Source organism: Thalia democratica, chromosome 3, assembly GCF_965202585.1.
Source record: "Thalia democratica chromosome 3, ktThaDemo2.hap1.1, whole genome shotgun sequence".
Lineage (NCBI taxonomy): Eukaryota > Metazoa > Chordata > Thaliacea > Salpida > Salpidae > Thalia > Thalia democratica.
In genome coordinates, this window is record NC_139167.1 from 52,461,601 (window position 1) to 52,515,479 (window position 53,879).

The window sequence follows — 53,879 nt, forward strand, 5'->3', positions numbered from 1 at the left end:
TAATGAAAGATGCATATTATATAAAGATAATTCTACATTCTTACTCAGGCTGATACTTCTAATCAAATGAGTACACGGTTAGTTAGTTATCTTGTTAACGATATATTATCAATTTAAAAAGTATATATGCATATTGATTATAATTTTAATTTTGAAGTATACAAACTAACGTTTTAAATATCTTTAGAAACCTAATTATCTCTAACTTATTTTTAATAAATTTAACAGAAGAAGAAAATACTTAAATAAATCAGTTATCAAAGTTTAATTTTACTTGAGTTGTTAGAAACAATTTGGTAAAAAAAACTTAATATAAATAATTAGTAAAAAAAATCGTTAAAAATAACATACTGACTATTTACGAAAAATAATAATATCAAATTAAAGAACAAAAGTATGTTATAAAAGTAATTTGAACAAAACTCTATAAAAAATACCAATTTTTAAAAACATAAAAATACCAGAATGTTTATAAGGTTAATCATATAAATTGTTTGGTCTAAAGTAAAATCTGGGAAAAAAGTAGTTTGAAAGTAAAAATAAAACATTAAATATATAAGATAAAAGTATTTATATCTTTCAGTATTAACTAATGTTTAATTAAATTATTTTTTTAAACTATTTTGTAGAAATAAAAAAAATATTTTAATTGTTGTTTTAATGTTTTATTATAATGTTATTATTATAAAAGAAAAACAAAAATTTTATTGTTTTTGAAAACTAGTTAAATTTTACAATGTTTATAGAAATTTACAACCGACAGGATTAGGTAAAGCTTGAAGGTAAATGGTCAACTAAATTCAAATGGTAGTAGGGGGGTGCAAAAAGAACTTCAACTAGTGAAAATGTATCGCTTAAAGTCAATCAATGCTCGCTTGAAAGAAGATAGAAAAGGTGCAGTTGAAGGTCCTAGTAATACTTCGTATGAATGCAAAACCTTTAGATTGCACGTTATCTTTCCTGCAGATTATCAACTCGAGCCACCAACAGTAACGTTCAAATTTAAGATTTACCATTGTAATATTAACTCTAAGAGTCATGTATATTCAAACATCCTCTCTAAAGATAGGTTTTCTTCTTGTACTGTGGACCTACTTTTCTAATCAATATAATTGTTTCTCACCGACCGCAACCCTAAAGGCTGTTTTGTTCCAGAAATATGACGTCAATTGCAAAATAATACGACAGAATTTGAAGACAATGAAAGAAGAACTATGCAACTGTATCAAACAAAAAAGAAGGTATCAAAGTTTTTAGTGACGACCTTGTGTCTCTTAGTTTTATATTTTTTGAGGTTTCACTTTCATTACGCTTTCATGTTGTGTTTTTGTCGTGTTTATGTTCAAAGCCTCGTTGATTTTTAACTTTTATTAAACTTACGATTTACGTTAACAGCAAAAGAATAAATACTTAGCTGGATTCATAGAAATAAAAGTTAAAAAAATTTAACGTTTTGGTTAATTTTGTTAGTTAATAAAATACCCAAAGTTTAAGTTAACGTTAGTTAAAGTTTACATACATTTTTATAAATCGTGAAACGTAAAAAGAATATTGTTTTTTAATTTACACTAAGGAAGTGCAACGTACGGCCCGCTAATGTTTACAAAGTGTACGTAGAAGTCAGTGAGGTTTTAAATCCGGCTCTTAAAGCCAAAATTAAAAACTTACACTATAAATTGTCGGCTTTAAATGAATAACAAAAAAAAGTCTTTGGAGAATTGAAACACAGTAAAATATTTTCACAAAGAATTAGTAAATCTTCAAAATGAATTAGACAATTGACTAATTTTCTTTAAATAAATGAGTTTAAAATGCTCCAGCCCACCAAGGCTAGATACTTACACGTATGGCCCGCCGGCCTAAAAACCTTATTTTAATATTTGTTGTTATATATTAACTATAAAAATAAGATACGTGCACTGTTAACGGTTAATGTTTATAGTAATTATGTTTGCTTTTAGTTAATGCTGAATTATAAATCACAAAACGATTTAAAACAGATTTTATTAAAATATATTTACTTCGGGTTTTATATGTATTAAATAAAATATCACAATAAATGTAGGTATAGTTATATATCGTTATAAACTTTTTATTTATACGGAAACAGAAAACATCTAATAAAATTACTTAAAACTTATAACAGTTTTATATGACTCTGCAAAATTTGATTTTTATGAAATAAAAAGGTTTATGCATATTTGTTTTTATCAAATTACTTTAAGTGTGTAAAACAAGGAATCAAAATAGTTTTTTTTTGTTTATGTGAACAAAGTTAGTAAAAAATATACAAAATAGCTTGTTTTAGGTTTTTTTTCGCTTTTGACTTGTTTCAGCGAAAATGGCTCATAACATCAAAACTGCTGGAGCAAGCAGCTTTTGAGATAAGATAGCTTCATTTTAGTGGTGAATTGCATACCACACCCCAAGTGTTGAAACAAGGCTGTTAACAACTTCTACAGATTTCCATGAATGGACCACTGCAAATATATACATTAGACAAGTAAATATTTTGAAGTAGTGATCGATTGTAACTAGCATGATGGACATGGAATTGGAGAACATTGTGGCCAACACTGTGTATCTGAAAGCCAGAGAAGGTATTGTTTTGAGTTATTGTGTTAAAACTAAACTTAACTTAAATATTTTTTTGGATATGGAAAAACTACACATATCTTTTTATGATACTGAATTTAAATAGTATACACTTTAAACACAATAAAGATTTAAGTTTTTCTTGTAAAAGAAACATGCTGTGATTAATTAAAAAGGTTGTCAAACATTCAGGCTATTCAGGAGGATAGCTTAGGCAATTTTGAAATGATTGAAAAAATTAGACTGTCTCAGGCTTGTTTAGATGTTTTTTTTTTAAATCTCAAACTATTTTTATGGAGTAAATTTTTTAAGTTATGTAATTATTAGTAATAAAGGGTTGTATTATTTTGAATTTTTTTCACTACATTTCTTGGTACCCCCTACACAGGTTCCTAGCAGTTTTTATAAATTGCTTTTTTTTACCTCTAAGCTTGCTCCCCAGACATTTTTAGAAAACAATCCCAATGTAAGCTGTATTGGAGCTAAAATTGCAACCTTTGAGTTTTTAGTTATTAATTGTTTTATATGTAGCAATTATAGTGTTGTTATATTTTTGTTTACTCTGTTAGTCAAATCAAACTGACTATAGACTGAACACCCAGAGACAATAAGCAAGACTGGGATTTGAACCCGTAACGTTTGGACTGCAATCTACTGTCGTGAACCACTGGACCAAACAGCCTTGCCGTTATTACAAAAACACCATGTGTAAAACTTATAGACAGTATGAAAAAAGATTTCAGAGACACTTTTTGATTCATAAAAAACAACACTGTATTTTACTAAAAATAACAAAACAATTCAGTAAATTAAAAAAGCCTCAATGGAACCTTTCTTCAAACTGTAACAAATTTTACATACATTGTTTTTGTGATAATTACCATGTGTAAAACATTTTATAGCTAAGAAGACTTTATTTTTTTGGAGCTTTCTTTTCAAAAAGGTCTGGGAAGCAAGCTTATAGGTAAACCAACCAAACCAAAGTCTTTTTGTGACCTTAAACAATTTGGAACCTTTTTAAAAGTTACCAAAAATATTTTTTTTTGCAAAACCCCTAATAATATGTATATTAAGGGCATAGGGGGGTCCACCTTGATTTTTAAAAGTTGATCTTATTTTATAGAGTTTTATGTGAGTTTCAGACATTTTTGACCGCTTGAAAAAATTCAAAGTGTTTTTTGAGATATAAGCGATCAAAGTTGGTGACCTCAATAGGTTCCTACGCAAGGCGCAAACTAAAAACTCGATAAAAGACCATTTCACTAAAAATCTATCTCCTCCTTTATTTTTTAAGCAATCTTCTTCAAATTTTCACAGAAAGTGTATTAAATTTTAAAAAGACGGATTGCAGGAATTTTTTAATTTACAAAAATTAAATTTATATAAAAAAAAACAAGTTTTTTTTTGTTTTTTTTATCTAAAATTTTAATATTTTTAAAATTTCAAAACTCAAAGTCTTTTAAACTATAACAGAAACGTTTCCTGAAAGTTTGAGGTATCTAGCTCAAAAAATAAAGGAATAGATAGATTTTAAGTGATTTTTTAATTTTCCAAGAAAATTAACCCCAAAAAATTTGCGGTCCATACGATTGTATAGGAAACTTTTTATAAAAATTAAAATATCTCAAAAGTTAAATAAAATTTTATAATTCCACAAAAACTGGCTTGTAGTCTGTACTTCAAGTTTTCTTATAAGGTCCAATGTTATTTTTAGTAAAGAAAATAGCGGAACCCCCCTATGCCCTTAATTCTATTGTTTTCATATCGTCTTAGAGTTGTTTTATTAGTTTCACTTTCTTTGTTTTTTGACACATCTAAAGCTCTTGAACTTTTATAAATTTAGATAGAGTTAATATGATAAAGAGTTTGTTTATTTTTAATTTTACTATTGTTTTTAGTTTTCAGTTAAGGGCATAAGAGTGGTAAAAGTAGAATGAATTTTGTAAACTAAATTTGAGATTGGCTCTTATATAAAAGAGTCAAGTAAAAACTATAAGTAAGTTTTTATAGAAATTCAGACTATTTTAGCCTTTAATATGTTATTACTTTTGTAAAAAGCTTTAAACAAAAATGATGAGTTAGATTTATAAAATTATAATTATTTAGTATAATTATGTATATAGTGTCTTCATTTATAATGGAACTGCCTTGAAAAAATCACTTTACCCCAATGTCATAATGACAACTGCCTTACAATAACATGTATAGTTGCTTACAAAATTTGAGTCTCAAAATAGAGACCAAAAATACACCTAATATTGTTTATGATTGTTTTCAAACAACTTTTCAACTGAACAAAAAATATAAAACTTTTAAAGGTTTATTAGTTTACCTACATATTTGCATGACATATTAAAACTTGTTAGTATCTGTAAAACAGAACAATGCTTATTTTGCATCTAACATTTTCATCTACCTCAAATTTTTTTTTGAGCAAGATAAGAAATATTTCATGCATCCACACTACTGTGCATTATACACCTCAGAGACGGGAAACTGGACATAATTTTTTTTCTAAAATTTTCATTCAGAAAGCCAAGTATCTAACCCATTTGGAACTTCAAACTAAATTTTAAAATCATGTTTACAACAGAAATTTCTGCCAGTTGGGTTTAAAGCTATTTGAAGGGTTTTTGCATAGATAAATTTTAGTAATCTTTCAAAATACAAAATTAACCATTAACAGGGTTGCCACTCGGTCAGGACAAGTCAGGAAATCAGGAAAAGTCAGGAAAAATTGAAAAAAATGACAAAAGTCAGGAAAAGTCAGGAAAAAATGGGGTTTTTGAAAAAAAGTCAGGAAAAGTCAGGAAATTTGGTAAAATTAAAAAAAAAAGTCAAATTTTGTCAGTTTAAATTAACAAAATTTTCCAAAGCCTTCAAATGGTAAAAATTAATTATAAGTCCTTAAAAGTCAGAAAAAAATTCCAAAATTTTCCTAGAAATTTACAAAAGTATTTAATTTTATTTCCAATTGTTGACCTGGTATAAATTAGTAAAATATCCTTTATAAAACTGCAAAAATTTTCTATTAACATATTGAACAATTACCTACTTGAACAAGCAGACTTTGTAAGCTTTTTAGTATTGATGATCTGTAGCAAGGACACTTCCATAGTGAAACTGATATATACACAAACGTTTATCTAGCATAATTTTAGAATCAAAGTGTTTTTTGTTTAAATAGTTGAGTTTTTTATAACAAAGCAGTTAGTTTAGTGTTTTTGAGATATTTTGCAAAGAAAAAAATGTTAAAAGAAAAGTATTTTTTTGTACTTTTTTGTTATTAACTTAGTAAACTTTAAAGATTAAGGTACTTTGCAAATAAGCACAGCATACATGTATATATATTTTTGGAAAACATAGATTTAGTAGATTTAAAAAAAGATATTAAACAACTTGATTGAAATCAACAAAGTGTATAAAAAAAAATTCAGACAGCTTTAGCCAACATATTCTTCAAAAATACCCAATACAACTTAAAAAAAATTAGATTAAGTCTTTTCAATAGAAAAAGTTTTTTTCATTATCCAAACTTTATACTTAACATTTACTAGCTGTTACAACATAATTTTTTTTAGTATGAAGTAATGAAGGAGGGATAAATTACTGTTTTAAAAAGTTAGTGTTAATTAAACATTAAAAACTAAGCTACCAGATGTCTTTTACAATTTTTTACAATCAAACTTGAATTTGATTAAAGATTTTTAGATTTAAGAGATCAAAATTAGATACTTCAATAGGTTTCTAATGGAAGGAACAAACTAAAACAACAAAAATTGAGTGTTTCACTAATAAAAATATATCTCCTACAGTTATTGAGCAATTGTTTATAAAGTTATCAACGTGATCTTTAATAAAATATAAACAATAGGGACATATTTTTGAATTAGTTGCTGAGTTTTGTTAGTTAATATTAAATAGAAAAATTGATTCAATTTAATATTGGTCATAATTTTAATTTTTTTCATAAAACTGGTTTTTACAACTTGTTTATAAAATTAACAAAAACATTTTCTTAAAATTTTAAGTAAATTGTTTTAAAAATGAATGACAACATTTTTAATGAATTCTAAAATTTAAAGAAAACCTGCTTCTAAATTTTCTTTTTTAATCTGTTTGTATTTGAAACTTTTTACAAAACTGGTTATACCTCAAAATTTAATAAAAACTGTTTTGTTGTATAAAAAACACTATATGGTATATACTTTAAGCCAGCTGTTTTTAACCCTTTTTGGAAAATTATTACCAATTTTACCCCCAATATACAAAATAGTGTGCAATTTTGGGGAAAAAACATTTTTTTTGAACTTTAAGCTTATTAATCGAAAAAAAAAATTAAAGAGGTTATTTAATTTACAAAATATTACAGTTAAATACTAACTTGTAAATTATAAATGCAATTAATAAACATTAATTTACAAAACTTGTAATAATGAAAATTTACCCCGTAAATGAGGATTTATTTATTCTAAAGGAAGTTTACCCCTATTTAATATACCTCAGGTTAAGAATTGCTGTGTTAAGCCATTTTTAATTTTCATATAAAAATGTTTGGCCTCTCTATGACCTTTGAGTTTATAGATACATAACATATATTGATAACTATAAATAGTTGGTTGAAAAGTAGAAAAAAAAACACTGATTATGCATTTATTTAAATAATTTTTTTGACAAAACTTTTCTTGTGCACACGAAGGTGCACAATGCACTGCACACTGTATTAAAAACAACTGCACCTAAAGTGCTAATACTTTTTTTACACTTTTTAATAGACTCAGGCTGACTGTAGTTAATTTATAGTGAATTTGGACTTTCACTCATGCTGGTTTTTTTCCCCTAAAGAGTGGTTATCCTGATATTAACAAACTAATGCTACGTTTTTAAATTAAAAAGACATAAAAATTACAATGTACAGAATTTTCACTTCACCAGTAAACAATGGAAAACTCAGTATCTAAATATACACATACTAAGTTTTTAATAAAAATTGGAAAAATTATGTAAAATTTAAAAAAAAGCTTTAGTAGTACAAAAGCTGACAATTCTTTAAAGAACCTTTTTATTGAGAAGTTATAAAACCCTTTTACTTAATACTTAACCCTAAAGGTAACAAAGAAGTTTTAGTTTCCATTACAAAATGAATTTTGTTTTGAAATATTTATGAAATCCCTGTATGTAATATTAATACTTATTTATAAATGACTTATAGATTTATTCAGTCACACAACTTAAAAAACAAAATCTAAACTAATTTACTTTTAAGTTTAAGTTAATTAGTATTTGGTTTGTATTTATATTAATGTGTTCGAAACAGTTCTTTTACCACATATACATTAAGTTTAATTTTAAAGCAGTTTTAGTATGTCAGAATTGAATTATTTTCTAATATTTAGGAAATTGTCTCATTACAGTTACCTTTTGCTTGTTTTAATTATGAATATGAGTTTGTATTTGAAACAAAATGAAAAATAGCTACATATTTAAAAAGTAAATATTAAAAAAGTATAAAATTTTTATATCTTAAATTACTTTGTTTTTCTCTCAGTTTAATAGAAAATGAAAATTTTATGGTTAAAAACTAACTAAGATTAAATAGAAAGAAAGAAGGTTTCAAAAATTAACATACAAATAGAAAAGTTTATTTTTAAATTTAAGGTGTATCTATTCTACTTTTAAATGTTTTATTTTAATAGTTATAGTAATGTAAATATAAAAATACTAAACAAGAATTATTTTTTTATAGGTGGTGGTGGGAAAAGAAAAGGTAAAAGTAAGAAATGGAAAGAAATGTTGCGATTCCCACACATTAGCCAAACAGACGAATTACGGAAAGTTATAAGTGTGTATAGTTTATAAAAGTACCTTTGCTAACAAACAACAAACTTTTATTGGCTTCTAAAGAATAATGGGTGCACTATTATTTAGTTAACACTATTATATAACCTTAGTAAAGCTATTTGAGAAAATATTTTCTCCTTAAAATATATATTTTTTTCAAAAACTGTAGCTTGCTGTTGAGGTCTTCGGTTGCTGATTGAAACAAAATTTGTATTTTGATTTCATAGTGTTTTTTATTTTAGAATTTATTAAAAACACTATTTTTATTGTTAAAGTAGACAACCTTATTTGTCTTATTATAAAAAGAAACCAATCTATAATACTAATTTGTTTAGTAACCTTTAGCGTTAAAAAATCTTATTTAAATCAGTTATCAAACCATAGAATATTATCGTATTAACTTTTAAAAATGTGTAATTTTTCTATGTTAACATAGAAATATAGTAAAAATAAATTTACTTTACAAAGTGAAACAAAAAATGTAATTCACTCTTTTAATGTATTTCTATGCAAAGAAAAATTTAAGCATTCTATATGTTTTTAATTTTTAGTTAAAATTCTGTTAAAAAGTGTATAATTTCTTAACATTTGAGATACAGTAGTTTATTACATTACTTTAATTATATTTTTATTAAACAGTTGTTTTGTTTAAGTTTTTATGACAAAAAAGTGATTTAAGTAGATCACTTTTTACAGGCTATTTTGTATACTTTGTAAAAAGGCTACAAAAGTTATAAGAATATTTAATAAAACGAAAAGGACAACACATAGTTTTAATTAAACCATTTTATTTTAATTTTATATAGTTTGTCAAATTATATAAATACCTTTTTATCGAGTCTTAGTTTGATCATAGTTTTGAAGCTCTTATTTTATCAATTCAATTTATTATTATGTTGTTAAAAGTATTTTAAAGCTAATTTAAATTTTAGTAAAGCATTATTGAAATATAAAATTGTTAAGTATATTTAGTTTACTGAAAGCTTGCGATTATTCTTTATAATTTAATTATTTATTTTGGTTTAGTTTTGTATATAATTATAATTTTTTAAAACAGAAAAAGATTACACATCCATCTGTGAAATTCAACCCATCGGATGCAGACTTTTTAAAGAATTTTGTTCTACAAAGCCTCACTACAAGACTTGTCATGAATGTCAAGAATGTATGGTTAGTTCACAACACTACTTATTTAATTTCAAATAAAATCATGCTTTCTTAATAAATGATTGTTTGTGCATCTAAATTGTTTCTCGTGCAGTTTTAAATAAAGCTTAGTACTACTTTAAACTAACTTTTATTAAATTTTGATATTGTTATGTTATTAAAAAAAAAATTAAAATTAATTTTGACATTGTATTGCAAAATCCTAACTAACTTCTGTAAAAAAGTTAAAAATGCTTGTAAAAAGGTAAATTTACAACAACATGAAATTTTGTTTTTATCATAAAAATAATTTAGTATAGATAAGCCATTCTTAACCTGGGGTGATGCTTAAACCCCTGGGGGTGAATTCCTTAATTTAGGGGTAAACTTTTTTGATTACAAGTTGTTAATTAATTTTTACTAATTGTATTTTTAATTTATAATTTAGTATAACTATATTTTTTTTAGTCAAATAAACTCTTTAATCTTTTTTATATTTTTGAAGCTCAAAATTCAAAAAAAAAATTTTCTTTCTCAAAACTACTAAAATTTAATTTTTTATTGGGGGTAAAATTGGTAACTACCTTTCTTAAAAGGCTAAAATAAGAAAAAAAGGTTAAGAACCGCTGGTATAGATAGAGTAAAAAATTGTCAGCTTAATCAATGAATTTATAAACTAGGTTATCTAATAATTTTCAATTCATTAAAAATTTAAAGTTTAACTTGTAATTTTATTCGGCTAGCAATTAATTACAAAAATTATTCAGTTTAGCAATAAAAATTTGTAGAGCAGTACTAACTTATCTTTCATTAAAAACAATTTAAAATTTTTGGTAGCTTTTTAAACTTATTTGTGAAACTTTATCCTTGATTAAAATATACAAACTTAATTTACAATAAGTCGAGTATATAAATTGTTATTTATTTAAGCATTTTTATCTTTAAATTGTTTATAACTTAGTTTCAGAAGTATTTTGAAATGATTAAAAAGATGCAAATTTAAACCTGACTAGATTTAGAACATTTATTTCGTTATGAAAAAATTGATTTTAGTATTAAAAGAACAATGTTAGCTTCACTTAAAAATGATAAAGAATGAGATTAACAAGTTAGATAGTTTTGCTTTCCATCACCTTTACTCTCAGAGTCTCACGTCTAATTTAAAGCCGGTAAAGAAACGAAGCGCGAGGTCAACTGCATACGAACGCAGCCTTTTTGTTGTTGTTGTGCGAACTGTAGTCATTTGTTTTATTTTTTGCAGAGAAACTGCGAAGACGCGCTGACGGAGGAGCGTCGACCTTTCGCCATGCAAGTATACAACAAGTTCCTCAAGGTTAGTTATTTGCTTTAGAATAAAAAGTAATAAACTAAAGAAAATTTTATTTATATTTTAAAATCAAACTAGGAACATGCTCTTATTTTGTTTTCATTATGAATAAATTTATGTTCGATTGTTTAATTTCGCGAAAACCTTTCTCATAAATTCTGATGCCAATAAACAATGGACGGTCTCTCACGTTTCTATAGTTAGCTAAGTATTTGCATCCTTACATTCTCATATTTTTATCTTGTGCACCAAACCTGCAGTTTACACTACATCGTTTTAATATTTTGTATATGTATTCTTATAAGTCGTCTCTAAAAATAGATTTAAAGTAAAAAAAAAAAATTGACGTCATAATCGACACCTGAAGACGAAACAACCGTATAAATCATATAGTTGCGTATAAACTAGTGCACCAAACCTTCAGTTTACGTTATACCGTTTTAACATTTTGTATATGTATTCTTATAAGTCAATAATGGTTTATTTTTTTATTTTAAATCTTATTTTAGAGATGACTTATAAGAATACATATACAAAATGTTAAAACGATATAACGTAAACTGCAGGTTTGGTGCACTAATATATACGCAACTATTTGATTTATACGGTTTTTTTCGTCTTCAGGTGTCGATTATGACGTCAATAATGTCAATAACTTATAAATATTTTTTATACGTGTTTGTTCCGTCCGTTGACATTTAGGTGTTATACTAGACAAAATTAGCTGTGTTATGTAAGAGGTTGTTGTAAAATAATGCTCTAAGGTTGGTTATGAGTTCCAGCTTGAATGGGAGTGTTATTTGAATAAAAACACTAGGAAGTGTTATTATTTGTTTGTAAACAATTATGCCGTGGAATTAAAACCAGCACCACACTCCTTTAATTGTTTTCAAAACTTTAAACGGCTGCGGTATAAAAGCAGTTTTGCCAAAAAAACAGATTTCAATAACTGTTTTCCAACAAAAAAAAAATTCATATTGAGTTATAATGACTTAGTTTTAGCATGAAATAAATTTTATACCTATCCTTTAGTTTACTTTTGATACATCACTCTTTAATATAACTATTTAATAGGCCCGATATCAGCTGAAATTGGCTGTACATTCAAAAACTAACGTATACAAAGTAGACAACACTAAAAGTAAAGAAAAACACATTTAAGCAAGAAAATAATAAACAAAATAAATACATGTTAATTTAACAATTAAAAGCAACCAATTCCCGCCTTACTTTTCAATGCAACTTGAATATTTAAAAGGACAAGTCGAATTTTCCGTGCGCCCTCACCGACGAAATGCACGTACGGATAAGGGACAGGTTGAAACCGGACGAGGTCGCCACGGAGCAACAGCAGGAGGTTTCTCCCGACCTTTTCACCGAGGCGCTCAAGTTTGTTAATGATTTGTATTGAATCTTTCTTCTACGGTTTTCGTGTCTTTCTTATTTAGTGTAGCTTAAAACTTTAATTTTTGTCGCTACAATTTACTATATTTTTTTGTGCTTTTAATGAATTTAAATTAGTTGTAAATTCACACTGTTAATCGTATCTTTTACTTAAAAGAATAAAAAGACATATTCTCAAAACGTTATTTAGCATTTTAATTCTGGTAGTTATGTAATAGTTGTCATCTATGTTTGCTCAATAATGTAAACACGCATATTTATCAGCGCTACGAGTTTTTACCTTTTAATACTGACGTCAAAACGAGATATGTTTAGAAATATGCAATTTACTTGCGTCAATTTACAAAGCAAAAATTGTGTAGTTAGTTGGTTTATATTTGGATCAAGTTGTATAACATACTTTCAAATTACATAATTTTCACCATACTTATTACTATTAAGTATAAATATATATTATCCTAGGGCTATCAAGTCATACTTGAGCGGAGATCCCTTTAATGAGTTCGTTGAAGGTATATATTTTTCAAGATATCTCCAATGGAAATGGCTTGAAAGGTAAGCTTTGAGAAGTGTTTCATAATATAAAAAGTTTAGAATAAATGTTTTCAGTTGTTAATAAAATAAATGTGCTTATAAGTTATTATTTATTTGCTAGATAATATTTTTATAACCGTGTTGCTTTACTATGACTTTAAACTTGTTTAAATTACTTTAAAAAGTAAAAAATTCAAAGCTTTATATTACTTACAAATCGGTATCTTTAACATTGGTAAATATCATCTAACTTCGAGACAGTTTAGATTTTGCTGTAAAGATTTATTTATGTTGTACAATTTCTGTAGATTTCATCATGTTTTATTATTTGCGTTGCCTATGCGTCAGCGCATCGATAAACCGAAAAGCCTGCGCGTAGTAAATCAAAACAAGCAAATACAAGCGCAGCGTAGTAAAAGTAAACGAAATTAGCCACCTCTTTTTGCTACACAAGTTGCGACGCTGCAATTAGCCGATGAAAACAAAAAGTCTCACATCTCGGCCGCCAGCATTGATCTTTGAATTTTCTTTTTGTTTATCGCTTCGTTGTCAGCGCGCTGCTTGCCGCCTTACAAACTGTCACACTGAAACCCTCGCTCCACTGCCGTATCGATTTTATACTGGCTGTTGTTGGCAGAATTGAAGTCAAAACAATTTTTTTTCACCTTCAATCAGCTTTGGTGTGCGAAACTTGTTTTCTTTTTAGTTTTAAAGCGAAATTCGTATCCTTTTTTGTGTCATTTTAATTTACCTGATTTTGTCACGCGCAATGAAAAGTGATGATAAATCCTTGTTGTTTGTGGTAGATTGTCGTTGTCAAAGTTTACTTGTATCTCACACTAGGTTTGGTATCATCTTACCTTTTTAAGTATTTTGATGGTAAGAAGGTTAAAGGTTTAATAGGTTTCTTGTAGAAGAAGCTGTTATAAAGTGCGAGTGGGTTTTAGCTCGTAAAGCCCCTATGTTTATTACACTTAGAATGTAAGTCTACATAACTTCATATACTTTATGAGAATTTTAAGAAATTAATTATAAAAAAGGTCTTTTACTTTAATCATTCCATGAATAACCTAAAGTTATACATCAGAAAGGTTTGAGACCATTTAAATATCAATCCCAGAGTATTTTTTAGCTTAAAAAACGTTCAACTAACATTGTTAGAAACTTTTTAAAACTATAAGAACATAAAGCTTGAAAAGTTTATTTTAAACTTGTACTGAAATGAATTACCTTATCTTAGTTTTCAGATATTGTGCAAATATTAAATGTCACTAGATTTATAGCATTTTTTACTTATAGGTTTTTTAAAGATCTAATGTTAATTTTGTAAAAAAATATATAATTTACAATCTTCACCTAAAAATTATTATTAGATTATTACTTAAATTATGTCGTCACTAGTCGTTGTAAAAAAATTTTAATCGTTTATACACTTCATGAATTTTTTTCAAGTTAATTTGTAAGAGTAATAATTTTCTAGTAGTTTGTTTGGTAATGAATATTTTGTATAATGTAAATAATTTAATTGAAAATTAACAAATAGTTGTGTTTATGCTAAGCAACTATTAGTTTAAAGATGAGTAATGTACTTAAGACGTTTTAGTTTGTAATTATGCATAGATGTCACATACAATTGTTTTAACTTGTATTTGCTATTTAATTCTACGAAGTTGTGTAACTATTGAACTAGTTTTAATGTTAATCATATTTTAGTATTGGTAAAACTTAATAAAATAGCTTTGTTGTTGTAATGTGTTGAAGTTTTATAAAACGTAATAACGATATTGATTTTTAATTTTTATGAATTAAAACTAAAGCCTGCTTAGAATTTATCAAATTGTTAAGTAAATTTCAAATTTTACAAATTCTTATGTAACTATGATCATTAATCAATTGTTTTGTTGTATGATTGACTTCCTTAAAAAATACTTGGGATTTTCTTCTTAAACAACTAGTTATAAGAATACATTATCATTTCCATTTATTCTCCTGTAGTTTACATTTTAGTCATATGTGCCTTAGTTATTGCAACACAGTTTGTTACATAACTTTAAAATAAACTCAATCATAAAATAGTTAGTTTTCTTGAAAAACTGACAAGCTAGCTACTTAAAATAAATATTTTATAAGTTTCTTGATTGTATAAATATCATGTTTTAGTTTTAGAATGCTTTACAAACCATTTTGATTTTTTTTAGTGTTTATGAGCTTTACAACAGTATTCGACCTATATACGCTTATATTTCTGATATTTATAAGAACTTTATTTTCGAATATTTATTTAAATCAGAGTTAGTATTTGAGCAAACAAATTTAAAGATAAATTTTAATAACTCATATATTATATGCAAACATTTTTTGTTCTATAATTTCTTCCGTTAAGGTAAAATATTTAATCTGTTCCGTATATAATTAGACTTTAATGTCTATCTGGCTTACAACTAGGTCAGTGGTCATCACGGTGTGCATAGTAGTGTGCTCAGAAATTAGTTTACTGTACCCAGAAAGCTGAGAAAAGTAAAAAAAAAGTTATAAATGACGTTTTTTTCGTGTTTTTCCATTAGAACAAAAAGCTAATAATAAAAATAATTACGAGCTACTAAAACGTTAGGCACTCAAAACATAGAAAGTCATATTTTTTAATAGTTTTTAATTTTTTGTAGTCTAGTGGACACAAACTTATTTTCCAATAATTTACTGTGTACAGCTTTTAAAAAGGCTAACTGATCTAGACATACTCATTTCTACTAGAATAGCAAAATTTATTCTTGTAAGTTAATTATTGACTGCCAATGTCATTAAAATTGTTTTTGTAAAAGGTCTTTAAATAAAAAAATGTTGTTATTGTGTTTAAAAACTAGTTTTATGATTTGTAATAAATATAACGCAATAAGATAATGTAATAAGTTAAAAATAGCAACAAACAATATTTTTCTACCTTAATAAAATGTAGATTTTTTGCTTATTACGTCTTTATCATAATATCAATTTAATTTAAGTAAAATATATTTTAAAGTTTTTTATCAAATGAAATTATTTTTCTATAAAACTTCTACCTTGTAACTTTTGTTGAAATATTGTTATGATTTTGTTTTATTTAATTAACTAAACATATGATTTACTTACGTTTAAAAAAAGTAATAATACTTGAAATATTAACAATTTTTCCTAGTTTTTCACAACACTTTTGAAAAAAAAAGTGTTTCAATAAACTAAAAAATACTGATTTATTGTTTTATTTTACTTAATAGCATTCAATAACGTTTCATATATTTTAAAAGAAGTATTAAATACTTGAAAATAAAAGATACTTTAAAATTTGTATAAGGTTGCATTAAATTGTTGGAAAAAAGTTATTTTGCTATAAAAGACTTTGTTTTTAAGTCAATTAAGTTATTTTATGTTCAATATTAATAATAAACTTAGTTGCTGTTCAACTCACTGAAATTAAATTAAATTTAAGTTGCAAGGCTGGGTTTAGAAATTAAGCCTGTTTAGTTTTAAAACCTCAAAGATTAAAAAGTTTTTGTAATTTAGTCTTTTTTAAATAAGCTTAATTGTTTTACGTACACAGTTTTTTGCATTATTAAGTAGAAAGTCTTGCTGACTTAAACAGTTAAGATCCAGCTTTAAAACAAGCATCACGACTTGACTATTCATCGCAATAAACGTAACAAACACAGCGAAACGCCGTTTTGGTTTGTTCAATATCGAAACTGAAAATTCCAAGTGACCCAGTTTAATGTGCACGGAGCAAATCTAATGCTTTCAAGATGTCAGCTAACAAACTCTTCAAAATTTTCAATCGCTTAAGACAAAGCTGACCTAGCACTCACTGTGGAGCGACCCAGGTAAATTTTCATCTCGTAATGAAATATTAATGCGATTCGACTGTCGCTGAATATCTTCAAAGTGTTTAATTGCTGGAAACTTCTGCTTTTGTTTCTCCCGCCGATGTAAACAGCACGACAGAGTGGCCTGCTAACACGTGCCGATGCATGTTCCGTGAGCCGGTGAATTTTGCAATTCAAGTGATTGCTTGTAATCCCGACAGCTTGCATACGTTATCGATTTACAGCGAAGTTGCGCGAAATAACGAGTATCGAGTTTGAACGTGTTTTGTTTCCGTTGTGATAATTTTTGTTGATTTGTTCTAGGTACACGCAACGCACTCATTGTATTTTTTATATATTTCGCACAAGTTTTACTAAATACGGCTGAAGTTCTAGCTGTATTTTATTAAGTCGTATTGTTAATTTCAGTTTTCTTAATTGAACTTTTGATTTAGTTTTTTTAAACAGTACTCCTACTGAACTGATTACTTCACTTATTGTTATCAAACTATGATTTATATTTTATGATATGTTTTTGCTCACATGCGTTCAACCAACAGGCAGCCCGTGACAAAAAGCACGTTTCGGCAGTATAGGGTGCTGGGCAAAGGCGGCTTCGGAGAGGTTAGTTTTTTAAATTTTATTCCATTTATGTAATAATTAACATAAATCACAGTTTTCATCGTGTTTAACAAAAATAAATGTTGCAGTTTTGTATAATTTTGTAAAATCTAAAGCAGTCTGAAAATAAGTGAAAAATCTTGAATTAATATTTAAATGAAAAAATAATCTAATGGTTGTTTAAACAAATTTACAAAAATCTTTTTGAATAAGCTGTTTACATCCCAGTAAATTGAGCATTCTTTTTTAGTTAAGGCAAATAACTATTAAACAAATCTACAAATTTCTAATCACATCATATAAGTTTGAAACGCTTTCAGGTTCAAAACCCTTCTTCAATGAGATTTAAATAAACTATTAGAATTAAAACTTTAATATAATTTAGTAAAGTAACATTTATATTTTAAAAGAACAAGTCTTTTTTTCATTATATTTTTGTCTTACTGAAAAACTAATACATTTTTTCAATGTAATATAGATACACCTACGCTTTTTAACAATATAACTTGAAACTATTGTTGAAATGTTTTAGTTTTTAACTTGAGAACTTTCCTGATTTTGCTGATATAACAATAAGTCAATAAACAAAATACAAAATGAATTAAACTTTGACCTCTAGTGCGTGACAAACACAAAAATAACATTATAACGTTGTTTATTGAAATTAAACGTAGACGAATGAAAATACTTGTTTACTAACATAAATTTATTTAAAATGTTGGTAGGTAAACTTTATTTTAGTTAGCTTTATATAAATAAAATTACACTAATATTAAACGGTTTTTTAGTTTGTAATTTTCGACATCAACTATTTTATTTAAATTAATGTTTATTATATTAGAGGTTTTTATTTTCTTTAGGCATTTATGGGTTTTTTAAAGCAACGAAATTATATTAATTCAAAGAAACAATGAGACGGTTATGAAATGCGTATATTACAGAGTAATATTAGTACTGTGTACTAATAACTATGTTAATGTAATAACTGTTCAGTATGTGTTTACTTGTACTTATTACCTTATATAAAACGCATATATAATATTGGTTTAGCTTAGAAGTTTTAAAATTATAATGTTAATTGATTGTACGTCTAAACGTTATATAATTGAACTAATGGCGGTGTTTTGAATAAAGTTAAAAGATAAGATAATAGACAATTTTTTTTCTCAACTTTTAGCAACTTTAATATTAAACTTTTCGTAATAGTTTTAGTACAGATAACTTTTGTAAAGTATTTTCTAAAAATGTAAATAATTAATGCATTGCCAAATAAATAGTATTTAAAAAAAGCTAAATAGTTATGAGTTTTTTTAAACAACTAATTTTATAAAATTTTAAACAATATTATATTTTCAATAAGCAGCAAGATAACATTAATGTAAAACAGCTATTGTAATTTCAATAAAGTAAAACTGAGCTATTTAAAATATAATTTTTTGCTTTTTTAAAGTATTTAACAGATCAGAGTGTTTATATTTACATTTACTTCATAAAACCTTGAATTTTTCGTTTATATAAAATAGTTTTAAGAATACATGGAACGAAAACTAAAGTAATTTATATGTTTTAAATTATCTTATAAAAACAGAAAAAGATTAGAAAAACAAAAAACTAGAATAAATTTATCAAGTTGGTTTTAAATTTCAATCTAAAGACTTTGCTGAAAATAGATAAAACCTGAATAGGACAGTAAAAAAACAAGTTAACTATTTTGTACTTTCAAATGCTTAAATTTTAGGCTATTAGCTTTATTGGATTTTAAAGACGTTTTAGTATAAACTATAGTTGAAAAATCTAATCATCTTATGTAGTATAGTCAGTTTTATTTAAGTATTTTGTGAAGAAGAATAGAACTGTTTATTTATCTTTTTTTTCTGTAAAGTTTAATAAGCTAGGTACATCATATTTTCAGAAGTGATATAATAAACAGCGAAAAATTAATAAGTGATTATGTTTTAAAACTAGTGATGTACCGGACCCACAATTTCGGGTCCGGCCGGACCCGGATCCGGACTTTTTTTTCAAACCAGAATCCGGCCGGAACCGGATCCGGACTTTTTTTTCAAATTAGAATCCGGCCGGAACCGGAACCGGACTTTTTTTTCAAATTAGAGTCCGGCCGGAACCGGATCCGGACTTTTTTTTTTAAATTAGAATCCGGCCGGATCCGGATATCAGACAAAAACGGCAATATCCGGCCGGACCCGGACCCGGATAGTGAGTCCGGTACATCACTAGAATAAACTAGCCTGAGTCAGAATGAGGTTTTAAAAACTGAAAAAAAAGAACTTTAATCTAATAATAAGTTGAACAGCTAGCCTCAAGGTTTACAAATTTAGGTGTTATTTACAATTATAAATCTGAAATTAAGTTCTTGAAGAAAATACACTAGAAAATTACAAAATATTGAAAACTGGATCAGCTCAAACTCATTCAAAATCTAAAAGAAAACTAGCCTGAGTTTTTATAAAAAACTAAACTAGCCTGAGGCAGTCCAAGATTTTCTAAAACTCCCAAAAATTTTCAAACTAGCAGGGTTGCCACTGTTTAAGTCAATAAAACTAGCTAGAGTGAGTATAAACAAGCCTGAGTCAGAATAAGGTTTTTAAAAACTGAAAAATTACTTTAATCTAATAATCAGTAGAACAGCTAGCAAAGGTTGACAATTTGGTAGTAAAGTTGTGGACTGTTTGTGGTACACTTAAATTATTAGTACTACCCATCATAATTAAATCCTACCTTATTTAATTAATATCTAACAAATACTGAATTCTAACTGAGACTACTTTCTATAATCAGACACCACAGTTTTGAGTGATGAATCTTTTATATAAAACACAACAAGAAATACTAGCATATACAAAATTATTAATTACTTTGGTAACACTTTAAAAACTGGAAGCTATTTAAATCTATATCAAAAGACTTAAAACAAAAAACTAAAAATTAAAAAAAACTTTTAGTAAAAAAGAAAATGTAAATTTTTTAATAAACTATTAAACTATAAACCTGGCTTAAACATTTAAACAATTAAACACCTGTTGAAATATTCACTTTTAAGACAAAACACTACTTACAATAAGCATTCACAAAAACGTTCAAGATATTTTGTTGCTTCAAGCTACACACTAAACTAACTAACTGCTTACATATAAACTGCCTGTCATGTTCTGATGTTTTGTTGCATCAGTATTTAGTTTGAAACATTTCGTTATATGATTCTCATTGGCTCGTACATTCAACCGTATTAACTCTAAATATTCTCTTAGCTCAACTTTTAACAATAAATAATGCAAGTATTCATTCCAAAGTTTTCAATTTTACAACATATGTAAAGAGTTGCATTTCATAAAATGTTTATTTATAGTTTAAATGTAAACAAATGTAAATTAGTCACATGTACAAAATGAGCCAATCACGGTAGGTGTTTAATTTTAACTGACGAAAATGATTCTTATTAATTTTCACAGGGTTTGTTTCTGTAAAAATACTTTTCAGTATGCTCTTTTTTACTAACTAGATCCGGGTCCGGCCGGATCTCTGTTAGGATCCGGCCGGACCCGGATCCGGACTTATGTTTCAAATTAGAATCCGGCCGGAACCGGACCCGGACTTTTTTTTCAAATTGGAATCCGGCCGGAACCGGATCCAGACTTTTTTTCAAATTAGAGTCCGGCCGGATCCGGATATCAGACAAAAATGGCAATATCCGGCCGGACCCGGACCCGGATAGTGAGTCCGGTACATCACTATTTAAAACAACACGTTTTAGTAAAAAATAGAAACTAGTTTTAATAAAAATTCCTAGATAGAATTACTTAAATAAAAAACGGTGTGAAATGAGCATTGCTTGAAAATTTTAAGAAAAGTTAATGTTTTTTCAATTATTATTTTTCCCTCTTAGTGTTTGAACCTTCCATTATGAACCCATCGTAAAATATAACGTTGGTCATTTATATCTTAAAGTTTACTTATAATTTTAAAACTTTTAAAGTGTAAAGCAATTCTAATAGTTTATGATAAAAATATTAAGTCGATTTATAAAGTACAAGGAGAGTGTCCCATTATCAGGGATGCAAAAAAACCTGGAGTTATGGAAAAACCTGGAATTTGACAATTCAAGGCTAAAATAACCTGAGAAAACCTCGAATTTTAAGTAATTTTTACATTTTAAGTAGTAAAATTTTAATTTGACATGAAAAATCTACCATTTAAATAAAAAATTTTCTCATTATCAAAATATTTCTCCAAAATACATTTAAAGTAGCTTTACAGTATCTTTTCAATGTTTTTATAATACTTAGCAAAGTTTTTAACCTTGAACTTAGCTTTAAACTAAAAATAGACCCAAAAACATGTACTTTTTAAAACCTGAAAGAAGTTCAGAAAGCCTGGAAGAAATTTCTCAAAAAAAAATTGGCAACCCTGCATTATATCCCAGCACAATTTTCAACAATTCCTAATACCTGGAGGTCGTCATCTGTTTGTTTGTCAATTAAGGTTGAAAATTCCCCAAAAAAATTTTAAACGAAAATTTGATTACTATAAGAATTACTTGCGATTTTTAATTTCTGGTGAAACTTGGTCTTAACAATTTTTTGTGGTGAAAAAATCTCACTATCGCTATCAAATACCATCGTAATTTTAAAGCAGTCTCATTTTTCTTTTCTATCTTAACCGTGTATTAAACTTTTATTTGTTTTCAAAAACTTGCAGGTGTGCGCGTGCCAGGTCAGGAGCAGCGGAAAGATGTACGCTTGCAAGCGACTGGAGAAGAAGCGAGTGAAGAAGAGGAAGGGTGAGTCGATGGCGCTGAACGAGAAGCAACTGCTCGAATCCGTCAACAGCAATTTCGTTGTCAGTTTTTAGTGATTTTAGTTGTTACTATATTTTTTTATGTTTTTTAGATGATAAAGGTAATTTAGTAACAAGTGCAGTAAGCTGTCACTTGAGTACGCACTTTGAACACACGGAAAAATGCGTACTCAACCGGCAGTGCGTACTCAAGAAATCCTGGTATTTATTAACTTACATTGAGCCTAATACAATTATTTTTTTTATTATAACAGTATTTTCATTAGCTGTTTTGACATTAATGGTATAAGTAATTTAGTAACATGTATTGAAGTAACGATATATGCGGCTACGGGTCAAATATGCATAAAGGGTCATTTTGCACTAGGTTAAAAAAAAGTTAATAAAAAAATACTGAAGGGTTAGGGGTAACAGCGATAGTAAAAAAATGAATAAATGAAAAAGAAGATAAAAACTGACCAAGGGTTAGAGGTAACAGTTTTAGTAAAAAATATAAAAATAAAGGAAGAAAAAATAAAAAGTCTTAAGAAAAAACAAAGTACTGTCGAAGGGTAAGGGTTAAGGGTGACAGCGATAGAAAAAAAAAAAAAAAATAGTTTCAACCCCTCAAAAATGACACCTCATGCAAAAGTGTCCCTTCGTGCATATTTGACACCTACCTGATTCATGCATTATAATGGTTTGCGACATTTATTCTAAAATTTTTGTTTAACAAATGTAAACTCAAGTATTTTTTCCACGCTCTTCAGTGCAGACTTGCCACTTTACCTGGAAAAACCTGGAATTTAACAAATTAGGCAAAAAAAAACCTGGAATTTGAGAAATTTGAAAAAAAAAACCTGGAGTTTTCACGAATCAATAGTAAAATTTCAATTTGACTCAAAAAATCTATCATATAAATAACAATTTTTTGTCATCATCAAGTTTTTTTTATTAAAAAACATATTTAAATTAATTCTACAGTATCTTTTTAATGTTTTTATACTATTTAACACAGTTTCTTACCTTAAACTTAACTTTAAACTATAAAATAGAACCAAAAATATGTACTTTTAAAAACCATGGAAAAAGTTTGGAAAACCTGGAAAAAGTTTGGAAAAAATGAGTGGCAACCCTGGTAAGTGTTTAAATCATGTAAAATTTAGCTGTAATAATAACATTTACGTTGTATGCAAATAAGTTTACAGTTATTGATTATATTTATTGAAATATTGATTCTACCCGTGTGTGTTTGTTTGTATTAACATACAAATTTGTGTATCTATTACTTTCTTATAGATTAGTAATTTATTTTAGTTGTCAATTTTAAATGATTTATTGGCTTTGAATAATTTTTTAAGATACAAAGGTCTTTAACAATTTTCAAACTTATTTTAAAATTTTTCGTATAGTTATTTTAAAGCTGTGGGGAATTTTGAATAAACTGGACATTTTTTTTCTTTTTATGGCAAAATTTCAACAGACAAAATTTTAATAATCAAACTTTTGTCTTATCAATTGTAGAATCAATGACGTGCTGGGGATATGCCTTAACGATGTTTTATCACTTTTATAAGTTCGACTTCTAATGATATTAGAATAGATTGTCGCGGCTCTGTATGTCTGTATGTAAGGAAGCTGACAAGTTTATTTATAATTAATTGGTTTATAAAAGTTGAGATGAACTGTTGCCTTTTGTGTAATTGCTGGGTTGTAAACTTTGTCGCTCTCATGTACTAAAACACTAAAAACTTAAGTTGATTATCAACTGCATTTTCTACGGTAAAGTTACTATGTATACTTTTAAATTTACTAAAATGATTTTTTCTGTTTTTTCTTCTTGAAAAAGTCAAAGATAATACCATTTATAGTACAAAGAAGACATTTTTTATGAGTTTATACTCATTGAATCTTACAAAAATATTTTAATTTATAGAAGATTCATAGATATACCGATAATATGATTATACATATTGAAACTAAATAAACGTAAGAACAAGCTAGCATAACATTTAGTTATAAATATTAAATATTTTGAATATTACTATTTTTAAAAGTTGTACGAAGTTTATTTTATTTCTTGCCAATGAAAAAGTCCTAATAAAAACGCTTAAATAGAATCTATGCAATTTACTTAGTTAGTCTATATAAGGCTAGTTATGTTTATATAATGATATCTTTTAGAAAATTAAGCTTTTACAGACCCATAAGCTTAGTTTGAATTTTTGTATTTCTTAGTCTTTCTTTTAATATAATTTTTACATGCTCTAGTTAATTATTCAGATAAATATATTTTTAGTAATAATTTTATCCTTTTGCCGTATGAAACATACAAAATTTGGGTTCAAACAAAACTATTAGAATGTTTAATTATAAAAATCAAGTTTGTAACATAAAAAAATTTTCAACGGCTTACCTTGCTACGGTAATCTATAACCAGCAAATTACGATAACAATTTAATAAATCACATGGATGTTTTTCAGTTGCGCTGAACCAATGGAAAGTGCGCGTAGCTCATTCTTGAACTGCACGCCGCGATGCTCCATTGTTAACGTGTGCTTACGCCTAAAATAAAGCATGACCGCAAATATGCTGAACTAAGCTCATTTGCATAGCTCGGCAGAACTTGATCTTTATTAGGTGCAACTTTTTAATTTTTGCTGTTCCACGGTGATTTGATTGATAAATGATAAACACACGCTTGGTTGAAATGTTTTTGTTTTAGTTTTAGCCACTGGTTTATTTACTTCGTGGTTATATTCCATAAGACTAATAACTGTGTTTTGTTAGCAATTTTTGTTTGTAAATCTTTTATTTGTAAAACCTTATTGGGACATTTTTATAAGTAGTTTGAAATTTAAAATAGTTTAAGTAAGTTCTTTAAATTTATTGGTGTATTTTTTAGTAATTGACTAACAAAATAAACTTTGTAAAGGATTGCTTTGGTCATTGTTTATATTAAAAAAGTACCATGTTTAAAACCAAGTCAATAATTATAACAGTATACATATATCCTACAACATTATAAAGATGATTTATTTGTGTATTACGATTTATTAGATTCTTTATATTGCGCTTACAAGCCTTAAAAAAACATACTATTTAAACTTTTTATCTTAAAATTCCTTTTTATCGGAATATTTTTTTGTGTTAAGAACTAAAAAAAAACTAATACTTATCATTAACAGAATTAATAAAATAACTCAAATTCTTTCATTTCCAATATATTTCATCAATTTTCGTCAGGGAAAGTACAATTGAACAATAAACTAAGATAAAACACAAACAATATATATTACAAAAGTAAACTAATTAATCAATTAACTAAATTTAAGCGTAGTCAACATAAGTATAATGAATATTAAACAAAATGGCTTTTAACTAAAAAGGGCTAAAGTGTAATCAAACTCTTTTTTTACATAAGTTAAATTTATTTAAATGTAATATAATGGCTTATAGTCTTATTAATATCAAAGTATTTGAGCACTGTCTCATGATACTAAATTTTAAAATTCAAAATTGTTTTCACAGCAAGTATTGTTTACTAAATGTTCAGCTATAGCTGATTTTACATCGCATTTTTGACTGCTACGCTCTTTTTATCTTTTTATCACTGATGTGCGAGATAATACATTTTGGAACATGCTCCTTCATTCTTGTTTTCTAGGTGACGGGAATTTTGTCTAATGTAACTACTTTCACAGTAGCATTTGAACTTATAGACTACAAAACTTTTTTCTTCTGTTAACATTGGGTCTTTTTCTTATCGTTGGAGTATTGATTTAGACGTAAAAATAATTTTAGGATTTACTGAAAAATAGGTTTTGTTTGTCATGTCAACTGTCTTTTTCTCAATTAGTTTTGACTCAGAACCGACATATGGTATATTCAATAATGTTGGACATTTTTCTGGTCCATAAGGTTTAGCTTTGTTAAGTGCGACTTCATTATTCTTTTCACTAACGATTCAGGGTACCCATTTAGTTTGAGAAATGTTTTTATGTTACTTAATTCATTTTCTAAAAAATAATTGATTTATTAGTATGTTTTTGTAATATATATTGTTTGTGTTTTATCTTAGTTTGTTGTTCAATCGTACTTTCCCTGACAAAAATTGATAAAATGCATTGGAAAAGAAAGAATTTGAGTCATTTTATTTATTCATTATAGTTAAAAATAAACCTGATGCTTAAATTTTTATAATACTTGTTAGTAAAACCGTTTTTATTATCCGGTGTGAAGAACTTTTGAGTTCTACTTGTTCAGGCAGGAAATATTAGTTTATTTTAGGCAAGTATTAAATTGAGTACTAAATTAAATTAACTGCGTCAGATGAACAAACACTCACCAGTGCTTTAGTTTGTTTTCAAAAATTTCCAAATAAAAAACGGCTTATTGAATTTTCAAAATTTTAAATTAGAAATAATAAATTACTAAACCTGTAGAATAATTGAACTGTAGCTCAATTTAATATATTATCAGTGTTTATATTATTAATGTGTGTTTATATTTATACTCATTTTCGTTTTAGATTTTTCATTGTTAATAAAGTATTTAAACACAAGGAGTTTTTCTTCATGAAAAATATATATCAATATTAATATAGTTTTACTTTAAAACCATAATATTATTGTGTATTATGAAAATTTTAACCGGGGTGCAATAAAGCTTGGGGGTGCAATAAAGGTTAATTTAATTTTCGCTGTAACTATAAAAAAGTTAGTACTAAAACGCTATTGTTGATTATTGAAATAATAACCAATCGCTGGTGAGCTTGGGGTAAAACAAAGAATTTTTTTTCATAATTTAACTGAAAAACCAACTTGTTGCAAAAACACTCCAACTACTTATTGAAAACTTATCAACCAACCGCACAGGTGAGCTTGGGGTACGCGTACGAGACGAAGGACGCGCTGAACCTGGTGCTGACCATCATGAACGGGGGCGACCTCAAGTTCCACATCCACAACATGGGCGACCCGGGCGTGGGGCTGCACAGGGCGGTGTTCTACGCTGCCGAGATCACGTGCGGGCTGCAGGACCTGCACAAGGAGCGCATCGTGTACAGGTGGTTTTAGTAAGAAAAATTGTAAATCTAACTTTGAGTTGAATGAAACGTCGAGTGCTTAGCCAAGATTAATGTTTTGTGTAATATTAGTAATATAATTATTAAGTTTATTTAATATTTATGTTTTTTAAATATAATAACTTTAATTTTATTAACTTATAATATTATTTAACAGAGACTTGGTATTTATCAGATATTCTAGTACTCAATATATAGTTATCTTTGCAACTATGTATTATTTAGCGAAAATTATTATATTTATAATTGATTTTTATAGAACAATTTAAGTTAAAAAACCTTGAGCTTTAAAAAATCTTGTTTAATATCAATCATACATTCTAATTAAATTATTTTTAGACAAAACTTTAATCTGAATTGTTGCAAAGTAAGTATTTTGCTCCATTATTGTTTTTACGATCGAAACCTAATTAGTTTTATAAAGGAACTTATAGTGTGCAAACAGTAATAAAATGTGCTTTTGTTAAGTTAAATTAGGCGTTAGTTAGTCAATACTTTGTATAATTGCCGTTATACCATGTGAAATAACAGCACACCTATAACTTTTAACTTTGATAATTCTCTTATTTTCTCCACTACTTTTAAAGTTCAAATTAAACGCGTTAAGCTAACAGTGTTGTTTATTAATTATTAAACATATATTATAACTTTTTTTTATTATTTCAGAGATATGAAGCCTGAAAATATTCTTCTTGATGACGATGGTAAGTTTTTTAATATTTTGTTTTTAGTCTATTTCTTAAGAAAAAAATAAATCAAGTGTAAAAGCTGTATTGCAAGGTTTTAAAACGTTGGTTGCAAGTATTTTTCTTTATACATTTTCGTTATACAATCTTTTGAAACAAAGTAGTTTAGTTATAACACAAGTTTCGCAGTACTTTGTGTAATTTCCATTGTTTATCGAGCTTACAAAATCTTATTGTTTGTATTTCCTATTTCTCTTCCGTTGTTTAGTTAAAATTGAGATTGTAATAATCTTTTCAAAGCTTGTTTGATACTTTGGTGGTTTCAATAAAACCCCTGAGTATTTTTATTCTTTTTTAAGCAACAATTAAATGATGCCAATCAAGCGGGCAAATATTTGTGTGACATTAAGCCTTGTAAAAATAGTTTAACGGCAATCAAGTGATCTTCAAGTGGTATTTATTCGAAAGTTTTCTGAGTTTTTGTTAATATTAAATTTAAATTTAATTTATATTGTTTTTTTCTTAAAGAAAATATTTACTCTGTTTTTTAATTAACAACTGTTTACTTTTAAAGTTGCGTGAAACGTTATGTTGCAGTAAAAATAAAACCAAAGCCACGAACTATAGTAACCTGGTATTTCGAACTTGTCAATATAAGCTTTCATGTGATTATGTTTATTTTGTACGTTTAATTCTCAGTACAATTTGTTTTGTGTAATGTATATTCAAAACATTCTAAATGTAAAATGTCTACAACGGAAGTTGAAGTTGTTTTGATAAACACAATATAGTGATAGAAAACTATTATTTGAGAAAACCGACTCATTATGAAAATTAAGGTTAAGTAAAAAAGTTTAAAAGTAACTCCAAAGGTTGTTGTATTAAAAAATGGAAAAGCTTTTCTTTTACCTTTTGTTGTTTGTCATACTAAAAAAGATATTTTTCAGGTCACATCAGAATATCAGATTTAGGACTGGCAATGCGGATTCCGTCGGGTGAAAAAATAAAAGGAAGAGTCGGAACTGTCGGGTACATGGGTGAGAAAATATATACATAACATTTTTACAAACTCACAAGTAAACAACGTTTCGGTATTTTTCATACTTAAATAAAATTCCAGATACACAAAACACAATTTATCGTACAAGTAATAAAGAGCTTGCAAATTACTCTCCATATTAACTTGCGCGCAAACTTGTCTGTTGCGTGACATTTGACAAATGCGAACTGCGTCTTAATGCTGCATGTAATAAATGCAAATGTTTATCTGATATCAGCGTGACACTATCGCTGCTGCTCCATTTCCATTTGCAGATATTGTGTTATAGAGCAGCAGCAGGGCAGTAATATAGTGAGTAACGAGGTTTGCGGTGTTGGAAAAAGAGATTGACGTTTATTAAAAGCATGAGTTATTTTCTAGCAATAAACAAACTTTGTCCATTTACAGAAAAAACTACTTTTTAACAACGTTTGTTATAACACTGCTTAGGTTGCAATAATTTTTTTAAATAAAAACGAAAGTAATCGTTTTCACTGCGCCCACTTAAATTAATAAAAACGAATAATTTCTACTACATTTTTAAACGTAATAAACTTTGGTAGTGTTTTTTTTTAAATTTAATCGTATACTGTTTTAATAAATAATTTTGTAAATTTAATGGTTTTCTGTTAATTTTTTGGTAAACTACGGTGATCAAGTGTATATTTTCCCAGCATAATAACAAACTGATAGCAAAAATAGCGAACACCCGAGTATCAGTAAAAATAATTTTAAAAGTATAAACTAACCTCAATCAATTTTTTTTTTCAGCGCCGGAAGTGGTGCGCAACGAGCGTTACAGCATGTCTCCCGACTGGTGGGGGCTGGGCTGCATCATATACGAGATGGTGTCGGGCCGTCCCCCGTTTCGAAACCGCAAGGAGAAGGTGAAGAGGGAGGAGGTGGACCGGAGGGTGAAGGAGGAGCGGGAGGCGTACACCAGCAGCAAGTTCACCGAGGAAGCCAAATCCATTTGCTCCATGGTCGGTTTCGAGCGTTTGTTTTATTTTTAGTGTTGATTTAAGTCGACTCACTAAAATGAGAATTAGTTTTGTGGAAATTTAGTTTTAAATAGTGCTCGCTAAGGCCGTAGGGGGTGAAGTTGTTTGAAAGAAATTAACATTGGATCCTGTATTAGTCAGTTTGATCTTTGTTGTATCAAGTGTGATTGTGATTGAATGTTTTTTTAACTAGTTTAGCTTAAGTTTTTTAATTTAGTGTGTGATTGCATAATAGAATAACATTAGTTTTTTGAAAATACAGCTTTAGATCCGTTTGCTCCGTGGTCAGTTTGATGCGAGTGTTTGTTATAATAAGTGTAGTTATAATTAAATGATTTTTAAAAACTTATTAAGTTTAAGTTTTAAGTTTTTTTCAGTTTTAAGATTTTAATATTGTTAATTAAAATATTAACAAAATCTATATGCTCCATGATCAGTTTGATAAGTATTTTATTAAGTTCAATTACAATTGAATGTTTTTTAGATTAGTTTGGTTTAAGTTTTTAGTTATTTTTTTAAAATTTAATTTTAAAATACTTTATTATTATTTATTACAATATTAACAAAATCTATTGCTCCATGGTCAGTTAGATAAGTTAGGTAGTTGTAATTGATACTGTTTAATTAGTTTAGTTCAAGTTTTTATGCTTAATAACATAACATAAGAGTGAAACTTAAATTTTTTGAAAATAAAGTTTTTAATCAATTTGCTCCTTGGTTCAGTTAAATAAGTAAAAATATTATTTAATGAAGATGCAGTTTTAAACAGTGCTTGCTTGTTGTGGCAATGAGTCAAGTTCTTTTCAAGGCATTAAACAAATATCATCGCTTTTATTTTTCAGCTTAAAGTATGTTTTAAAAGTCATTTTTTGTAGAATATAACAATTTCAATTAACTTTTGAGATTAGACCGTTTTTATAAAAAAGTTTCCTATTAAACTTATGAAGCGCTGCTGCTTTTTCATTTCCAGTTTTATTGAAATTTTAAGTGTTCAATAAAAATATATCTTTTTTATTTATTTTTTAGCTAGAAACTTCAAGTTTATAATTAACATTCTTTAAATAGTTTAAAAGAAATTGCAAGTTGAGATTTTTAATATACTGACAAATAAAAAAATTATATAAAAAAAAACAAAAGGAAAATTTTTAAATTTTATTATTGTTTATGCTATATGGAGTTTTAAAAAGCTTTGTTTGAAATTTTTCAGTTTCTCGAAATTTTTTGTGTAATATTTATTTGTTTATGCTTGTGTACCTTTTATGTAAGTATAAAGTGTTTTTTTTTTCTAAAAAATGGATCAAATACATAATCTTATTTTTATTAAGACGGATAGATACAAGAAAGTTATTATGTTACAACCTTGATTGAATACTTTACCTACTTGAATTTTACCAAAAATAAACTTAAAATTGTAATATAATTTTGCTGTTTAAGTGATTTTTATCACATTAATGTATTTATTAATTATAGAAAAACATTAATTGCGAATTAATTTAACAGTTTTTATTAAAAGTACTCTTAAAATCAATTTAGATAAAAAATTATTACAAGTTTAAGTCTTTTTTCGATAAAAATCGATTAGGTATGTATTAAAATTGGGTTGTATCATAATTACTTTCTTGAAATTAACTTTTTTACTGAAAACCAACACTATGCATTTGATCCATTTCTGTGCGTGTTTGTCAAAAGTATAATTTATATTTATTACTTTTGAAAAATTATAGCGTGTTTTAATTAATGGCTCATTAATTTACACTCAAATGAAGTATAAATTTGGAAGCTGTTGCGTCAAAGCGCATTTATTTGAAACTAATAACCCTATTCATCAGAAAAATACGTACATTTTGGGAAGTATTACGTTCCCTTTTCAGAAATTTTCATTTGACCCTGCAATCGATGTTCAAATTAAATTATTTTTATTAGTTTTTGCTGCGTTTAATTTATCAAGATGCCCAAGAGGTTACAACAACAACTGTTTTGTTTTTTATTTTTATCCTACTTTTTTACTACATCATCATAACCTACACATGTTTCAAAACTATGTATTAATAAAGTACATAACTTTATAATAGTATTTTTGAGCAGTTGTATAATTTTTTGTTTCTTATTTCAGCTTTGATCAATATGTAACAGCAAGGTCAATTTTTATGAACTAAATTTTTCACGCTACAAACAGCAAAAAAAGCGTTCATTTACAAATTTTCAAACTGCCAGAGAAGAGTTGTGACAGACATGCAGCGTAGTAGCTTCATCGATTGCAACTTGCTGGGGCAGCTTTCAATTTACTAACGTGTAACAAATTTAGTTGAGTAGAAAGTTAACTCTCGCCTTGTTTTCCAACGCTCATTGTTTTCCAAAATAAGAATTCCTAGTTTCATTGTAAATGCGCATGTGCACTTTTTAATTTTGTTTTATAATGTGGTTAATGACTATAAAATATCCTAAGCTTGAACTTACTGAGAAACTTGATATTTTTAGCGCTATATAAGATTTTTGTGGCGTCACTCGACCTATCACATTTTTTTTGATACCGCAAATAAATAGAAGCGCAACCCTGATGGTTTCAGGCAAACAATATAGTTTTACCTGCCCAACCGCGAAGTTAAGTTGGTTTTGTAAGTCGATTTTAATTGCTAGTGACGCTGGTAACTTGCCACTTTGATTTGCTGATAATATTTATTCTGGTTAGCTTTTCTTGATTTGATTTTTGTGGGTTTTAAACATAAATAGTTCTATAAATTGTTTAAAGTTATAATTTAAGTAGGTAAATGCATTTGTTTTTCAGTTGATACCACGGTTTTTTACATACACTTTTTTACAAGTTAAATTTCAAATTAACAGAATCCGACGTTTAATAGAGTTGTTAGCTATGTATTTGTTCTACATGTTTTCAGAAAAATATGTATGAAAAACATTAATTAAACTAATTAATTTAGAAGCTCTAATTTTTTTTTGCTTTAAATATTCACTGAGTAATTTTTCACAGCTCTTGCACAAGGACGCCACCCAGCGGCTGGGATGCAGAAACGAGAGTTGCGCCGACGACGTCAAGAACCACCCCTTCTTCAAAAACATCAACTTCAGGAGGTTAGAGTCGAAAAAAAGCCCCTTCGGAAATCCCCCTTACGACAAAGTGCCCTTCGAGCTCGACGTTGGTTTTTGATGTTTCAAAATAAAAATATTTTATATAGTTTAAATTATAAGTATAATAGTGTTTGCTTCTGCTTTTAAATTTAGTCGTACATGTCAAAATTAGTTTACGTTGGTTTTTGATTTACTAAGACACAATTTATATAATAATTTTTGAAATTTAAATTTAAAGTGTGTTGCTCAAAATTAAGCGTATATGTCAAAAAAATTTATGTATTCGTGTTGTTTGCTGATTAATAGAATTTCAAATTACTACGGAACAGTGATAAAACACGTTGTGGCGTTTGAGTGCAAACTTGTTTGAAATGTTAGTCACACGTTTTTGAAATAACACGTACGATTTGTTTTAGTTGAAATTTACATACTCAAAATGTGTATTTACATTGTAAATTAAATGTTCTCCGCATTATGTATTTTTAATTAAAAGTCATCTGTTTAATGTATATGTATATATATTTTGCTTCATTTTATCTTCTTTGTTCTGTTTAATACAGTGTCTGACAATTCGGCCTAATTTTAAAGGCTAGTGAAACAATTATTTCACAAAAAACGTTGTGTTTTATTTAATAAAGTTTTTTTTTCAACAGTATACCAATTAATAAGCGAATTGTCCACAGTATAAATTGATAATCGATTTTCTCCATTGCCATTTACACACCGAGCTTTCATTAAAAAGTAACTAACTCGCTTATAAAGTTGGCGGCTCGCTTTTCGATTGTTATTATTATATTATAAATATAAGCGTGTAACAAAAATAAATGCGGAAACCATAATTGCACCTTTCAAATAAAAAAAGTTATTTTTGGTTCACAGCTTTGATTTGTTTACGTGTTTTTAGTGATCAAAAAAAAGTTATAAGACGTAATTAATGTTTCTTTTTTTGATTTACAAATTTGTGAAGTTTTTGAAATTAATTTTTTGTTTCAAACTAACCTCAGTTTTTTCTATAAAATTTGATGTTTTCATAGATACTTATTTTTTTCTACAGAAGAGCAAGTACTTTTTGAAGTGTTATTTAATTTTTTTTTAACTTGTCTAATGTTGTATATAATTAATTCCTTCTTATCAATATTAGTTGTTCTTTCAAAGCTCTAATTTATTTAAATAAACCTACCAATTTAAAAATATATACAATCTAATAGAAAAAAGGTATTGAATAAAAGGTGTATTAAAAGTACCAGACTTATATAAGGATTTTCAAAGTGGCATTTGCACCTTCGAAAAGCCGAACAATCTTTCCTTTCTCATCTGAAACTTTGGTTTTTCATTTTTAAATTTTATTCTCAAACAGCCGCACGCGGTGTACGCGAAAGACGTGCTGGACATCGAGCAGTTTTCCACGGTGAAGGGGGTTACCCTCGAAGAAACCGATTCCGACTTCTACCTCAAGTTCGCCACCGGGTGCGTCACCATTCCCTGGCAACAAGAGGTTCGTTCCCATGGTTACTACGTTGGTTGTTTAAACGTTATGTACTATATGGTTATTTGTTGTAGTTTTAACTGAGTTTTTCGTATTGAAAACTGTAATAAGTGTTTAACTATTAATAAAAACCAATGGTTTTCCAATGTTTTAAAGAATATGTAAAGTTTATGTGTGTTATTCTTTTAATGTTAGCGTATTTTACTTTCTTTAGGTCTGTTAGAGTTTACTTACGTTTTGAATACTAATATTTTTCGTTGCTAATTTTTCTTAAAAAAACATTTAAGACAATAAATATTTGTTTAATCTTCTGTGTAGAACTTTTTTGCATATAAAAAAAGTATCGATTAATTAAGTTTTACAAAATTTTTATTTTAATAAATAAATTTTTTACGTTAACATAATAGATAAAAATCTCCTTAAAGCTAATTAAGTCGATAACTTTGAACTGTTTGATTTAAAACAAATTACAATATTAATGTTAAGGTAATATGAATAAATTCTGAAGTACTTTTAGTTTTCACATATCCAATGCTTGTACCGCTTGAGTATTATACATATGAGCAAAGATAAAGTAACTTAAAAAAATATTACTTGTTTTCAATGCATGTTTACTGTCTTAAGAAAATTAGTCATCAATTTAAACTAGTTAGTTTGCAACTTAAATTTAAGATTGCAACTTAAAGTTTAGTATAGAATAGTTTGCTGTTGCAAAGTTTCAAAATTACTAAATTCTCAATATTCCGTTTTTTAAATGAGTGAAACTAAAATATTTAGAAAATTAATTTAAAACAGCTGGAAGGCAAATCTATGTTTATTTTCATCATATTGTTTGATTTATATGTTACATTAATTATTAAACCAAACTAGTTTTCTGTCGAAATATGATTAATAAAATATTCGTTTGAATTAAAACATCAATCAGGATTTGTTTCACTGATAATTGCAAAAATCAGAAAAAAAAAACTTACATAATCTCCATATGTAAGCATATTTTAAGATTAAAAGTCATTACCCGTAACTTTAATTGAAACAACTGTGTTAATATTTTGTGAAAATTTTGCAATCGAAATTGACACCTAAATTTCAGCTGATACACGATTTTTATACACATTCGCACTTTCAGTATTGATGCTTGTTTTTGTTATGTGCACACGTCACAATAGGAAGTAACGTAATGTTCCACGCTGCATGTGTGATCGGAAGCTTTGCGCGCGCGTGTGTATTGCAACTCTGTTTCTGTCAAAATGCTTGTTTTGAGTTTCAACGTATCAATAGTTGTTATATTATCAATATGATGATATTGCAAATATTTGTGCGGTGTTTTTGTGTACCCGTCAAAGTTGTTTGAAACCAAATGTTGCTTCATTATAAAATTCATCAAATAGTACGTCAGTATTGACAGTTAATATATTATCTGACATAATGTTATATAAATGTTTTGTAGATTCTTCAACTTTTTTTACTAAATGTGTGAGATATAAAACTTTAAATAGCAATTTTCCACTAATCTTTTATAAAATTGATTTTTCTTTTACGATGTCAAAAACTAAAGTTTTAGAATTACAAATTTGTACGCCTCCATAGTTTTATATTAAGTATAAATGTTTTTTGAGCAAAAAAAAGTTTATACTTTCATTCCATTTTGTACCACAAATTTGTTCGATTATTTGAAAGATAAGTTCATACTTTTCATTATAAAGACATTGAGTTTTTGTTTCGTAGCTTGAATGAATCTGTTATGCAGTAATTTATTATTTAAACCCTTCAACATCTGCATGTTTATTGGTCAAGTTTACAAATAGTTTCGTAAAGCTTGAGACTTTGTGCCAAAATTTTATTGTAAATGTACTCAGAAGTTTTTATTTTTAAAAAGTACTTGCTTTACCGATTAGTTTAACAAAGTGTCAGCGTTTAAACTCTCGGCTGCTTTTATTTAGTGTTGCTCCAATAAATAAAAAAAGTTACAAACGCGCATAAAACATTGTTGAAACAAATACTGAAACAGATGTGCGAGACGAAGGTGTACGAAGATCTGAACGTGTGGTCGGAGGACGGGGGCCCGACTCCCGATCTCATGCCCTACGACGATCACAATCCGCCCAGCAAGAAGGGGTTCTTCTCCAGGATATTCGGCAGGCAGGTGAGTGCGCAACAACTTGAGTATTGGTGAATTTAAAAAAAAAATTTAAAGAGACAATTAAAAAGTATTTCAAATGGTCTGAAATTAACTTTTAGCACACTGAAAACTTTTGAATTGGTGATTTTTTTTTAACTTGCTAGTAAAAAAAAAGTTCAAATGATCTGAAGTTAATTTTTGGTATTCATTTGTTCTAAACAAAATTCAAAATAAAACATTGCTCTTTTATAAGTCATAGATTTTTTACTGGTAATTTGGTTAATACATTGATTGACGTTTGGATAGATTTATTTCTTTTTTGACATGCTGATTTTGTTTTTGCTATGCTTTGTGGCTTTAGTTTGAAATAAATTAGTTGGATTGATAACGAATTTCAAAGCTTGTTACTGCTAATTTATCACCCTGGAAATTTGCTTAGTTCCTGCACAGTTTGGTAATTTATTACTTTTAATTCACTTAAACTTTAGCTCCGATTGTTTTATGCATCTTGCTTAAATTTCAATAAAAATTAGAAATTACTTTTTCAGACGTTATTGAAATTGAAATTATACGTTTTCGAAATTATTGAAAGTTTTTATGGATATATTTTTAATAGAAATCTATTCATGCTCATTTTCATAACTTTTTCTCCTTGGAATGACACTAATACCTACAAAAACAATTACTGCCCTTATGTTTTTCACATACTCACATGTTGTTTTTAGCTTTTTTTGATAGTATTTTAAACACATCAAATTATTCAAGTTAAAAAATAAAGGTATAAGTATAACATATTTTTTAATTTGGAATAGTTTTATAAACAATGATAAAAACATTTATTAAAAACCTTTTTATCCAAATTTTATCAAATTAAAAATTAACTCTAACCTTAACAAACTAATAAAATAGTATCCTAAATATTTACTTAAGTTAGAAAAAAATTTTAAGATTCAAAAAAAGCACATCTAATTTCTAAATCCAGCAAATGAATTCTTGAACTTTATACAGGGTTGCCACAGACTCAAACTTGTTTAAATTTTTTATGCAAGGTTGAGGAAAATTTTAATGTCAATTCCCCCTCCCCCCTGAAATAGTGTTTTTAAAGTACTCATGGTGTTTTTATATGTTCAGGTTTAAATAATAGTTTTTTAGTTTTTTGTTGATATGTATATCTTAATCAATTTACTTTTAAACTAAGGCTATTTTTTGATCTCTCAGGCTTTTGCTCTCAATCAGTGGCAACCCTGTTTAGTGTTTTTTTGATAATTACTCTAATAAAACAAATCTGCACAATTTGATAATATTAACAACACTTGAGAGTTATGACACAAAACTCACACTGACTTGTGCATGCTTGAAATAATTTGTTTTGTGAGTGCTGCGGTTAGAGTTTTACTTACTTGTGATTGGTTACTCTTTTCCTCTGATACAAAATTAAACAGTCTTGCTGCGGCGCAGTCAGTCATCAACCCGACCAGCCTCAGAATTCGGACTGATAAGTGTGATTTTCCCCTCTCATCTGCAAACTGTCACAAGGCAAGCTTTTGTTGTTTTAACAAATCTTTTTTACTATTTTGTCATTTCTACTGCTTGATAGCGTATTGTTAACGAGTCTCAGAGCTGATCTCAACTAGAATAAGTTTATTTTTGTTGTAAAAAATTGGCATAAAAGTTTTTTTCTTTTTATTTGATGCTAAATCAAAAAAATAAGTTATGAATGTATTTATTAAATTCTATCAAGACTTTTTAATACAAACTCAGTTTCGGTCAAAGACCTCGTCAGCGCTTATATAAAAAATCTAGAAAGATATGTGATAGTCATGGAAAACAGTGCTTAAACAAATAAATAAAAACAAATCTTTACTTATAAAACAAAACTAATTAAGTTTTGAGATAGTTTCAAAATCAAAATGATAATAATAAAATAATAATAAAAATCTTGATGTAGGTTTCTTTTTGTTCTTGATATGAAAGTATATTAGAAACACTATTAGTAATATTAATCAGCTTAATATTGTTATTAGGTCCTGATAAGTTATTTCAAAGAACCTCTATTGAATTATTTTCGCACAGTGGGCTGAAAAAAAGAGTTGAGCGGACATTGAATAGTTTGGTGACTAAAATATCAAATCTAGTGTTGTCAGTAATTCGATAGGGCTCTATATTTCTTTCCTCGAAACTGTTTTTATTTCTTTTCTGCTTCAAGTAATTAAGAAGTTATGCAAGCTTGAGTGCAACCAGTTTTTGCTACTTTTAAGTTCAAAATCATCATTACTTTTCGTTAAAATGATCTGAGAGAGCTAAACAAAAAACCTGCAACACTTATTTAAAACTTTGTTTTTTTTCTCTAAAATTTTTATCAAAAAAGATATAAATGTTATCAAAACTTTAGAACTGTTTTTTTAAGTTGCTAAAAAAACGTAGGTAAGTTTCAAATTATACGCCCCTTTTATATGACTCAAGACTGAAAAATCCGGGTAAGTTTCAGAATTGTATTTATATTGAACTATATGAAACTCAATGTACACACAAATTGCTCTTAAAGCCACTTTGATTTTCAAAAAAAAAAACAATTTTAAAATAAAAATATAAAATTTTGAGTTTTTAGATAAGTTATCTTATTTAACAAAGACTTATACCATATCTAAGAATTAGGTTAAAAATAGCCAAATATTTAGGTATTTTAGTTAGTTGTGTGTTATTTAATCAGGTTTTAATTTTGAGTTTAAGCCATGTATATTGTGATATTTTTAGCTTAAAAATCAGCAACAAACGACCAAACTTCAACTTACCAAACTTCTAAAATACTTAGATGAAAAACAAAAAAAAAACAATACCAGTTTTGAAAAATATTATTCAACCCAACCATATATAACACTTGGGTTTTTTATTCACAAAAAAATTCAGCCAGTCTTATCAATAAAAAGCTGAATTTACTTTTCTATATTTTAAATACTTAACAACAAAAGTTGTAAGCTTAAAAGTTAGTTTTTTTTTATTTTGCAGAAATCGACTTCTTCATCGAACGGCGTGCAGCAGGGAGCCACCAGCAAGGAGCACAACCCGAGAAAAAGCTCGAAGCGCAAGAACAGGTGACTGTGACGTCATAGTGGTACGGAGAAGCAGGAAAAGGACGTTGCGGTAAATGACGACACAAAAACAAGTTCCATTTTGCAGACTTTTTTTTAATGGATTCAACTTTTATCAGAGTGAAACGAAGAGTAATAGTTTTTAAATGATCAATTGTTCAAAGTCGCGCAGTTCTCGCGTCGCTAATCAATCCCCAAGAAGCACTCTTTTGAAACTAATTCATCAAAGCAAATCTAGTCTTTTTACTTAAATTTATTTAATCAAGTTTATACACACATGTCCACAAATCTATCTGTGTAAGTTGTTTTTTTTTTTAAATCTTCCGTAAAACAGTCTCTATAGCTGCTGTAGTCTGTAAACAACTACTTGACATTTTTTATTTACATCGCGAGATTTCTCTACGTATTTTTTCAGATTAGTAGGTCTTTTATTTGTGCATGTTTACCGTTCGTTGTTTAAAAAGTTTGTTGACTAGTTTAATTTATCATGCCAATTCTTTTAGTATTTTTTTCCTTATTTTCCCCGTTTTTTTTCTAATATCGTGTTACATTTTCTGATTATTTTTTAATCTTCCGGTCATTTATTGTCTAACTTGCTTCATTAATTAATTTTTTTTCTTGCCCTTTTTTTCTAAAACTTTACTTTAAAGAGGTTAGATTTAAAATTTGTAATACATCTAAATTATACATTAAAACAAATAAAACAGCTGAAATGTAGAAGTCAACGATTGATTTTTCAAATACATTTTTGTTGAGCTTGCTGCAAAGTTCTGTTTTTTACTTCGCAATATACTTAGTTTTTCTTTTACTTATTCTTACAATACAACTCTTTATTTACTTTTTTTTTACACAAATTTAATTGAAATTTTGTATTTAGGTTTTTTCATATACAAAAATTTAAATTTTGAATTTAGATAAACCTGAGACCTCCTTTACTTTTTATTATTTTAAACATCTTTTATAAATAGAACCTATAATATATTTAATAACAATTATAGATTTAGTTTTTATTTTTTATTTTAATTTAAAAATATATATTTTTTTATTATAAAACATAATTAAAACTATACTTTAAAAGAACGTGTTCGTACAGCTATAGTGCTTTTATTGTTAAAATTTGTTCCTGAAACGCAAAAATAAAAATTGACTTGTCAAAAAAGTAAAACGTTTATTTTCAGAATATTTGCAGTTACTAGTGACATTAGGTCTTTGAATTTTAGAATAAGATTTTGTTTTTAAATAAAATATTTTTATTTAAACTGTATAAAAAGCACCTTATAATTTTGATTTATTATTAATATTTAATTTGTAGCTTTAAGCTTTACTAGCTTTGGAAAATATTGATTTAAAATTATTTGTGCTAAACTAAGAGAGTTCGTTTTTTATAGTTACACATATGCAAGATACCACTATCATAAATAAATTATTGTCAGCTGTTAACTAATAACAGTGTGGCCATAAAACATGAAAAATCACAAAATTTACAATTTGTTCAAATACTATGGAATTTTATATATTTTGGAAAAAACTGGAATTTTGAACAATTATCTTTTAAAATTCTGTAAAATTTCGATTATTCTACATATAAAAATATAAATTAAATGTTATTCGTAGCTATAATTTAAGTACTTCAATAAACTAATTAATTTAACATATCTCTGAAAAGAAACGAGCTTTTATAATGTAATCTTCCTTAAACTTCAAAAACTTTTATTTTATTAATAACTTTTTGTCAGAAGCCAAATATTAAATCGTTACTGTGAACCAGTATATCGTTTTAACAAATTTGTACTTAAATATGTTTAAAAGTTCAATCTTTTACCAGTAACTAATAAGGTATTCACTTTTATCCCAAGCAAGTGCGTACCTTACAGTTTTGAAACGAAATTTACCCTTATTAAACCTGACAACAGCTAACAACTCTTTATATTTATCAAAATTTTTTTTTTTAATATCATTAAGTTAAAAGTAGATAAACTGTAAACGCATAAGTTTTTAATTGCTTTCTCTGCTCTTTACTATAAAAAATTATAAAGTATATTTTAGGGATATAAAATAAAGTTAAATAAACATTCAAACCAGGGTTTAAAAGGTTGAGCGATATCGTCCCTATGAGGATCAAGGGGTCTATAATAAGTAAATGGCTTATAAACTAGTAAAGGGGCGATTATTTATGGCAAGTTTATGAAAGTGAATTTGGAAAATTCTGTTCTAAACACATACAGCTCATAAGTTAAACTTTATTTTAAGTTTGTTAAAGAAAGTACAATATTTGAAAAGATTGAGCACGACGAGAATGAAATAAGTTTTTTTTGTTACAAAATATGAAAGTTCTGCAAAAAACAAGCGTCCAATCATGATAAAAAAAGGTGTCTATGTCTATAAATCACAATAAAATTCGTTTAGTGAAGCTTAATTAAAACCAATTTAATTTTTTTTTAACTTACTAAATTTTAAGATATATCTTAGTGTAAGACAAATGCATATATCGTATAGTGCATACCTTATCGGTTACTCTACTACTATTACATAAGACTATCAAGTAAAGTTGATTGCTACCATAAAACGTAGCTATTGATGTAGTAAAACAATTGCTTTTGTAAGCAAATACTTCATTAAATTACGGCATTTCGCTGCTAATAAAATATAAACGGCTCTACAAAATCTTAAAAAAGATTAATGTATAATTTAAGGTGTATGCAAATTATGTATTTATATGATAGAAATAGCATTGTTATTGTGAAAATCTTAAATTAAATGTTATTGCAGTTTTTTTATACATATATGTTTATCATAAATATTTATAACAAATAAATACATACTTTTGCATGCTTTTTAGTTGTACGTTAATCTTTAATAGACTCCGTAAAGCTGTTTATATTTTATGAGCAGCGGAACGCCATAAGTAAATAAAGTGTTGCGTACAAAAACATTTGATTTGAATTTATAATGACCTCTGCTTGTTTAGAGCTCTAGGATCTAACACCTTATAACACCAAAAACTAAGTTTATTCAGTAAAGCAACAATTAAAAAGTTATACAGAGTTATAATAAACTTTTTAATGAACTAACTTTATTTTATTATATAAGAAGTTCTAAAGCTTTATCTCTACTTTAACTGTTCTAAATTTAAGTATGTTTTTTTATACATAAACAACTTCAAAATGTTTATTAAAACTTTTTTTTAAACAAGAAACTAGTGTTTCTAATTTGTTGTAAATAACAGCCAGAAAACTTTATATAGTAACTAAGTATTAACACTATTTTTGTTGTACCAATACTAAGACTTTAAAAAGTCTCTGATGACAGGGACTTTTTAGAACATAACTTTAAAACTAAAAAAATGTCACGTTAAATATAACTTTGAATGCAAATACAGTATCTTTTAAGTAATTATAATCTTATTAAAAATATATTTTTATCCTAATTTAAATTTAATAAAAAAGAAGGCAAAAATACTTTAGTTACAAAACCTTTTACAAAATGCTAAAATACATACTAAAAAAACTACTTTTTGCTTTTTGTATAAAATGAAACTTACAGTGGAATGTAAGCTTAAAATTCAAAAAGTTTTGAATATCTTCCCCTTAAATTTGTTATATATTGATACTGAATTTTTTTTATAAGCATTGCAAACACAATGCAACTTAAGGGCTACTAAAATAACGATATAAATTTTTGTTACTCAGTAAATAAAATTATTTTGTTACAACTAACATAGTTTAAGATGAATACTTTAAGTTATCGCTTAGTAAAATGAAGTATATTACAAAAAATATCAAACCACACTGTTAAATTAAGCTATTGAATTAAATTAAAAAAACAATATAACAATTCTATAATAAGTGTTACTATTTAGATGAGCTTATTAGCTTGTCAAAGAAGTATAGGGTATTAAAATAGGGTATTAGCTTACTCATTATATTAACACGAGTCTGGTTTACCAGAATACATATTTCTATCGTTTAAGCAAACACCTTATTAGTACCTTATTACTAGATCCACTAAAATTATATTTGTTAATGAGTTTAATAGAACTTACTTATTAAATTAAGATATTTTGTGCTATTTTGACTAGTTATAAACTTTTTTATAAGCTGCAAAGCTATATAGTTTAGATCAGGGGTCGGCAGGCAGTTGGTGGTGGCGGGCCAAATTTCAAGTTTCCAAAGTCTTCGCGGGCCGCAGTTTTAGTTTTAGTGACATTTGAATAATCTTATGGTTTTAGTTTTAGTCACACTAGAAAAAAGTTTTACTTTTATTCACCTTATTATTTAAAATGACTTTAGCTATACGTAGAATGCCTATTCAAATTAATATTCATTAGATTATGATTTACATTGACTAATATACTTTAATAAATATGTACTAATATTGTTAATAAAATATGTACTTTCATAAGCACTTGATATGTTAAACTTAATACTTTTTTAATTTTACTTACAACCTAACTCTCTATAAAAACCTAGCTTAAAAGACAATTTATGGGTTACTTTTATACATTTGTTATATCATCAACACTTTTTCATATTTCTAAGAATATTTACTTTGAAAAAAGTTTTTGCGAGTTAAATAATTTACACTCATTAAGAAATTTAGTAATTAGTTAACATAATAAAATTAATACCTGTTTGTATTTCAGAAATCTAAAACAATTGATTTAACATAATTAATTCTCAAATACTTTAATAAAATATTTTATTAGTAGTTAGACTTTTACATGGTTGCCACTAAAAAGCAAAAATGCCTGAGATGTATCAAACCAGTTTAAATTTATTAAAATTTGAAAAAGCTAATAAATAGTTGTTAATCAAGCTTAAATACCTAGTTGAAATATCATCATTATCAAAAAGTACACAAAGTGTAGGAAAACAAGAAAAAAATTCAATTAGTAAACTACACAACAGTCATAAAAACTGTACTGAGAATTGGAAGCTTTCTTTAAAGTGTTTGAAATAAAAGCTTTACACACACCTGAGTTTTCAAGCTTTTAAAATAGCCCGTTTGTGTAGCAATCCAGTTAATATAAAGTTCACTACATAAAGAAATAACATAGGTTATTAACAGTAAATAAATTACATGCCAAAAATATATAAGTCAGCTGGAATGGACAATTGAGTTTCTTAAACGAGTTTAACAAAAGTATAAAATTTTATTGAGTCATTAGCGAAGTAGAATTTTTTTTTATTAAGCATGATAGCAATTCTTTATTTGCAATAAGAATATTGTATTTAAAAATATTAGTTGTAAAATATAAGACGAGCTACAAGAATAAAAAAAGCGTTAGTTAGGAGTTATTGCGAGAAACAATAAAAAAAAAGTCACCAAAATCATTTCCGACAAAGCACATTATTATCTTCAGTAACTACAGAATAATCAGAAAAAACTGTTAAGGCAAGTAATAAAGTAGCAAAATTTATTACCTAAAAAAAGTTATCGTTTATAATTGAAAACTTTTATAAAGAATTGATCTTGGCGGTAATGAAAAACTTTTGTTTATTTCTTCAATGACAACATGAAGTCGTGTTTAGGAAATGCAATACGGTTATAAAGTCGCATAAATAAAATTAGGACTTTAATCAAACTGTTAACATAAGAGCACTGATAGAAAAACTATTGCTCATCTGAGAATTTTTATTAGAGATGTTTTTACTAACTTTGACATTTTAGTAGAATTTCTTGGTTTAGTTCCAACGCGAAGCACAACAATCGGTGAAATTTTTCAAGTAAAGGTGTTATGTACCAATACGGTGTTTTTTGAAGTACAATTCCTTCTTTTTTTTTAGTATAAAGTTTAATTAAAGTTTTTAAAAATGTCTTAAAACATTTATCAATTTAAAAAAAAACTGTTAAGCTACTATAATATATTTTTTAATAAAAAAACATTTATTTGGTAATTTTTTGAGTCAAATCGAAATTTCATTACTTTAAATGTAAAAATTGTTTGAAATTCTAGGTTTTTTCAAAAATTCTCGAATTCAAGTTTTTTTCTAGAATTTTAACCGTAAATTCACAAGTTCAAGGCTTTTCCGGGATTTAACTTTTTTGGCAACACTGATTGTTCATTCTTTAATGTACACAATAATATAAATAATATTTTGAATTGTATCAGCTGCAAGACTAATTTAACATATATTAAAACTCAAACTAACACTGTGGATTGAGCAAAACATACATCATAAGTTTAATTTGCCACTCTTTTAAACAAAAAAGCCAGCCTGAGTCAACTAAAACATTCCTGATATTTTTGTATACAAAAAACAATTCTAGCCAAAAAATAAAAAAATGGCTTAGTTGGCCTGAGATTTAAAGTCTTCAAATAGTTATAGTCTGAGTGTGTGGCAATGTTTAGTTGTTTATTTGCTTGAATTAGAACTATTTTGATTAACAATGTACAAACTTTATAAATTTACCATCCCTATATCTAGTTTATCTTAAATAAGTAGCTCGAAAAAACAGCAATTGTGTGTATTGATATGCAAGGCATAAAAATTAACTAAGAATGAAAAAAACAATGTTTGAAAAATGGAATGTATACCTAACAAAAACTATATTAACTTATGTCATATATATTGTTTTAAATGTGTCTGTACAAATTTAGATATGACATGTATAAATAACAATGTTAGAAAAGTATGCATAAACTAAACTTAAACTAACTAGAGTATTAAATAAAAAGTGGTTTAAAATATGAGCATTTTTTGAAGTTGGTGTGCATAGAAAACTTATAAAAAATTAAAATGTGTCAAAACAAAAATCAAATGAACCTTATTTCTTATTACTATGTCGTTTTAAATGTATTCACACTAAAATATAACATTTACAAATAAAAAAATTATAAAAGAAACTGAGGTATAAAAATAATGAAAAAGAATATCTAAGCTATAAAGAAATGACACTTTAGTTAATTATTGTGCATTACTTTTGTACAAAATGGAAAATATTTGCATTAAGTTTATTTAATAAATAGGTATTATATAACCAACTTATTAAATCCAAGCACTCTTGACACTCTTTTTTCAGTTAATTACTTACTGTTGTAAAGAAGAAGTAATTATGAAAATGAGAAACATATCCTGTTAGAATGCTAATCTGTCTTTTTCACATTTTTAAACTAAAGCAGTAATTACTTAAAATTATTTTAAAATGTTATAGAGAAACTTAAAACCAAATTAATCAAATTAAGTCGAATTACCGAAAAAAATTTTACTTTAATTAAATTTTTGCTCAGCGGGCCACATTTACATGCTCGCGGGCCACAAAATTTTCTTTCGCGGGCCGCATTCCATTCAAAAAAATAACTGCTCGCGGGCCGCAGATTTACCCTTCGCGGGCCGCAATTGGCCCGCGGGCCGCAGTTTGCCGACCCCTGGTTTAGATAAACAGTATTTATAATAATAATAATACGAGTGTGAAGTTAGCTTGGTAACGTTTTTCAAGAATTAAAAAAAAAATTCCAAACTTTAGATCCAATTACTTTCCTTATCTTAATAGCTAAATATAAACTTTTTTTTATTTTAGAGAACTGTTCTTTGTCTCTAATTAAAAAAAACATCCATTGGATTGGGGCTTGACATTTAGTGTGGGACCTCTTAGAAAAAATGAGTTTTTTTTATCAGTTTTTACTTAGCTCAAATTTATAAAAAAATAAATAACAAAACTATATATTTTTTTTAATATTCATATTTATTAGTAAATAAATTCTGTACAACACTTTTTTTTTCCCACTGTTAATATTTTGTACAATTTAACCTTATTTTAGATTTCCTAGTTCCGAAATAAGGCCAAATAAAACAAAATATCGACAATTGAAAAAAAAAAAATAATTGTATAACATTATTCACATATAAGTAAAAAAAAAATGTTTTAACTTGTTTTTTAATTCGAGCTAAGTAAAAATCGATAACAAAACTCATATTTCGTACTATTTGGCCTTATTCTGGAATTAGGAATTCTAGAATAAGGTTAAATAGTACAAAATATTAACAGTTAGAAAAAAAAGTGCTGTACAGAAATTATTTACTAATAAATATGAATATAAAAAAGAAAAATTGTTTTTTATTTTTATTTTTAATTCGAGCTAAATAAACACTGATAAAAAAAAACTCATTTTTTCTAAGAGGCCCCACACTAAAACTCAAGCCCCAGTCCAATAGATTTTTTTTTAATTAAAGACAAAGGACCGTTCTCTAAAATAAAATAAAAAGTTTTTGTTTAGCTATTAAGATAAGGAAAATAATTGGATCTTAAGTTTGGACAATTTTTAAAACTCTTGAAAAACGTTACCAAGCTAACTTCACACTCGTAATAATAATAATAAAGTTATTTATAAGTTTTATCAGAGTTTTATTTTGATATTTTTAAGACTATAATTAAACTCTATTATGCTAAACTATTTATTCCTATGCTTTATTTTTCTAAATAATATGTTTTAGTAAACCACTTCATTTTTATACTTTAACTTGTTAACTTTAATCAAAGTTTTATTTAAAAAATTTGTATGAAAAGCTTGCATTTAAATTATTTGTAAGTTTTAAACTACAACTACTTCATGAGTCGGCAGCCCAATATAAGTGTTGGATGAAATTTATAAACAAAAACTTTTTCGGTCCGAATTAAAAAAAAACATGCAAACTAAGAAAATAAATTATCTCAAGTAATAAAAATAACTATATTCTGTTTAAAGTGTGGCTTGATGGCGTAGGAGTCCTAATAACGGCTTAAAGAGTTCTATCTTTTGAACGTTGCTAGATTGAAAGCAAGTGATCTACATATGTACAAAAAAAAACAGCAGCAATTATGTAGTAATCACTATCGTTTACTATATGTAGGATATAAGACATGTCTGTATAACTTTTACAAAAAGCTTAATTTAGCTTGTTTTTCACATTCTTTTCAATTTAAAAGTACTTTGCAGTCCATAGTTGCAGACTCTTGACTTAAACAGAGCGTTTTGACTTTAGCATAACTGACTACACTTAAACACCACTTATTACAACCTAACGTTAGTGATTATCAAGTAAACAATTTACTTTTCATTTAAACAAACTAAAACTATTTTATGTTTTAGAATTTAGATAGTATATTGCCTTTTAAGTGTGCCAACAATTAGGCAACTAATATTTCTAACTAATAATTATTTAACTTAATGTAAAAAAATAAACTAAAAGTAAACTAGGTGTTGTGATGTAAGTTAAAGATTCTTAATTTTAGTATAGTTTTTTACTTAGATTTTAGTAATGTTAAAAATACTGAAATATTATTAAAATTATCTGAAAAGAATGCATTGTTTTTAAAACTAAGATAGAAGTTATTTTAAATCTCTATTTTTCTCGAATTTTTAATAAAGTTTCATAAACTTTCTCTATAGGCAGTAGTCTATAACCTCTCTCTACTTGGAAGTTGTAATAAAACAAAAAAATTAACTAATTTTTGCGTAAAAGTTACTCATATAAGCTTTAAGTTAGAATATTTAACATGATGCCTAGTACTTAATTACATAAAATACATACCATTAGGGTTAAAATAACCTTTTTATACAAAGTAACAATATATTAGGAAAAAGCACACTACTTTTTTATCAAACTTGACTTTTACCACCACAAAAAAAAAGTTTTAATTTAGTACATTTTATAATTTAAGCACAGTACAGTTTCAGACATGTACCGTTTTTTTCTAAATTAAAACGGCTGTAGTAAAGTGATAATATATCTTTTTACTTTCATTTTTACTTAAGCAAATTTTATTGACTGCAACAAAGAGGTACCATAGTCTATTACGAAAAGTACCGACGAAATTATAAATACTAACGAAATTTAAGGGTTTTATTTTAAAATTAATATTGTTGATAAATCTCTCTATAACATTTTGTTAAAAATATATTCTAACCAGAATATCAAGTTATTGAAATAAACTAAAGAACTTAGATTTTTTTATTGCAAAAGTTTACACATATATCATAAGATAAAATAACACAATCGTGCATTGAAATTATTGTCCAAGGAAAAATTAAATAACATTTAGAATAAGTTTGATCAGCTTTTGCTGATACTTAGTTTAGGGTTTTATAATATACAACTGTTAACGTATAAAATATTTAAAGCATGTTAATTTTTATCATTTTTAAGTAGTTTTACGTATTTAGCACTATGAACAGTATGTTCTATTAAACTTTAAAATATTTTTGAAACTTAAAGAAAAACCTTAAAATAAATTACAAAAATTGATACAATGTTTTTTATAGTATTAAAAACATTTATCTGGTACAGGAACTTCAAGTAATAAAAGCAAGTTTCAAATTCCTATAAGAAATTTTATGTTTAGATTTAAGATGACTTTTTTTTAATGTTAAACATTTTGTTTTCAAACTGGAATTGATTACCTAGGTCTTAGAATTTCGTCCCAAAACGTTATCTTAGGTATAAATTTAGATTAACAAATTAGTTAGGACTATAGTTGTGTTTAACAAAAAGACCACTAAAATCAAAGCTAGTAGTTTAAATTAAAGATTAAAATACATAAATTCGGAAGAAAACCTTTACGCGTGCTGGGTATGTAGTCGATACTTTTGTAATGTTTTGAACCAATAAGAAATTTGTAAGACGTCTTGAAAAACTAAATTTAAACTAAAAAAAAAGGAATTATCTTAAATTAAACAAGTTTTGATAATTTTTGTAGAAATAATGGTAAACTATAACGAAACTTGTAAAAAATATAACTTTAAGACAACGTCGTGTACATCGTTCAGTATTTAAAAGTTTAGCAATAACAAAAAAATGATTATTATAGACGAACACCTTTTATTAAGTTTAGTTTTCTATTAAAACAATAAAGATGAGCTAAAACACCTTTAAATTTTATTTCTTAACGCAAAGTTATTTGATATCTAGGGTTATTCTTGAGCAACCTTTGTTGTTTGTTCCGCTTAAAAATAACTGAATAATTGAATTTCAGAAATTCAAAGTGTAACTAAACTTAACTTACCTTTTTAAAAATTTAAAGAGAAATTTGAAGAAAAATATTGTAAGAGTAAGTCATGCATTTAGCTAAGTTTATTTATTGTTTATTGAACGGTAAAAAAAGCGCCCAAAAAGTGTGGTCTAAAGACCTGGTGTATAAAAAACCGTTTGGTAATTTAAGAATTGTTACGTAAGTTTATTAAATATATTTTCCCACAAAATAATATAATACGTTAAAGTTTTATAGTTAAAGTAACGGCTAAGTTGGAAAAATAACATCCAGGTTCATTTACAAACCAGCCAATATTTTCCAAAATAATTTGAAAACTTTTATAAAAGGTTAGTAAAACAAGCAGACAAAAATATACTTTTTGCTGTAATTTTACATTTACTAATAATTAGCAAAGTTCTCCAATTTTTTTTTTCTTCTTTAGAGTAAGCAAAATATACTTTTACTTCATTTTAGTACTAATTACCAGGGGCGTCGTGTGGGGTGGCGCATTAGGAGATGTTTCACATATAAAACAAAAAAGTTTATTAAATTAATTTGAAACTGATAAAATCTTTACTTTTGTAAAAACTTTGTTTACAAAATTTTGTTGTCACCGTAGTAACTTTATCTTACTAAATTAGTTTGTTAAAATACCAAATAAGTAGATACTTTTAAATTTTTCGCACACTCTAACAAAAATACCACGCGTTGCCAGTGCTCATTACATATCTTAATCCTAGTTTATCAAGCAAAAATGCAATTTCACAAGAAAAAGCTTTTCTGTCGTTGGGTTAATCTTTATCACTATGTTGATTATATTAAAAGACAGCTAGAATCGTAATATTGAATATATTCAGTATTTTACGTGTGTCCTATAAAAACTATGGGTTATTTTATTTTAAGTCAACATTTAGGATTAAAAAATTTGTAAATTCTTGTATTTTATGATTTGTAATTAAAGCCTCAAAAGTTTGTCGTCTTGTATTTATCAAAGTTGAGAACTATTATTTTTCAATAAAAACTAAAAGTAAAATACTGACTTCAGATACTAAAAATCTTTAACATACTAAAAATTTGTTTAGTTTTTATGATGCAGTACTTATTTTTTTACAGAACTCCGTGTAGCTATGTTACTTGTTTAACATATAGAAACATATGTTGTTAGTTAAAAAAATAAAAGTACTGTTTGTTGTTATCATTTTATATTCCAACGAACTTGTTTAAATAGAATCAGTATTAATACACTATTGTGTACTTTTTACTTTAAAGATGACAATCAAAGTTCTCAACTTAGGTATAAGGAGAATGATCAATTATAAATTTTATTAACAATACAATGTTTCACTCGCTTGAAACTATTTAAACGAGATCATCAGTTGAAACATTGTATTGTTAATAAAATTTATAATTGATTATTCTCCTTATATTTAAGTTGAGAACTTTGATTGTCATCTTTAAAGTAAAAAGTTTGAAAATAGTTAAACGAGATCATCAGTTGAAACATTGTATATTGTTAATAAAATTTATAACTAATACACTATTAGCTAGTAATTTTGGATATTTGTTTTCATTTTACAATATTTTGCACATATATTAACTATTTAAATTTTCCGTTTAGTTTATAAACTGTGTATACAAATTTTCTTTTACTGCGTCATAATTACATTTATATTTTATGTTTCAGGCTGGTTTTTAAAAGTTTCATTTTACGTTTCAAAAGTATCAAAAAGTATTATATAAAAATGTCCTAGTAGAAAATCCCGATTTAAATTAGAAGCTTAAATTTAATTGTTAGTGTTTATTTTTTCTCATATCTAATACTCAGTAAGTTTAGTCATTAATTTAGTAAAAAGTTCTTTAGTGATATTATTAGAAGTAAATTTAAACTTTATACCAATGTTTATCAGATTTAGCCACAATTTCAAATACACTTTCGCAAAAAATTACATTTAAATTAACACTTTATTTGTTAACAAAATTAATATTTAAAACTTATTCAGTCGATAAAGTGTTTCATTAGCGTTTATTAACAAGCTTTACTTACCTTTGATATTTTTTAATCAAATTTTGTTTATAGTTTTATTCATAGAAGCTGTAAAATTTTTTACTAGTTTTCATAAATTTTTTATTTTGTGTTTTAATATAAGTTGTGAATTTAGTTTGAGCCTTAAAGTCTCTATAAATATTTGTTTTGGTTCTAATTTATCTAAAATAACTTAGGATCTCTTTAATTTTATTAATTGAGTGAAACAATGTATTACAAATAAATTCGTGAATCAAATAGTTTGTAGAAAGTCCTTCAATTAGTTATTTCATATATGTAGAAGTAACTTAATCATACAAAAAGTGATTTTTGGTTTAACATTAATTTATTCATTAAGGCACTTATTTTAGATCAAATACCTACTGTTATAGTTTTTAATGGTATAAGTTTTGTGTGTACATATATAAAAATTAGTTTGTAACGATTTCAGAAATTAACTTTAAAAGAAACATAAAACTTACTTTTAAAATGAGAAGAAGCTTACTAAAGTGTACTCTGTTTACTTTAATAGCAATTTTTTTCACATTTGCACGATCAAAAGATGTTGCAACATTAAGCACAATAACAAGAGCAGATTCAAGAGTTGTAATTTCAAACCAAGAAGAACTTGAAAACGCTATGGAGATCCAAAGTAGACCAAAACAGATCATTAACCAAACTTCAGGCAACAACCTTACTTTCATATGGGCGTTCATTATAAAAACAGACAAAATTATAGACAACAACTTAGTATTGACAGCTACTTCAGTTGAGAAACCTCCTATCGATCTGTACATGTGTAACGACACAAAAAACGAGGACGAGACCCGCGCGTTCCGGTGCTCAGCTACAGAAGTAGCAAGAAAGGACAAGCGCTACGCGGGACGCCTTCACAGCAAAAACATGCTTTTTTATTACAGCCAGTTTCAAAGCTCTAGAATGGAAATTCCTTTGTACAACCTTGACACTGTTAGCGACAACAGAACTGTTTTTACCATGACAGTTAATAGCTTACAGATTTTCAACACCACTTTGTATGTGGCCGACAAGAAAGAAACTAAAAGCTTAGTGAAGATTTTAACTGCCGTTGGGGCAGTCGCTGGTGCCATTTTTGCCTTGGTATGCGTCGTTGTTTGCGTGAATATTTACTTCGATGAAGGCGGAAGGTCAAGGAGCAAGCGGAATTTGGTTTCGACGACCAAAAAACCTTCACATGTTTA

General features: G+C 26.8%; 1 protein-coding gene across 2 annotated transcripts; it reads left to right on the top strand.

Annotated features, from left to right (window-relative positions):
- Nucleotides 1-2,399: 2,399 nt before the first annotated feature.
- LOC145831245 (G protein-coupled receptor kinase 6-like) lies at nt 2,400-40,612 on the top strand. 2 transcript variants are annotated; one of them, XM_082938405.1, is made up of 17 exons: nt 2,400-2,600; nt 8,342-8,437; nt 9,494-9,606; nt 10,844-10,915; nt 12,168-12,298; nt 12,776-12,868; nt 17,241-17,304; nt 22,018-22,158; nt 26,974-27,164; nt 27,849-27,886; nt 28,816-28,905; nt 29,679-29,890; nt 32,895-33,059; nt 34,350-34,487; nt 36,487-36,621; nt 38,040-38,133; nt 39,604-39,739. In XM_082938405.1, the coding sequence occupies exons 1-16, from the start codon at nt 2,540-2,542 to the stop codon at nt 38,091-38,093; spliced, it is 1,794 nt and encodes a 597-aa protein (XP_082794531.1). In that variant the 5' UTR covers nt 2,400-2,539; the 3' UTR covers nt 38,094-38,133; nt 39,604-39,739. The 2 variants fall into 2 exon arrangements, with proteins under 2 accessions (XP_082794531.1, XP_082794529.1); XM_082938403.1 differs by lacking the exon at nt 38,040-38,133 and having other exon boundaries at nt 39,604-40,612.
- The last annotated feature ends 13,267 nt before the right edge of the window (nt 40,613-53,879 follow it).

What these genes read in the sequence shown, in the direction of transcription:
- LOC145831245 (XM_082938403.1), top strand. Translation starts at nt 2,540, where the DNA reads ATGATGGACATGGAATTGGAGAACATTGTGGCCAACACTGTGTATCTG. An exon ending in CGGAACTGTCGGGTACATGG is followed by an intron (nt 28,906 to 29,678) that starts GTGAGAAAATAT and finishes TTTTTTTTTCAG; the next exon opens with CGCCGGAAGTGGTGCGCAAC. An exon ending in CCATTCCCTGGCAACAAGAG is followed by an intron (nt 34,488 to 36,486) that starts GTTCGTTCCCAT and finishes ATACTGAAACAG; the next exon opens with ATGTGCGAGACGAAGGTGTA.